The sequence below is a fragment of the Ruditapes philippinarum genome, unplaced genomic scaffold (genome assembly GCF_026571515.1).
Source record: "Ruditapes philippinarum isolate M1 unplaced genomic scaffold, ASM2657151v2 ctg2535_1_1_1_1, whole genome shotgun sequence".
NCBI lineage: Eukaryota > Metazoa > Mollusca > Bivalvia > Venerida > Veneridae > Ruditapes > Ruditapes philippinarum.
In genome coordinates, this window is record NW_026858958.1 from 21,383 (window position 1) to 93,471 (window position 72,089).

Below are 72,089 nucleotides of genomic sequence, written 5' to 3' on the forward strand. Positions count from 1 at the left end.
TTATTTTTTTTTCCCTTCCCCCTTTGATTTTTTTTTTGGCCCATGGTGGGGGTGCCCCCCTCTTAGAAGATAAAAAAACTAAAAGTGTTTTACATAATGTGGCAATAAAAATTAAAGAAAAACATGCAGAAAAGACAAATCCTTCAAAGTATATGCTTAAAACAAACAATTGTTTGCTTGTGTACCGGGTTTGGATTTGAAAATGGGGAACATGAATTGTTTAACGACGTGTTTTCCCCAAAAAGCTGTAGGCTGCAAATCCTCTTTAACGGCGAAGTAAACGAAAGCTAAATGCATAGGGGGGGTGATACTAGACATAAAACGCCAAAGCTGGCTTGTGAGAAGTTCAAAGAAAACAGGTACAACAAACACACAAACACAACAACAATACAAATCTGGAAACAATGTGATCCCTCGGAAACATTAATCACAAAAAAATTAAAGGAAAAGCAGACTGTTTTTTTGAGTCTGTAATGAGGGATAAGTAAAGTGCAACATTCCCCCACGCCCCTAGCCCCCTGAGCGGATTTTAAATTTTCAAAAAACGTAGTAGTGCTGGAAACAATGACCACGAAAAGGCAAGAAAAATTTTAAAAACCCGAAATTGAAATACGGGGGCAAACTTTTTACAGGGGTGCACACAACCTTGACACCCGCTGTTGTGAAGTATAAAAAACCCGGAAAAAAAGTGATCCCTTTGGAAAAATTAATCACAAAAATATTACAAGAGAAATTTCAGACTCGATTGATTGAGTCTGTACTTTAGGGATATGTAAAGTGCAAAAATCCCTTTACGCCCGTAGCAAACCCGGGAAGCGGTACTCAAAATTCTCTAACACGTTTCTAAAGGCTGGCTCCCAACCAATGATTTCCCGAAGAAACCAGAAAAATATAACAACACTGAAGTGAAGTACGGGGCAACCTTTTACAGCTGCCACCTGCTGTTGTGAAGTATAAAAATCTGGAAACAAACGGATTCCTCGGAACTTCGGAAGTCGCACTTCACAATCATTCACCATTAATCGACATTAACCAATAAATAATAAATATCATTAACATTAAGGCATCAGTACTAAATAGAGGGGACTTTTGATTATTTTGTGTGAGGAAGCTACCCAGCTGGCTTTTGGAAAGTCACTGGTTCCACTCAGGTACCCGCTCATGCCTGAGGGGCACCTCAAATCTTTTTTCCACAAGTAAAAAACCTAGAAAGTCGCCATATGACCTTTACAGTGTTGGTGCTGCGACGTAACACCCCCCTTCAAATAAATATACAAACAAATATTGAATAGGTCATTATAATATAAGATGTTTTGAGCCTTTTTAGCTTTGATTATGTAACAATGTTTTCATATATATCTAAACTTTTCTTTAAAACCGGGAAAGCAGATAATAATTAGGACAAGAAACACATACAAGCCCAAAATGATGATTTTTTATTACATCTTTTAAATAATCTATTTCCCAATAAGCAATAATATCAATCCATTTTAAATTACAAGTAAAATTGTTTTCATATAGATTTTACATAGAACGGATATCTTACGTCTTTTACATTGATTCAACCATTCAAATAGTGTTTATACTTACAACTTGATCTTAGTTGTTACTTTGGAGGTCTTTTTTCTGTTTATTGTATAATATCTGTAATTTTCGTAATGGAATAAATTAAAAGGAATAGATCAAAGGAAAACTACATTCAATTCATAGCGATAAGATTAAAATTATAGAATGTCTGTTTTAATTGAATTTCATAGATAAGCTAGCACATGAGTTCTTGTATCTTAATAAACAGCTTATCGTGCCTCCATTTATGTTGTACAGTTTTCTTATAGCATTAACATTAAAGAATTTGAAGCTGGTACAATATCAAGCTTAATAGTTTGTGCTTTGAAATACGAAATCGTACATAATGTTGAGAATGTGCATGTACATTTCATACTTGTTAGTATTACACTTACGTTATCATTAAATAAGTTACACAGAGTCAATATTTAATAAACAATGTTTTAAAAACGCGATAAACAGATAAACACTTACTTTAAAGAATGTGAAAACTGATTAAATGACATCATTTAAACCTTAATAGCTTTGTAGAAAGAAGAAAGAATGACAAGTACTCAGAGGGCATAACTTTACAGTGGTGAGATATTCTATGTCATAGACTCAAATTACCTTAAGAAATATTAGCACCATGCCATTAAAATTAGGAAACTGATTTGGTTAAAAGAACAAACATTTAAAGGGTATCAAGCTATATCTTATGAAGTATTTTTTTCATGAAATTTAAAAATGGTAAAATTACGTTGTTGCCATAGTCATAGAAAGAGTTGCACCATAGAATGTCTCTGTTCTTTAACATTCATCATACGTTAAAAGAACAAATTGTTCGAGAACAAAAATTATGCTATTATTCAAAGTATGATTTTCACTGTTAAGCAATTATTTTGTGCATGTGTTATTCTTTTTTATGTACACTTGAAACGTAATTGTTTCATACTGGTATTTTATTTTTATTCTTTGTCAAAAATTAAACAAAAATTGTACACTGCAGACAGCAGGTGTATAGCTATATACACTTTAAATAGTCATTTAACACATGTTCACTGATGAAAAGATACTTAACACATGTTACTTGTGATTAAATTTGTCAGAATAAAACACTCTTAGTGATTTCCTATGTATGTCTCTAAAAGGTTTAAGCAAAACCCGCCATAGTTAATAAGTATAACAATTACAATACTTTATATGACGCAACAAAACACAATTTGTGAAAAATATCTTATTTTATACATTTATGTGATTTCTTAAGGATAGTCTTTTGAAGGGCAAACTATGTCACTTTTGTTAATTAGGTACTAGAAATGCGGATTAGTTTTCAGATATCCAATCTCATTTTGTCGATAACTTTATGTAGTTACACGATGACCAATTCATTACAAAGTGTCTTTTAATGCCGACAAGATTGTTCAGACTATTTCTTTCTATTTTAGTACAGTAGTACAGACGACACCATTTAAATCTCGCGAATGTTTACGGACGAAATAGTATGCCTGAGATTAATGTGTCATTAGTTGCAAGTTTCTTTCAAATTATCAAATTACAATTTATTTCTGGCGTTGTTTGATCAATTTAAAAATACAAAAAGTACAAATAAATAAATAAATAAATAAATAAGTAAAGGATATTTGTTTTTTTTTTATGGAATATCGAAATATATTTCACTGAGTGGACACCAGATGCTAAATTATCACGAGTGGCGTAGCCACAAGTGAAAATAAAATAGTTGGTGTTCACGAGTGAAATATATTTCACTCTTACATGCAAAACAAACACATTTTCTATTTATTTCATGCATGTTTAGTGATTTTCATTTTTACTTGTTTTGCCGCGTAACGTCATGCGTTCTTCTTCACGATGTCATCACATCATGACGTAACCGTACTATTGTTTAAATTTAATTCTGTAAAAAATTTGCGAATTTTTTTACACAATACATGCAGGTATTTACTTCCTTCTCCTAAAGAAGCAAAGTTAATATACGACGAAATTTATTCCTGTTGATAATTCTATTTTGTATGAAATATTATTTTCATCCGCATTCAAATATAGTCCGGCTACAGTAAAAATGATCAAATGTACTCTCACTGTAAAAAAGTATCAAATGTTATTTCACTTTCCACTGCAAAGCATGTAATATATAACAGTTTGTAATATAAGTAGAGTTTGTATCATAGTTTGGGGACCTTTCTGTAGAAAAAGTGTCAAGAGTTAAATCGTATACATATACATGCACAGTGCGGTAACTGGAGTGCGGGTATCAGTTACCCGCACTCCAGATAATGCCCGTGATTGGTTCATTTTTGCTGGGATTTACATATTGTAACGGCAGAGAAAGGGAAAGGGGCAGAAATATCATATTCAAATGCTCGTTCATTTGTTAATTTTTCCTGGGGTTTCATTTTATGACAACAGGGAACGTGCTGTCATGTTTGACTATGATACAAAAGAGAAAGAACACCAAAACACTCGGCAATCTGATTTATACTCGGGGGCTACGCCCCCTCGTACAAATCAGATAGCCTCGTGTTTCGGTGCTCTTTCTATTACTTAATGAGTATTCAACATCTTGATAAATGATAATAACAAACTGATGAAATATATGAACCAACAAAAGTTTGTTATCGTTTCACGAGTTTTAGATGTTGTTTGCACTATGCTTTTCATGCTAAATTTTATTACTACGTGGAGCCGTTTGAACTAAATTTTCTAGAAATTGAATCCAATGTATTCATTTTCAATTAGTGTTTTATGATCTTGTTTCATATATTTCTGTTGCTCGTTAAATAATATTCACATATGTTGTTATAACTTCATCTTTATATAACATTTAGTATTTGTTCTTCGGTACAAACTTATAATACATTTGTTACCTAACAATGATATCAAGCAAAAAGTTTCAAATGGCATTTGCAGAAATGAAGATCGCAATGTGGTAAATTGAAGTATGCATGCCTTAGGAAATTGCATATTGATGTCATATTAATGATACTGATGTACTGATTGTTACGTTTTATATGCCAAAATTATTATTTTATTGTCAAAAATTATTTCTTCGCTTCCACTTATATTAATTTGATCCATTATGTTTGTGAATTTATTTTAATAATATGATATGAAATTGGCATAATAATCAAGCCCCCCCCCCCCCACAACTACAAAAAAAAGGAATGCGTTAAATGTGAAAATTATGTTGTGAATTGATAATGAAAATAGTATCAGTCTTCTTCATAATAAACAAAACACATGGTACTGAAAATTTCTGGATATTGCACTTGAGGTAAGGTGAGGTGTGCGTTCAGCTTAACATTGTTAATCAGCTAATCTGTATGAGTTGCGGCGTGGCCGAGTGGTTACTGCGCCGGACTAGTAACCTAAGGTGCTGGTCGTGTGAGTTCAAACCCCGTCAAGGGCCAGTCGTTGATTCCGTGAGCAAGAAACTACACTTATTGCTTTGTTATGGTTTGTTCGGGGGTGTTTTAATAAGCTTATAGCTACAACACAATCGAACTTAAAATAAATTGGTATAAACTTATCACCTTAACTTGTTCACCATTAAAACGATGTCTTAAATGGTTCTTTTAATAGAATATGATTATAATCTTTCTAAGTTTCTCACTTAGGAATTTGATCGATTGAATTTTCCTAAGTTTTGTAAGTTTTGCGAATCCAGCTAATCCATCTTGACATGGTATGCTCATGTGAAGTGATGTTAAGACTGTACAAATCAACACACCGAGTAATCTACAGTCTTTTTAAATATTGTCAAATAACTGTTCTGTTTTTGAAGTGAATTTATTTTAATAATATGAAATGAAATTGGCATAATAATCAAGCCCCCCCACACACCCACAACTACAAAAAAGGAATGCGTTCAATGTGAATATTATGTTGTGAATTGATAATGAAAATATTATCAGTCTTCTTCATAATAAACAAAACACATACTTACACGCTATCAAATCTGATCATGACAGGATTAGGGTTAGGGTGCAGTTCAAAGCACTGCTGAGAAGAGCTTATTTGAAATTACAAAGGAACATGGTCACAGCACGCTATCAAATCTAATCATGACAGGATTATTGACCTCTTACCAAAAGTATTACATCCTGCGTTAATTGGGTACAATAAAGCATTGGAAGTGTCATTTTATATGTACCAACGTCATAAAATGTCTGGATTAAAATGACGTTAAGCTTCAATTTTCAGATAAAATATCAATCACAATTGTAGATTCACCGTTGAGAACAAGTACGAATTGATCGATGTTCCTCTTAAAAAGGGTTTAACCATTTGCTAGATATAAACAAATGTCCTCAAAAGTATACCATATCTTAAGCCTTACTAGTAACTAGAACCGTTTCAGATTATTTTTTATCATATAATCACGTATTCCTTTTGAAAAGACCAACATGGTTGCTCTTCCAGCAGTGCATAATGGCGTGAAGATATTTTTACTTCTTCAGTGTGTAAAAATGCTGAATGGCAGCTTAAAAATCGTCACTTTATCTTAATGGCCTCAATATTTCTCTTGTCTTAAGGAGTAATTTGATTACATACTTTTATAGACTGAATACAGATTAGAACGTCTGGAATATGTTGAACTTCATAAACTCCAATGAACAGAAACTAAAATAAACCAAGTGTGCGAAATTCCACTTTCAATTAATTTTCTATGATCTCCGTTTTATATAACTCTATGAATCTTCCTTGTTTGAAGAAATTGATGCTTTAATAGTTTTAATTTAAAAATATGAATAATTTCAATAAGTTTCTAAACAGATATTAAGCAAAACCCGTCAAAGTTCAGAAATAGAATTACAACAACAATATGATTTAAGATTATTTTAATATTGTCATAAAACAAAATTTATCTTAAATCTACTTTAATAATGCAATTTTCTCGTGAAATTAGTCAATTATTCAGAACAATATCAAATGTTTCTAAAGAATGAAATGTTCTGTAAAAATTGTGTAGTTACTGTGTCAGTGAAATTTGATTAGTTTTCAGACAATTGTTCTCATCTTGCTGATTGCTTTCTGTTATTACAAGACGACCAGTTCCATACAAACTGTCATTCAATGACACCAAAAGAAAAAAGTATCAAATGTTTGTACAGATCCGCTTGTTTTTCAGCTGTTATAAGGCGGCTTGTATATTGAAATGCCCTTAGTAAAGTTCCCTTAGGGTGACGTTATTTCTTTTAGACTGTTAGCTAATTTCATAGTGCGTTTTTGTAACAAACAGTATTTTTACAGTCAATTGCAAGTATAGTTTAATATTGATGTTATTTTTGGTAAGGACGCAACAGTGTATCTAAACAGTCAAACATGTGGTTTCAATGTTTTGAATGAATTAAAAAAAATATATATATATTTTTGAGAAAAGACATATATGAAATTCGAGACCTGATAAACACCACTTTTTTATAATGTCAGAAAGTTACAACCCGATATATGAAAAAACAACAACAAAAAAAACACGTCCGTGTTTTGAAGAAAATGTAATTGACAAGTATTCTAAAAGCGATTTGGTCCATAATGGAAGGTCTGTGTGTAATATCATGAGTAATTAATAACAACGAAATAACAGTCTCTTGATTCTGTTCATAACTTTGAGATACATGACCTGATACGCTTATCTTTATATATCAGGCAATAAAGTGTTCCAGAACAAAAAAGTAGTATCATTCATATAAATATTCAAACTTTAAGTCTTTAAACCGTTTTTTATCAATATTTAAATATGTGTCCCTTGTAGACAAATCCACTTTAATGCACAGTATTTTGAAGTGGTCAAACATTTGACTTGTCGTCAATTAGTCAATTAAAACGTTATCATATCGACGTTCAGTTTATGAACAAAATCATGTTCATAATGAAAATACGTTTGCTTTTATTTGCTTATACTCTATGTAAGTGCACATAAAAAAGGAAACATTTTTCTCAGTCGATGGGTCCATCGTTGCCGTGAAGTAAAAGTCATTGACTTCAAACTGCTTTGCTTTTCACCACTGTGGGTTTTAAAGTTCCAACAGTTTCTGTCCTGTAAAAAAGTTTACAGAGCTTCGGTGGTTATAAACAGGAGCTAGCTCGTACCTAAAACAATGCACTGAGAGTCTCCAATGGTCTCCTTCTCCAACATTTAAACTTGAAAAATCGTCATATGGCCTTTACAGCGCCGGTGAAAACCTGTATCAGTGAATCTTCTATAACGACATTCTTTCTCATGAATATAAAAAAAATGTTAATACTAAATGTGATTGGAAAGAGGAAAAAGAATACGTTTAAACAAAACAATGATGTTATAATAAAATTAAAAAAGGAAAGTGTAAAAAAGTAAAAAAATAAAACCATAATCGATTTCTTAATTTTGTTTAGTGTGTGATGGATTTTGTGAACATTAAATTGCTCTGCCAGAAAGTAGCAGTTATTATTTTTATTATTTGCAATTATTTATACGTAAATGATTAGTTGCGTTTTACGTAGTGTGCATAGAACGTTGAACAGGAACGTGCAATAGACAAATACTTCTAAATACAGATTAACAAAAAAAATTTTCTGTGACATTTTGTATTGAAAATCAAGACTTAAGGAATGTACACATTTTATAGTTTCTTTCACTTTGACTGAAAGGTTTACGTGTTTGAAGTATTGAAATGAATTTTATTTTCTTATTTATTTAATCAATTAGCAGAAACACTCATATGAAATCTATGCAATAACAACATTGCAATTGCTTCAACTGGATTTGAGTGGGGAACAGACGTGTTAACGCCTGTGCATTTAAGACAGCTGTTGACAAGGTAGGCTGCAAATCCTCTATCGGCGATTATTCTAAAACTACTGCATATATACTAGAATAATCTAAAAAGACTTGTCAAGTTCAAAGAACAGAAGGTTCAACAAACACAATAACAAAAATGTCGCACTATTCAACTTGTAACCATTAATCGGCATTAACCAGAAATTATTATTAACATTAAGGCATCAATCTAGTATAGAGGGGACTTTTGACTTTTCTTTTGTATGAGGAAACTTCCAAGCTAACTTACTGAACGTCGTTGGCTCTACTCAGGTGCCGGCAGGAGCACGAAATAATGCACGGAGGAGCACATCAGGTCTTTCTCCACCAGTAAAAACGTTTGAAAGCCACCATATGACCTTTACAGTGTTGCTGCGACATAAAACACAACCCACGCCACACCCCTCCGCCCCCCCAAAAAAAAACAACAAAAAAGCAAATATTTAAAACATTAATAGCAAAATATCTTACGCGTTGACCCTATATTTTTATTGCATAAATATTTTCCTTCATTATCTCACTACACGCTCGACAAAGTATAGCAAAATTCACCGTGTTGAATTTTTTTTTATTACACAATCTTTATTGCGATATCGCTCGATATTTGCATTAGATATGGACGCCAGAACGTTTTGAAAAATAACGTAGAATCTCAGACTATTAAGGAAATGTTAAAGAAAGACATACATTTACTGAACATTATAAAATTAAAAGGGAGGAAATCGGATGAAAATTGATAAGAACAGACCGGTTTACTGATAAAAAGACGCAATTTCGCCGCCACCGATAGAAGGCACTTTGACGTCATAGTAACGCTGTTTATTTATAAAATAATGCTGCAGAAGTAAAGCTCACATATACCAAAAATCATCCAGATCTGATATCTTGTCAAATTTTGGTCGGAAAGTAGCGAGCTACCTTAAATACGATAGCTTGTTTTTTTGTTTGTTTCATTTTTACGCCTTTTTTCCAACAGTATTTCAGTCATATAGGCGGGTAGTTTCCTAACCATCGTTCCTGGAGAGTTACACCAGTACTAGACTACCATCCTCCGCGCTAAACTAGCAAAGCATCTCCCGGGGATCGAACCCACGCCAGAGAGGTAACTGGATTAGAAGTCATCGACTCTAACCCCTCGACCACGGAGGCGGTTAGCAATCAGAATTGATACACTATTGTGTAAGTAACATACAAGCCCAGAATGATAAATTATTCTTTATATCCTCCTTTAGATAATCTATCATCCAGTAAACAATATTGTTATGATATCAATCCATTTTATATGACTAGTAAAATTAATTTCATACAGATTTTACAAAGAACGGGAATCTTATGTCTTTCACAATGATTCTACCATTTAAATATTGTTTAAACTTGTAGCTTGATTTTAGTTGTTACTTAGGAGGTCTATTTTATGTTTATTGCATGATATCTGTAATTTTCTTAATGTAATAAGTTTAAAGAAATAGATCAAAGAAGCAAAACTACATTTATAGAGATAAGGTTAAAGATATAGAATATTTGTTTAAATGTATTTTCGTAGATAAACTACCACATGTGTTTTTGCATCTTAATAAACAGCTTATCGTGCCTCCATATATGCTGTATAGTTTTCTAAATTCTTTTCCTAAACTTGAAGCTATTTATAGCGTTAACATTAAAGAATTTGGAGCTATTACAATATCAAGCTAAATATTTTGTGCTTTGAAATACGCAACTGGACATAATTTCGAAAATGTGCATGTACATTTAGTTATCTTTAAGTTAGTTTCACATTGTTAAACGCGATAAACAGATAAACAATTTATTTAAAGAATGAGAAAACTTATCAAATGACATCATTAACACCTTGATATCTTTGTAGTACTCATAGAGCATAGCTTTACCTTGGTGTAATTCTATGTCATAGACTAAAATTACTTAAAGGAATATTAAACCCATGCCATTAGAATTAGATCACTGATTTGAATAAAAGAACATTTAAAAGGTATGAAGCTATATTCTATAAACCAGAGTTTATAAAATTCATAAAGGGTTAACGTATTTTGTTACCATTATTCTAGAAAGAGATACACAGTAGAATGTCTCTGATCCTATACACACATGTTAACATTTAGCGAAAACATTGTTCGGGAACAGAAATTCATGATATTATTCTAAATAGAATTTTGACCGTTTAGCAAGCATAATTCTTTTTCTTTGGAGCTTTTCAAACGTAATTCTTTCATACAGGTATTTTATTCTTATTCAATGTCAAAAATTAAAAACAATGTAAACTACAGACAGCAGATGTATATGGTTATACATTTTAAATAGTCATTTAACACATGTAAACTGATGAAAAGATACTTGCCATTAAATTTGACAACACGCTCTTAGTGATTGCCTAATGTTAACAACACGTTATATGACGCAACAAAACACAATTTGTAGAACTTCTTAAGGTAGACCAGCCCTAACCTAATGACCTAATGCATTTCCTCGACTTTAAAGAGTTTTCAAATAGGCTATAATCACTGTCAACTGCATTGAAACTGAGAGGTGTGGGTTCAAACTCCAGAAGGGGCAACTTTTTTTCTTTCTTTCCTTTTCTTTTTAGCATTATTTTTGTATCTCTCAGATTCCTTATTGAAAGAAAAAGTGTTAATTTTAATTATTTAATTATTGTATATATTCATTTGCTAAATAATGCTACATTTAATAGCATATATGATGCAAGATATTTTCATAGTTTAATAAAATAAACAATACACGGTAAAAGTATTTAATATTTTGCAAGATCAACTAAATTAAATATATACTTTACACAAATTTAGACAAAGTTTGAAAACATCCCTCATTTTGGTAAACTTTACGATATTTTGAATAAGACTTTTAACATAGGGAAATGGTCAAATAAATGATTTAAGTGGATGGGGTAGGGTAACATTTTTATACATATAGAAAACATTTTGTTTAGAAACAATCATTTTGCTCGTGTAATTTTTGACCTGAATGTTAGTATTTGTTTCTTAACAATGAGCAATAGGAAAACATTTTTCATAATGATAATATTATTATGATATAGATTATTCAGACTTTCCTCATTTCTGAAAATGAGCCCTTCTAATAGTAAAGTTTTAGTTCAGGAAAATGTCCATTTTGCATACAGGTGGCCTTTAAGACATATACTGTCCTATGTTGTCAATTTTACAGTTTGGGTTAGTGCCCATTAGGGGTAGTCTACCTTAAATTATATTTTCATGTAATTTTTTAAAAGGCCTTTCTCAAAAAATAGTCTTTTTGAGGGCAAAATATTTAAACTTTATTAATAAGGTACTAAAATTGCAGATAAGATTTTAGATATCCAATCTCATTTTGTCGATAACTTGTTGTAGTTGCACGATAAACAATTCAATACAAACTCTCTTTTAATGCCCACTAGATTGCTCAGAGTATTTTTTTCTATTTTTGTAAAGACGACACCAGCAATTTTAACGCATAAGATGCGCCTCATAAATTGCAAATTTCTTTCAAATTATCAAATTTAGTTATTTCTGGCTTTATCTGATCAATGACAAAATACAATCGGAAAACAAACAAATAAAAAAATGAACCAACAAAAGTTTGTTATTTCTTTCACAAGTTTTAGTTCTTGCTTTTATACACGTATGCACTACGCTTTTCAGGATAAATTTGATTACTTCGTGAAGCCGTTTGAACTTACTGTTCGAGAAATTAAATCCAAGGTATTCATTTTCAATTAGTGTTTTATGATCTTGTTTTTATATACTTCTGTTGCTCGTTAAATAATATTCACATATGTTGTTATAATTTTTATATAATATTTAGTATTTGTTCTTCGGTACAAACTTATAATACAGTTGGTACCTAGCAATAATATAAAGCTAAAAGTTTCAAATGGCATTTGCAGCAATGAAGATCGCAATGTGGCAAATTGAAATATGCATGTCTTAGGAAATTGCCTTTTGTTGTCATAATAATAATACTGATATGCGGATTGTTACGTTTTCATGGCAAAATTGTGATTTCATTATTACAAATATTTCCACATATCACTTATGCTAATTTATTCCAGTATGTTTGTGAATTAATATTAATAATATATAACGGCTGATTTGTGCCATTCGTGTTTTCGCCCCGCGACCTCGCCAAGCGAAAAGTCGAAAATTAACAAGTTAAAATGGCGGGGGCGCGCAGCAAAAACACGCTTATAAGCGATGGCGCGGGGCGAATTTTAATAAATAAAACTTCGCACCGCGGGGCCGCGGAGCGAGATTTAAGAGATAAAACGGCGGGGGCGCGCAGCGAAAACACGCTAATAAGCGGGGTCGCGAGGCGAAGGTTAATAAATAAAACTTCGCCGCGCGCCTCGCTAATTAGCGTGTTTTCGTACTGCGACCCCGCCAAGCGAAAAGTCGATAATGAACATGTTAAATGGCGGGGACGCGCAGCAAAAATACGCTAATTAGCAAGGGCGCGGGGCGAAAACACGCTTATTAGCGGGGGCGTTAATTAGCTTGTTTTCGCTGCACGCCCCCGCCGTTTTATTTCTTAAATCTCGCCCCGCGAAGTTTTATTTATTTAATTCTCTGCGCGCCCCCGCCATTTTAACTTGTTAATTTTCGACTTTTCGCTTGGCGGGGTCGCGTGGCGAAAACACGAATGGCACAAATCAGCCACCATAATAATATGATTTGACATTGGCATAACCCTTCTCTGAATTGATAATGAAAACAATATCAGTCTTCTTCATGATTAACAAAACTCATGACATTGAAAATTGTGAAAGACCTTTTAAAATGCGAGGGAACTGTCTGGATATTGTACCCGAGGTCTGTGTTAAGCTAAACATTGTTCATCAGATTAATTTTATGAGTGGCGGCGTGACCGAGTGGTTAATGCAATGCGCTGGACTAGTAACCTTAGGTGCTGGACGTGGGGGTTCAAACCCCGTCAAGGGTAATTCGTTGTTTCCGTGAGAAAGAAACTTAAGACTTATTGCTTAGTTATGGTTGATTGTTTCAATAAGCTTAAATCTACAACACAATCGAACTAAAAATAAGTTGGTTTAAACTAATCAGCTTAATTCGTTCACCATTAAAACTATGTTTTAAATGATTCTTTGAATAGTATATTATTATAATCTACCTAAGTTCCTCACTTAAGAACATGATCTATTGAATTTTAACACTTTTAAGTGTTGAAAATTGAGTACCGCTCAAGCCGGTGCTAGGGGGCGTGAGGGATGTTGCACTTATTCATTATCTCTCATGTACAGACTCAAACTGCATGCCCAATGTTGATTTTCTGTCCCACCAGATTCTGTCTTGTGAGAAAGTTTACGGAGATTCGCGGTTATAAATAGGAGCTAGTTTGTGCTTAAAACAATGCACTGAGAGGCTCGAATGGTCTTCTTCTTCACCAGTAAAGCTGAATAATTGTCATATGGCCTTTACAGCGCCGGTGAGACTTAAAACCTGTACCAATGAATCTTTTGTAACGACATTCTTTCGCATGAATATAAATGAAGTTTAGTACAGAATGTGATTGTAAAGAGGCAAAAAATACGTTTAAACAAAGCAATGATGATATAATGCAATTGAAAAAGAAAATGAAAAATAAAAATAAATGACACCATATTCAAATTCTTAATTTCATTAAAGATCCTGTAACACACATTTTTAATGGTTTCATATCATAAATATATGGTGGTTAATTTGTGCCATTCGGGTTTTCGCCCCGCGACCCCGCCAAGCGAACAGTCGAAAAATTAACAAGTTAAAATGGCGGGGCCGCGGAGCGAAAACACGCTAATTAGCGAGGGCGCGGGGCGAAGATTAAGAAAATAAAACTTCGTCCCGCGGGGGCGCGGAGCGAGATTTAAGAAATAAAACAGCGGGGTCGCGGGACGAAAACACGCTAATTAGCGCGGGCGCGGGGCGAAGTTTATTAAATAAAACTTCGCCGCGCGCCCCGCTAGTTAACGTGTTTTCATCCCACGACCCCGCCAAGCGAAAAGTCGATAATTAACAAGTTAAATTGGTGGGGCGCGGAACGAAAACACGCTTATTAGCGATGGCGCGGGGCGAAGATTAATAAATAAAAGGGAGGAAATAAAAATGTTATTTTCTTTAAAATCTAAGTCAAATTTTTCAATAAGAAATGAATGCATATATTCTAATGATCACATATAATACGTACAGATATTTGCAGTACATATTTAACATACTCTTCGGTGTTTGAAAATTGTTTTATAAGGCTTAGCATAATTACATACATATATATAATTTCACTTAAGTGTGGTATGCAACCTCAATTAAAACATATAGGATCTTGTTGCTTTTAAGATGAAAGTACCAATTGCTTTTAAGATGAAAGTACCAATCAATCCAAGCTATCTTTCCTTCACGACCAGAATAATAATAATAATAATAATAATAATAATGATAATAATTTGCCAGGATAGAAAAATATTTTATAACTTATTGAATCATTGGATATCAAAGTTGATACCTTTATCACATAAAACTGGAATATGTTGTAATTTTCATAAACACTAATGAACAGAGACTAAAATAAACCGAGTGTGCGAAATTCAACTTTCTATTTTTTATGTTCTCTGTTTTTATTACTCTCTATGGGTCTTCCTAATTTGAATAAATTGATGCTTTTTAAGTTTAAAATAACAAATTAACTTGTTTTATAATTTCTCAACAATTATTAAGGAAAACCCATCATAGTTCATAAATCGAATTACACAAGATTTAAGATTATTTTAATATTGTCATAAAACAAATCTTCTTTAATAATGCAATTGTCTCCGTTGAATAATTAGTCATTTATTCAGAACAATATCTTTTACTAGAGAGTGAAATGTTCATAAAAATTGTGTAGTTACTTTTTGCAGTGAAATTTTAGGTTAGTTTTCAGACAGTTGTTCTCATCTTGTTGATTGCTTTTTGTTATTACACGATGACCAGTTCGATACAAATTGTCATTCAATGTCACCAAAAGATGTTCGGAATAATTTATCTGATTTTTGTACAGATCAGCTTGTTTTTGAGCTGTTATAAGGCGGATTGTATATTGGAATGCTGGTATTAAAAAGTTACTTCTTTTAGACTGTTAGCTAATTTCATAGTGCTCTTTGTAAAAAGCGGTATTTTGACAGTCTAAAATTTACAGTGATTGCAATTTTAGAGATAAGTAATGATGTTATTTTGACAAGGACGCAACAGTTGTCTTTTAAGAAAGTTTGCTGAACGTCGGTGGTTATAAATAGGAGCTAGCTTGTGCTTTAACAATGCATCAAGAGGGTCCAATGGTCTTCTCTCCACATGTAAAGTTAAAAAATCGTAATATGGCCTTTACTTAAAACCTGTACCAATGAATCGTCTATAACCACATTATTTCGCATGAATATAAATGAAGTTTATATTACACAGAATGTGATTGGAAAGAGGAAAAATAATACGTTTAATCAAAGCAATAATGTTATAATAAAATTGAAAACGAAAGTGAAAAAAGAACAAAAAACAATTGATTTCATTTCGTGTGTCGTGGATTGTGTGAACTAATTAACATTGTACTGCCAGAAAATGGCATTTATTACTGTTATTATTTGCAATTAATTATACGTAAATAATTAGTTCTTTTTAAAATGAAAGAACCAATAAATCAAAGCTATCTTTCTTTCATAATAATAATAATAATAATAATAATAATAATAATAATAATAATAATAATAATAATAAAAATAATAATAATAATTAATGACAAGAGAGCATTGGATTTTATATTAGCTTTATTAACTTCCGAAGTCAATAACATTTGATGACACATAAAAAAGGGATATATTTGTTTTGCGTATGTCAGAAATTCTTACTTTAAAGTGATTTGTTCAGTTTTACTGAAAACTTATCGTTATTGGTAATACTGTATACCCTTTTCCAGGATAATAAACTATTTTAGAAGTGTTTGAATCATTGGATATCAAAGTTGATACCTTTATCACATATACTGTATTATTATCTGTAGGTTAGATATTAGGAAAAAATAATATATCGTGCAAATATCACATTATTTGTGGGATATGTATAAGACATTTCAAGGCTTTTAAAGCTAGTATTCATTGTTTGATTGCATGATTTCTGTTTGATATTAAGCTGTTATGTCGGAATATTAATCATCAATATCACAAACAATTTTTAACATTTCCCTCTTGATTTTTGCCTGCTACGCTTAAAAGGAAACCAAAATGTTTTACATAATGTGCATAAAAAGTTTAAGAAAAACATGCAATAGACAAATACTTCAAAATATGGCTTAACAAATGATTTTTATGTTGTGACCTTTGGATTTGAGTGGATAACAGAATTGTTCACGGAAGTGTATGGAACGCCATAGCTGCCTCATGTTATTACATTTCTTTTTATCTTGCCCAGAAAGCGTCTTATTATGTCAAATATAAGCGTTGTAATGTCATTGTAATTTGTCGAGTGGTCTAAACATTGCCTTATTATACCTAACAGTTGTCTTATCTCTTTAAAATGTGATGTTGACTTGTGTTAAAATTGTTTTATTATTTCAAACAGTAGTGTTATAATGTCAAACATGTCGTTTTGGCTTGTCTGAAATGTGTTATATTATGTACTAGTCGCGCTATGTGGTCAAATTGTGGAGCTGTTTTTTCAAAAGACTGTCTGATCATTTGAAACAGTAATGTTCTGTTGTCGAAATTTGGTGTTGACTTGTAAAAGCACAGCTTTACTTTATCAAACTGCCATGTTATTTTGTCAAAATACGGTGTTTAAATGCCTAAATATTGTCTTATTGTGTCAAACAACTGTGTTAATTTGCCAACGTACACTACTGAATTGTCTTTTTATATCAAATATTCGTATTATCTTGGCGAAATGGGGTGTTGACTGTGCTAAATCATGCCTTATTATGATAAACTGTATGCTATTTTGTCAAAAAGCAGTTTTGACTGGTTAAAACTCAGTCTTATAAAGTCAAAAAATTGCGGTATATTGTCGAAATGTGGTAATGACTTGTCTAAACTATTTCTTATAATGTAAAACAGAAGTGTTTTATTGTCGAAATTTGATGTATTCTTGTAAAACACAGAAACAGTCTTATTATGTCTAATAATTGTGTACATTTCTTCAAATTTAGTTCTGTCTTGAGAAAGCGCTGTCTAATTTTGCTAAACTTCCCCGTTATCTTTTTTGCTTTATATTTTATCGCTCCGCGCGGGCTCTGGTCACGTGATACTAAATTTTGACAACATCACATCTGGACAGGATAACACGATTATCTGACATAATGAGACAGCATTTAGACATGTTAACGTCATAAACTTGCATGTCAACGCCACTGTATTACATAATGATACTGTGTTTCAATAAAAAAACACCACATTTGAAAAGGAAAAAAGATACTTCGCCATAAAAGGACGATGTTTAGTAAAAATAACACCGAAGCTTGACAAAATAAAATGACACTTTGACAAAAAGATAGTAATTTTAGACAAGTCATCACCACGTTTCGACAAGACGATATAACTATTTGACATAGTAAGACGAAGATAGACAAGTTGATTTTGCATTTGGACATAAAAGCATGACAGTTTGACAAAATTAAAAATAGCGTTTTAACAGTTCATAACCATAATTTTTAAAAGATACCACCATTTATTTCACATAATAAGACGGTGTTTAGGCCGGTTAACATAAAGTTTTGATAAAATAGCATGGCGACCTTGAGAAAATAAGACAGCGTTTAGACATGTCAATACCATCTTTCGACAAGTCAATAATACTGTTTGACATAATAAAATAACGTTTACACAAACAAACAAAATTTATTGTCAAGTCAACATTAGTATTTCACATAATAAGTATATTTTTAGACAGGATAATAACAGTTTTAGACAAGACAGCATGATGTTTTGGCACAATAAGACAGAATAACACCACCTCATATAAAGCAACATAACAGTTTGACAAAACAGGACAGCACTCAGCCAGGTCAATATAACGGTTGAACAAGATATCACTACTAGCCGACATAATAAACATGAGTTTGACAAGTTGTCACCCAGTTCCGACAAGATAACACTACTGTTTCACATAATAAGACAATTTCTAGACAAATAACCACCACAGATGGACAAGACAGCATGCTATTTTGACATAAAAGACATTCATTAATCAAGATAATACCGAATTTGAACACAATGACATGCCAGTCTGACAAAATGTGACCGTGTTTAGACAAGTCAATATCACATTTGGACAAGACAAAACGACAGTATAACATAATACAGCAGTGTCATAACATACCAGGATCACATTTGGACAAGATGACACCAACTTCCGACAAGATAACACTACAGTTTCACATGATAAGACAATTTCAAGACAATTCAACACCACATTTGAACAAGTTTTTGTTCAGACTAATGAAATCTTAATTCGGAAAAAGATGGCGTGCATGTTAAACATATTAAGACTTCCATTCGGCATGTTAACACCGGGATTTGCACATGATAACATGACGTTTTGAAATAATAAGACAGTGTTTAGACAAGTCAGCAACTACGTTTTGACAAGATAAAATGAAATATTTGACCTAAAAAGACTTCGTTAAGACAGATTCCCATAAAATGTTGGCAAGCCACATAATAAGACGCTTTTAGGGAAAAATAAAACGAAATGAAACAACATGAGGCAGCTATGGCGTTCCATAGAAGTGTATCCCAGACAGCTATCGACAAGGTAGGCTGCAAATCTTTTAACGGCGACTAAACTAAAACTAATGCATGAATACAAGAATAACCCAAACAGGCTTGTCAAATCCAAAGAAAAAAAGAAGGAATCGGCCGGGAATATCAGATTTAGTTAGCTATTAACGATAATTCGTATTAAGCGAGTTTGTTATAAGTGGAGTCGACTGTACATCAAGCACAACAACAAAAATGTCGCACTTATCAATTTTTAACCATCAATCGGTATTAACCAATATATATTATTACCATTAAGGCATCAGTATTGAATAGAGGGGACTTTGGATTTTTTCGTGCGAGGAAGCTATCCAGCTGGCTTTTGGAAAGTTAGTGGTTCCACTCAATTGCACGCTCATGCCCGAAATAATGTACTGAGGGGCACCTCAAATCTTTCTCCACAAGTAAAAATGCTAGACAATAAACATGAAATGGTACAGTTTTGAATTTAGAAACATCCACAGACGTGTTCATACGGCGGTTATCATGGAACCTTCAATGTAAAACTTCCGTGCAATTTTCCATGACAGCCCGGCCCTATGTTTTCCCCCCCGAAATAAAAAGCATTTTGCCCTAAACTGAAAAAATGGGGGGAACTAAAAAAAATGAAAATTTTAAAAGGGGGTCGAATTTGGGAATTTTGATATCACAAATAAGACCGTCAAAAACCCAAAGGGTTTTTAAAACAGGCAAAATTCCTAGGGGTGATTCAACATTATTCAAGTAGGGTTAAATTGGGAAACCCAACAGAAAATGCGCAAAAAAAATTAAAGGTTTTGCCCTATGACCTTAACAGTGTTGATGCGACGTAACAACCCCACTCTCAAAATATATATACAAACAAATATTGAATAGGTCATTAAAGTAAAAAGTTTTTAGAGCCTCGATTATGTAAGAATGTTTTATTGTATATCAAAACTTTCCTTTAAAGCCTTACTCATGTTTCTGGGGGGAAAAGGACACAAATTAGGAATGATGCATCATTATGTAAGTAGCATTCAAGCCCAAAATGATGAATTATTCTTCATTCCATCTTTAAAATAATCTTATATTCAATAAACAATATCGCTATAATATCAATCCATTTTATATTACAGTACAATTTTAATATAGATTTTACATAGAACGGGAATCTAACGTCTTTTACATTAATTCTATCATTCCAATATTGTTTATACTTATAACTTGCTCTTAGTTGCTACTTTTGAGGTCAATTTTCTATTTATTGAATGCTTTCTGTAAATTTCTTAATGGAATAAATCAAAATGAATTGATCAAAGCAAATCTACATTTATAGCGATAAGATTAATTTATATAATGTCTGTTTAGATAAACTAACACATGAGTTCTTGTATCTTAATAAACAGCTTATCGTGCCTCCATTTATGTTTACTGTTTTTCTAATTATAGCTATTTATAGCATTAACATTAAAGAATTTGAAGCTGTTACAATATCAAGAAAATCTTTTGTTCTTTGAAATATGCAATTGGATATAATTTCAAGAATGTGCATGTACGTTTAATACTTGTAAGTATTACACTACCGTTATCTTTAAGTAAGTTTCACAGAAGCAATATTTGATAAACAATGGCAAACGCGATAAACTGATAAACAATTACTTTAAAGAATAAGAAAATTGATTGAATGACATCATTTAAAACTTAATAGCATTCTAGAAAGAATGACAGGTACTCAGAGAGTATAATTTACAGTGGTGAGATATTCTATGTCATAGACTAAAATTTCCTAAAGAAATATTAACACCATGCTTTTAGAATTAGAAAACTGATTTGGTTAAAAGAACAAAGATTTAAAGGGTATCAAGCTATAACTTATGAAGTATTTTTTTCATTAAATTTAAAAATGGTAAAATTACGTTGTTGCCATAGTTCTAGAAAGAGTTGCACCATAGAAAGTCTCTGTTCTTTACCATTCATCATACGTTAAAAGAACAAATTGTTCGGGAACAAAAATTATGCTATTATTCTAAGTACGATTTTCACTGTTAAGCAATTATTTTGTGCATGTGTAATTCTTTTTTTATGAACACTTCAAACGTAATTCTTTCATACTGGTATTTTATTTTTATTCTTTGTCAAAAATTAAACAAAAATTGTACACTGCAGACAGCAGGTGTATAGCTTTATACACTTTAAATAGTCATTTAACACATGTTCACTGATGAAAAGATACTTGCGATTAAATTTGTCAGAATAAAACACTCTTAGTGATTTCCTAATGTATGTCTCTAAAAGGTTTAAGCAAAATACGCCATAGTTAATAAGTATAACAATAACAATACCTTATATGACGCAACAAAACACAATTTGTGAAAAATTCTTTATTTTATACATTGATGTGATTTCTTAAGGATAGTCTTTTGAAGGGCAAACTATGTCACTTTTGTTAATTAGGTACTAGAATTGCAGATTAGTTTTTAGATATCAAATCTCATTTTGTCGACAACTTTTTGTAGTTACACGATGACCAATTGATTACAAATTGTCTTTTAATGCCGACAAGATTGTTAAGATTATTTTTGTCTATTTTAGTACAGTAGGACAAACGGCACCATTTAAATCTAGCGATTTTTTACGGACGAAATAGTTTGCCCATTAGTTGCAAGTTTCTTTCAATTTACCAAATTAGAATTTATTGCTGGCGTTATTTGATTAATTTAAAAATACAAAACGTACAAATAAATAAATAAATAAAGGATATTTGTTTGTTTTTTATGGAAGATCGAAATATATTTCACTGAGTGGACACCAATTGCTATATTATCACGAGTGGGTTGGTGTTCACCAGTAAAATAGATTTCACTATTACATTCAAAACAAAAACAGTTTCTATTTATTTCATGCATTTGTAGTGATTTTCATTTTTACTTGTTTTGCCGCGTAACGTCATGCGTTCTTCTTCACGATGTCATCACATCATGACGTAACCGTGTAAACATTTTGCAAAATCTTTTACACAATACATGCAGGTATTTACTTGCTTCTCCTAAAGAAGCAAAATTAATATACGACGAAATTTACTCCTGTTGATAATTCTATTTTGTATGCAATATTATTTTCATCCGCATTCAAATATAGTCCGGCTACAGTAAAAATTATTAAATGTACTCTCACTGTAAAAAGTATCAAATATTATTTCACTTTCAACTGCAAATCATGTAATATATAACACTTAATTATATAAGTAGAGTTTAATGAGTTTTCAACATCTTAATAAATGACAATAACAAACTGATAAAATATATGAACCAACAAAAGTGTGTTATCGTTTCACGAGTTTTAGTTTTAGATTTTGTTTTTATACAAGTATGCACTATGCTTATCATGCTAAATTTGATTACTCCGTGAAGCCGTTTGAACTTTATTTTCTAGAAATTAAATCCAAGGTATTCATTTTCAATTAGTGTTTTATTATATTGTTTCATATACTTCTGTTGCTCGTTAAATAATATTCATATTCGTATCTTGTTATAACTTCATCTTTATATTATATTTACTATTTGTTCTTCGGTACAAACTTATAATACAGTTGTTATCAAGCAAAAAGTTTCAAATGGCATTTGCAGCAATGAAGATCGCAATGTGGCAAATTGAAATATGCATGCCTTAGGAAGTTGCCTTTTGTTGTCATATTAATAATAATAATGTGTGGATTGTTACGTTTTATATGCCAAAATTATGATTTTATTGTCAAAATATTTCTTCGCTTCCACTTATATTTATTTATTCCATTATGTTTATGAATTTACATTAATAATATGATATGAAGTTGGCATAATAATCAAGTACCCCCCCCCCCCAACTGCAAAACAGGAATGCGTTCAATGTGAATATTTTGATGTGAATTGATAACGAAAACAATATCAGTCTTCTTCATAATTAACAAAACACATGGCACTGAAAATTGTATAGGACCTTTTTAATTGCAAGAAAACTTTCTGGATATTGTACTTGAGATGAAGATTGTGTTCATTGTTAATCAGCTTAACTGTATGAGTTGCGGTGTGGCCGAGTGGATACTGTGCCGGACAAGTAACCTTAGGTGCTGGTTGCGTGGGTTCAAACCCCGTCAAAGACCAGTCGTTGATTCCGTTAGCAAGAAACTTTACACTTATTGCTTAGTAATGGTTGGTTCGGGAGTGTTTCAATAAGCTTAGAGCTACAACACAATCGAACTAAAATAAATTGGTATAAACTAATCTGCTTAACTCGTTTACCATTAAAACTATGTTTTAAAGGATTATTTTAATAGTATATGATTATAATCTAAGTGCCTTCCTTAAGAACATGATCGATTAAATTTATCTTAGTTTTGCATTAATCCAGCTTATCCAGCTTGACAAGGTATGCACATGTAAGGTGATGCCAAAACTGCACGAATCAACGCAATCAATGTACTGTCCTTTTAAATACTATCAAATAACTTCACGGATTTTGAAGTGATACTTAACACGTTGAAAATTAAATGATCTGCAGTGGTCCAATAGTTTAGTGAAACAAAAACATCACACTATTCATTGGAATGCAAGATTTGGCAGATCAAAGAACTGCTGAGAAGAGTTTATTGGAAATTTCAAAGGCTATAAACTCTTGCTCTGTGAAAAGCCAATCAGTGAGGAGAAATATCAGCAACGGGTCTTGAAACATGCTGAATGTATAAATGGCTTCAGACCAGTAATTACAACGTGGACGTAACTGGTTTTATTTAATGTATAAATACATATCTCCGGTAGATATCTTTTTTTAAAAATCATTAATGAATCCAGTTAAGTTGTCATAGTTTATTGGAGGAATATTAAAAAAAGTTAGTAAAATTAGTTAAAATAAACAAAATAAAAAGGAAGATTAAATGAAGCATATTAAGTCTAATACAGAATGATATTGAAATAAACAATTCATATTGCCAGCCTTTGCGCACTTTATAATCGGTGTATAAATACGTCGTAAATACAATAGCTGTTATAAATTCAAAAATGGATTTTGTGACTTTAAATGAATCGTTAGAGAAAAACACTCCAAATGTGCCTTTTCACCAGATCAGCAAAAGCATGACTTATTGCGAAACTAATTGTTCGAATTCGACCTCGGGTCATTTCCCGGTCTCCGAGGAGTTGCCAAAGGAAATGCAGTTTGGTGTGCAACATGTGATATCTATTACAGCATATTCCTGTTTTTTCGTTATAGCGGCGATAGGGAACCTAACTGTATTTATAACATTATTTCGGAACCGAAATGATAAATCTAGAGTAAACATGTTTATCATGCATCTTGCGATGGCTGATATGATTGTAACGTTTATCATGATGCCGCTGGAAGTGGTCTGGAAAGCAACAGTTGAGTGGCTTGCTGGGGATGCTGCCTGTAGAATTTTGATGTTCTTTAGAGCGTTTGGATTATACTTATCGTCTTTTGTGTTGGTTGTTATAAGCCTAGACCGCTACTTTGCAATTCTATATCCGCTCAGCCTCAATGATTCCGATAAGAGAGGAAAGATAATGCTAGGCTTCGCATGGTTATTCAGCATCGTTGCTAGTATACCTCAGGTAAACCTTTGTGAATGTATTGTAGCATAAATATCTATTATAAATACATGCAATTAAAAAAGGATTTCTGCCGAAACATTGATTCCGAATGGCTTTTGTCCCGATCAAAAGCTTAAATAGCAAACATCAAATAATTGTTGGCTGTAGGCAATTAAACAAATGAGAACAGTATCTAAACATTCTTATTTTTATTGCTTTATATTCATTTCCGATTGCATTACTGATGTTTTATCCCTTAAGTCTGAGTCGCTTACTTTATCTTAAACTTTAGATTTACATCTGATCAAATCAGCAACTTCATTTGTAAAAAGAATTATAAAAAGAGCAATAATTAAAGTAAACAATTTTTAGGATTCGTATTAAAAGCATTTCCTTTATCTAAACAGAATAATAATTTATTACATTTTTAAAATAAAAAAAGAATCGTTTGGAAAAACGATTCGATTAGTTTCAACACAAAATTAAAATAACAAAACGGAAATAATAGATTTGTACGATATTGTTGAACAGTTATCACTATATACTTAAATTCTAAACTCTGTTTTATGATTACAATGATTTTGAATAAATGTTAGGTCATGTGGTTAAGTTAATAATGAATAAACCCATCTAATCAAGTAAAGTAATAAAGTTCAAATTATCTTTCAAATTATTCAAAAGGGATACTTTGCTTTTAGTCTTTAGAAAGTCATTAAGATCCCTTTATTTTTAGAAGATTTAGTACTTATAAAAATGAAAAAATAAAAATAAGTAAAGAACATTTGATTTAAATGACAATATAAAGATTATTTATTTTATTTTGATATTATGCTAGCGTTTGTGTTTTGCTACTTTTTTATTTATGATACCACGTATTGTCCATTAGGTATACATGTTTATTACACTTTCCTGAACATAAATAAATGAAGAGAAGAAATATTCCAACATGCGGTGGCTGAACTGTGCTCTGGTAAATTCAATGTGGCTAACTGCCGTGATCCGGAGTGAAAACTACCATCACCATAACCACATTCCAACATTTTGTTTGGTGCGATAATACGAAGCACTACTTTTATGTAAAAAAAACTCCTTTGGTTCAGATATTGGCTGTATGACGTTTAGTAAGAGTTAAATTTCAAAAATGGTTACTTTTTTAAAATGAAAATGTTATATATATACATACATAGGTAGCCATCAGAAAATGTTGATTTTGGGTAACTTCTTGCAACAAGCTATTTTAAAGTGACTCATTCTCTGATTAACTTGAACACCATTGTATTTGGTATCATCAATATTCCTTATATTAGAAACAACTTTTGATCTATATATTGTCCGTTATTATTGACTGGTACCCTATTTTTTAATCAATACATTCTATTCAGCTTAAATAATCTTATATTCTTTGCAGAAAAATCAATTGTCTAATGAACCTTAGTAAACTTAATATTGAATTATATAAAGTATATATCAAGTGTGACAGTCGCTAAAATCCGTCCATGAGATTAAACGCATGGTTCAGATCAATGCACTATTCTATATTATTATTTTCATGGGTCAAGCTTTTAACAAATGTCTTATGTGTAAAGTATGACGATGGGATTGGTAGGTGAGAATTAATGTCAGAGAAAGCCCTGATATTAAATAACGCTGATAACATACATTTTCAACCTCTGAGAGCACAGTTAATGACTTTACCGTGGTCACATTCTCTACACTTTTGACATGTAATGTTTTATTCATAAGTATCGTTTTACAAATATATGTAATATAGCGACACTTAAAATGTAACAACATTATATTATATCAAATATGTCGACGCCAGACAATTCCCTGAAATATCATTATGTTAGGTGATTCAACACTGTATGATTGTTTATAAGACTAGATTATGACGCTATTTCATTGTCACTGTTGTTTTGTCTATTATTTACAGGGATATGTTTTCACAAAAGCATTTTAATAGTCAAATAAATTACATCGAAGTATTTCAAACATGTTTTGATAGTAACATAAAGGGTAAAATAAAATGGACTATGGTTAAAATTGTACAATTGTGGTATACAAGGTAAAATACTTAGAATTGTAAGGGATATGTATAAAAAAGTAAAATCATGTGTTAAGTCATTTTCTAATTATTCTGATTATTTTAATTACGCTGTAGGCTTACGTCAAGGGGAGGTAATGTCTCCTCTGCTATTTTCTCTTTTTATGGAAGATTTAGAATTGTTTTTAACAAAACAGTGTCGACTCTGGTCTATTACTGGAGGATATAGTTTTTAATTCTTTTTGTTGTTTGCTCACGACATGGCCATCATAGGTCAGACACCTGAGGAAACTCAAGAACTTTTAGACACTTTAAAAACTTATTTGTGATAACTGGGGTCTTAAAGTAAATACAACAAAAACAAAAATAATGGTCTTCTGTAAAAGGGGTGGGCTCTTACCAAAAGAGAATTGGTATTATGATGGTAAAAAATTGAAGTGGTAAATGACTTTAATTACTTGGGAACAGTTTTTAACTACACTGGTAGCTTTTTATTGAATCAGGAACATTTGATAGGTAAGGCGTTAAAGGCTATGAATGTGTTATTATGTAAATGTAATGAATATGATCTAAGTCCAAAGTTATTTTGTCAGTTATTTGATGCTTTTGTTGTTTCTATTTTGAACTATTCATGTGAAGTCTGGGGATATTCTAAGTCGAAACCAATGGAAAGAATTCATTTAAAATTTTGCAAAAGATTATTAAAAGTGAGACAGAATACATGTAATGCATATGTTTATGGCGAATTGGGAAGGTACTCATTGTATGTAAATAGATATATAAGAATAATAAAATACTGGATGAAAATTGTTGAGACTGATAATATCTTATTAAAAACACTGTATAATATAGCATTAAATGACAGCAATAGTGGATGTGTAAACTGGGTCACAAATGTGAAAAAATTTTTAAATGCTTATGGATTTTCATATGTTTTTGATCAAATAAATTACATAGATAAGAATATATTTTTGACAGAGTTTAAAAATCGCATTTTGGATGTTGTTAAACAAGAATGGTTTGCTAACTTAGAAAATAGTTCCCTTTTATATTTTTTTATAAAAATGTCAAGAGTACATTTGAATATGAGAAATATTTAGATATTTTACCAAAAGGATTTAGATTTTATTTTTGTAAATTACGAATGAGTGGTCTTCCTCTTAGAATTCAAACAGGAAGATTTAATAGAAACCCTATTCCCCGTAATGAACGATATTGTTTATGTTGTAACAATTTAGATATAGAAGATGAATATCATTTTATATGTATATGCAGCTTTTATTCAGAATTAAGAAAAAAATACATAAAGGATATTTACGTCAAAAGACCATCTGTTCATAAATTTATCAATCTTTTGAATTCTTGTGATAAAACCGAGCTCATACAATTATCACTGTTCATCAAAAACGTTCTTGCTTTAAGAAATTCAGTATTAACTGTAGAAAGATAACTCTAATACATGTTCTTTCTCCTTATACATGATTAATTGTTTTGATTTATATGTATTCAATTACTACCATTCCTGTCAAAAATAATTATGTTCTTATTGTATCTCACGTTGACATATATATTTATTGATATGTATATACAAGATGATGTACTATGTACAAATCTGAATAAACTATTTGTTGTTGTTCCGGTAAAAAGATAGATCTAATGATTGTATGTAAATGTTCCACAAGAAAATATTATGCTGTCATTTTAAGAAAGGTTAAACCTAGCCGGCAACATTTTCAATTTTGACGTTTTGGACTTTTTTAGGGATTCTTATTTGCTCTGTTTTAACTATTTAATATTGATTTTGGCATGAGCCATTTGCTCTGAAGGAAATATACGGACATATTTCTATTTTAAATTCAAATAACACTTTTTGCAGCATATAGAAATAGCTTTATACACTTTAAAGAATGGGCTATGACAAAGTTAACTAGAAAAAACCAAAATGATTTAATCATGAAACATGGGCTTTATGATCAAGGATCACTTTTAGGGAAAAGTACACTATCAACATTTTTTTTCCGTGTCAGTAAGGCATTATTAGGTTAATTAAAAAAAACGAAACTAAGAGTTGTAAGGTTATAGATTTTATGTAATATGCCATGTATATGATTTCTTCATTTAGAATATAGAACGCCATGTTTCAATTAACAAGATTATCATTTTTGATAGTTATCAGATTACACGACGTAAAGAAGCTTAAAATGGATGAAAGATTCAAAGGTATTGTGAGTGATAAAACTATAAAGCTTTATTAAAAGTTTTAAATCTACCTCAGTCATACAAATTTAATTAAATGAGTATAAGCAGATTGAAAGTTCATTTCCTCTGCCAGATTATAATACCTGATACATATAAACGTATCAGGTGAGATTTCAGTGTCAGTTATAAAATTTGAATCAGTTATTGCAATAATTAACACGATAATATAATAGCATTAGAAATATATGATTTGATAGATGTACTCTAGATAGTTATTATTATACTAGACACGCATACACACGATCACATTAAAGCAATGTTATGCCCTTTAAGGTGATTAGTAACAGGTTATTAATAACATATCTTATTAAGATGGGATTGACTTACGATAATTATATAGGACAAAAGAGTAACCTTTGAGAGTGTCTAATTTACTGTTTAAAAATAGAATTTGTAGAAATCTATTACACCTATGCCTTTGATTGTAAATTGCTAGCAAATTACAAATGTGTATTTAGGCAGAAAGTCAATCTCACCGAAATACCATGCAAAATTAACAGATATCATTTAAGTTGAAATTTTAAAAATAACAGGAAAATTTAATTAGCCACTTAAAATGTGATCAAACAGGTCTGACATTTTTAATCTTTCCGTATGAATATATGCTATAGTACATATATTTAATTTGAATCTTTATTTTTTTTATTAATTTATTATAAACAAAACGACAGAAATATATATAGTCGTACCAGTGAACCCGTTGAATTTTGTACATTTGTCTACTAAGTGTGATTAAAGTTGTTTGTTTTCAAATTGTCTGAAGGGAGAATACTCAATAACACTGACGTATCACAGTCCTGGAGTGTTGATATATCCTATGCGTGTTTGTTTATATTTTCTAGAGTATTATGCAGCCATAAAAATGTTTGTCGGAATCAATTTTGAAAATAATCATCATGCATCTGACCAAAAAGCAATAAAAATAACCACTGGTATTTTTCAAACTGCAGCTGCATACTTGCTTAAGTGACGGTTTTCTGTCCCTTGTCCTTGTATCAATTTATATTTTGAAAAATATTCATATTTCTTATTTATTTACTTATTTCAAACATAATATATATTCTTCTGGAAATGAAATGGAGATTTTTAACTTACAGTTCCGATAATTAATTAAACGAGACGACTTGCATTTCTATTTTAGTACCTTCTACCATTGCAAATTAAACATTCGTCGTTCTTGTTTACCATTATAAATGGTAGTGTATTCTGTTTGCAGCAATATATAATGAATCAGAAATTTATATCACTGTAATGAAAGTTTCTTAACATTTCTCATTATCAAATCCCATTTTTTTATTTTAAATCCGTTGAATATACAGACAGACATTTTTCAAGTGAAAAATATTGAGCAGATAACCAAAACATGACAAATAATAACCTTTTGAATTGGGGATAAATATATGATCATCTATAACATGTTAGCCATTTATCAATCTACTGATATATTTAGAAAAGATTTTCTCATTTATTTAAATTATGTCAATTTTCTGCAGCCTACATGGAGCGATATAGATAAATTTCTTGGCGTTTCGACAATTTAATATTGTTAAAAAACTATTAAGGATTTCCATTTATCAAAATATAGTTAAAGAATCAAATTGAAGTGATATATCACTGTTTTTTTTACATCAATGGCGTAAAATATTGCTGTTCTAGATACAAAAAACGTCCAACTTTTGTGACTGACGTAAATGATTTGTCAATATTAAAATTTGGCACAGAACGTAACGAAAACATGGTTTTGAATTTATTTTTCACGCTTTTATATAAGCATTTATTTTAGACATTTTCATTATAATCTTTCGGACATTTTTTAACTTTCAACAAGTCGTTGTGTATCAAAATGTTTGGCAGCAAGAAATTTTTAATCACGTCCAGATGAGCTGTATTTAATTGACACCTTACACAATTGTTTATCTTTAAGAAGGTCTTTTTTACATTTCAACTTATATTCAACAACAACTGATACAACTTATAAATTAATTTTATTGACAATTTGGCATTTCCCTTATTATATATATATATAATGAACGGGTATTAGTTAAATAAGTATCTATTATATTATATCTAACGTACTTTAAATTTTAAAATTAAACAAAATGTGTTTCAAACGTGTTTTCGATTCAACGCGACTACATTCCTAACACATAGGATCTTAAAAAATTAACCAGAATTATGTTTGATAATTGTAATCAAATGGTTACATGCAAATTTGAGTTGACTCCCTGACGACTTTTGAACAGATTCCTATCCTGTTGCACCGATATCAGAGATGTCATTTCAAAATTAGATTATGATAGTACAAGATATAGGAATTTTATTGTATACTTATAAATGAAATATTGAGAAATATTGATGGAATAAAATGCGTATTTTCATTTTCCGTATTTTCACTGTAAAATTTATTTTTCACTGCAGTGAATTATATTTTTCCGTATTTTCACTGATATCTTGCCGAACTACTTTCTTCTAAATTCAGCCAATATACAAAATTTAAGTAAAAATCTTTCAAAATGTAATGTCAAAACAGACAAAAATGTATATGATAAACAGAAAATTTAAGTTTTTTCCATAAATACAGGATTTATTTTCATCTTGTGGTATGAAAATCATAATATTTCACTTGTGGCTAGCATCACTCATGAAATATTCATTTTCATACCACTTAACGAAAATAAGTCATGTGTTAATAGAAAAAACTTAAATATCCTCTATATATTATCAAATTATGGCACATCAGTTTATCTTAATTTTTATATAACTACTTAAGAAAAAAAATGAAAAGGGTTGCTGTCAATTTGTCTTGTTATCCTAAATTCACAATATTGCAAATAGTAAAAAAATACTCCAACCTATGCTAGAAGGCATTGGTGAAGATGTTGCATATTGTTAATAACAACTTCAAAATGTAACGAATGTCGGTTTGGTAAGATTATCATTAGAAGTTTTATAAAATGTACATTGTTGAAGATGCTTTTTTATTTTATTATTTCTAACATTAATATGTCAATCAAAATTGCAGTCATAATGACGCGTGTTATGCTTCATTAACAAATAGGAATCGTTTTTAGCATCTAATCAAGTGATTATATGAAAATTAAGAGTAAAACGAGTTAGTTTTTAAAGCAGCACGCCTCCAGATTCATATAAATTTTCATAAAAATTTTGGAAATGTATTTATAAGTAAAATAATGTAATGTGACCAATAAAGTAATTTACATATTGCCAACGGTACTTACAATCCAAGAAAATTACCAAAATGTGGTCAACATATGCAAAAACAGGCCTTACTGCAATAGTAACGCAGTAGAAATATGGTTATAAAATACTGCCAAACCAGTCGTAAACCACACAAAGCATGTAAAACGTTACTTGCTTCTCGAATGATTTTACATTTCTTAAAATATTTGTACATTTTTCTCAATATTGATTTTCTTGAAATATTTTTGCTCATCTGGAGGCGTGCAGCTTTAAATGTCAGTTCATGAAAAAATAATTTTATATCTGGATTATTGCAAACATTCAGTAGTGCGTATAATTTAGAGTTTTTACTCTTATTTGTGACGTTAATGTGAAATAAATGTTGTTTATCTTTCATAAAGGAAAACAGGTGGGCCTTTTAAATTTACAAGTAGCATTCATGTATAATTATGCTTAGAATTATTTTTGCATAATGTTGAAATATATCAACAAACAATATTTAAGACGGACTATAAAAGCATATCAAAAGTCTTGTATGAAAAACAAATATATATTCTTTACATTGTTACTCCTTTTTGCAGTTATTACTGACTTTAACATGTCGCCGTATTTACGAATACAGATAAACAAACGAAGACAAAGAAAAATACGTTCACTACATAAACTAACAATGCTTTAATTTCAAAATTTATTGGCAAACATTAACCATGATACATGTTTATGTAGTTTTCAAAAAAATACATTTCAATACATTGTTGAATAAAATCTAGTTCACAAAGATGAAAAAAAAAACTTTTAGATTTTATTTTTGATTTTTATAATCAAGCGTCCATCTGCAGGCAAAATGTATATAGAATAAGTGTAATATTTAAGCATTCAAGTTTTTTATCATTAAGTGTTAAAATCATCTAATTACTTTTTGCGTAAATTCGTAAGTTATGTCGGCAATTTATATGTACAACTAAACACGTGTCTTCTTCAGTTGCCCCGTACTTCACTTAAGTGTTGTTATATGTTTCTGGTCCTTCGGGATCATTGATGCCAGCACTATTAAGTGTTGAGAATTGAGGACCGCTTAATCCGGTGCTAGGAGCGTGAGGGAAGTTGCACTTTTTTTATTATCCCTCTGCCACTCATTTACAGACTCAATCAAACCGAGTCTGTTATTTTCATGTAGATTTGTTGTTTTTAATTCTTCCGAGGGATCACTTTTTCAATATCGAATATTAACTTTTATACATGTAATATTATCACTTAACGTTATGAAAGTAATTCAATCATATTTATAATTGAATTAACAATTTAAACGTTTGCCGTGAAATTGATCTCCGACGTTGAGTCTAATAGTCATTTGTTACAGTAATAAAACAAAAATATGAAATATCGGCGTTTAAAAACCCAAAACAAACAAACATACAAGCGTTTTTAGTGTAGAACGCAAGGGTTTTTAATTTGATTCAAATCATTACAATATTCCCATTATCATTCAAAATTTAAGTGAAAAACGATTTTATCTGACTTATTTACATGTTTATACCAACACGGTAAATGCGATCATCTAGACATATGAGAGCTCGTTTAGAAACCCTGTCTTGACATGTATTATCTTACATTAATTAAAATCACCTGACAGTGTATAATTTAAAGGAAATAAATAAAATGTTAAGGAAGAATATTTTATGCAGTTAATTTGATATATAGTTTAGAGCAAATGGAAAGGAAAATGGATTTTTTGTACCAAAGGTATAAGATTGTATGTGCCTGAATGTATACTATTCTAAGGTTGCATTTTTCCATAATTCTATCTTGATTGGATTTAAAAGTGTTCAGAGTTGGAAGGTGTCATTTTCTACATACAAATTTTTCCAATTTGAGACTGTTTGGGGAGCAAAAGAGAAAGCAAAAGGGAAATAAAAAGATTTATATTTCATTGAAGGTTTTGTTTCTTAGATTATTCGCATTTCCAAGATTGTATGCTGAGTATGTACTCAGTTTAAAAGAACGAAATCGATAAGTTAGTCATTTGTCTATTTCTAAATTTGGAAATATTTGAATTTAAAGTATTTATTGGTGGTCATCAACAACAGTAGACACACGTGTCATTAGCAAGAGACCGAGGTATGAATCAATGTCTTCTGCAATATAATTGATATTAACAAAACTCATTCAATAAATTAAGGATCAAAGATAAAATATTTTTGAAACACCAGATCATACTGATATAATATAACTACAAAGATTAATAGTAAAGATCACCTTACCAAGTGTACACAAACAGTAACCTTCATTGAGTAAGATCACTCTTTTTTCAATATGAGGAGTGTTCAAATATGAAAATTAAAAAGCGGCGATAAATGTTCTCCCTTCGGAAGGGGGAGCATAAAAACTAAATAACCATCGTAAGCTGTACAAAAGAGAGACAAAATGTGATCATCATGTCTGGTTTAAAGATGAGAATGGTTAAATCCAATGTATAGTATGCGACATCTAATATGATATGAAGATTGTTTCATTGTAATTTGCGCTTACCAGTCGTCTATGAATAGGATGAATCAAAGCGAGCCCGCAATATTTCATTTTCAATTTTGGTTGGTAAGATATCGAAATCAGCTAAGTGATATTATTGCCGCTTGAAGTTGGGTTTTTTTCTTATGATTTTATTCATTATTGATGTACATTGTTGCCTTTTTATTACTTTTTTTCTTTAATTTATTCTAATATTTTCTCTTTAATTTATTTCAATTCATTGTATCAACGTTGACATAGTACATCAATTATATTACATCAAAAATCATTTCCAAAATGTTATAACAGTTTGGTTTCACTTCTCGTGCCATTGTGCCTTTCCTAGATTTACAATCATTTAAAAGCGAAAAAAAGTAGAAAGGCATTGCAGTATATACAAAAAAAAAAAAAAAAAAAAAAAAACAACCCACACTAGGTGGACTACATACTGTGTGTTATTATTTTAATGAGGTTATGATTAAAACGGCCTACATATTGACCAAAATATATAAATACTATCAGTGATACGTTTGTAGACTTGAAACACACTTTATCTAGATTTATAAATATTGTTAAAAAATACATGTATATCTGTTTATCATGAAAAATACTTTTTCAATTAATGAATGTCCTAATTCCTTAAGCAGAAATAATCCATAGCAGAAAAATATAAATGTACCATTAAATTATCAAATAAATGAAAAACGTATATACTTTATACTTATTTGTAATACAAACAATTATTTTCGATAGCAAGACGCCAAGATAATCTGTAGCATAAAATGCTTCCAAAAATCATTTTGAACTAAAATCTGACAAGTGAGTTAATTTAATCAATCGGATTACCTTTTTGTACTAGGTTACTCTTTATAAACCATTCCATCTGCATCATAGAATTACCGGGAAGATTACAAATGACTTAAGGATAGGAGAGATCAGTATATTAGGGTTCAAAGAAGCCATAAACTCTGAGTATATGTAATGCCAATAACGATGAAATTATTTGTTACACATTAAAAGATTTGTAAATTTTTCTAAATCTAAAGATTTGTGATTACTGTGTACATATATATTTCTTACAACTTACTGCATCAATTTATTTAATTCAACCCTTTTACAAAACAGAAAAGAAAAAAATAGCATGTATTTGCTACAAGAAGTACCCTATTTGTTTCGTTTATGTACGAGTATAATTAATTTTTAGTTATACTTTCAGCAACATCATATATTTAGTATATTTAGTAAGCGTATTAATGTCTAGATATCGCTATTTAACAGAAATTTAAAAAAAGATTGCCACATTATATCCTAATTCCATATGATTGGCTAGACATAAAAGCAAAAGCAAGAGCAAAAGTGCCCATAGATCTGACAGAAGTAAGCGTAAGTGACAAATGAAGTACTATAAAAACGTTTATATACACGAGTGTTAATAACATGTGTAAGTTAATTTGAAGCTAAGAGCACTTTGTATGGCTGCACCAGCGATAAAGTGTCAACGTTCGCATGATACATGTGGACTTGCTACTGCTGTTTTAGTTAAGGCAAATTCACAATTACACAGTCAAATTGGATTTGTCATGCCTGAATACAAAATGTATACATCTTTGTGCACTGTTTTCAATTTAAAGATCCTGGACTTTTTTTTTTATAAAAACTCGATAAAATCAGCCTATGAGAATATATGCAAAATTAATTTCAATTCTGTAAAATGCTAACATAGAACATATTGTTTTTGAAGGAATCGACAAAAATACTGACGCATTATCCTGATAATTGTAACTGTCATTATAGAATTAAGTATAAGAGTGCTAGTGTTGTCCCTTTACCGCCGTTGTTGTGTTCTGTATGTAGGACAAAAGTAATAAGGCATTGTGGAAAGCAGTTAATTTAGATGAAAATATTAATTGAATTGTCTTGCAAGTTAGCGGTATAATCATAATTCATCTAATTAATTTAACATGGTTGTACCCTGTAAGAAGCAGCAAGTTGTCGCTTTGTTTTAAATAGTTTCCTCCACAAAAGAAAACAAACACATTACGTTAAGAAGACATATTAATTGTAACACTGAATGAACTGGTAGCCAGCTCAACATTAGAATTTCAATAACACAAGTGAGTACTCGTACACAGTCAAATGCAGGGCAGTATTTAGTCCGTGTTTAAAAGCTGAGATGTTTCAAAAGCAGCCGAATAAAACAAGTCTCGTTTTGATATGTTCAAACAAAATGTTTCCATTAAAAGTAGCATACGCTTTAAAGAGATATATTACAACGATTTTTTTTATACTATTTCGATGTATCACATGTTATTTGTATCCAATTATATGAACAGTAAATATCCTAAAATAAACTGTAAGATTCTGAATTATCTCTAATTATTTCGAATTATTTCTGGAAAAGTTTCTCGTATTTAAATGATTACCGATTTGAAATGTCGCCACTTAATCAGTTAGTCGTCTGGTATATATGCATGCAAATTGCTGTAAATAATTAGTAATAATTAGGCATTTATTGTGTTGCAAGACATATCTTATTAATTTGTAAATATGCAAAATATCAGATGGAAAAAACCCAATGTTTTTCATTACCATAATCCAAATTTAATTATAGACAATATTATTAGATATCAGTATCAAATATTAAACTCGCATCAGCAAGTGCATTAATTAATTATATGACATAATAGCATTAGAGTTGTAATATATGGTTAATTGAATTTTGTAGATGGAATCAGATAATTATTATTCTGTAAGGCACGCGATGATTAAATAGCATTAAGCGATGTATTGCCCTGAAGGTGGTTTGTAGCAGGAACTTTATACCAATTTAATTAAAGACGATTCTGATTTATTATGAACATATATGACAGTAATCTAACCATTAAGAGAATTTATCTGTTGCATATGCAGAAATCTGCATAAGAAGAATGGAATTATTGTCATTAATTAAATACACTTAATGTATGATAGTAAATACTGTTTTTATCCTTTCTGTTGGGTTTTTAGTCACACCGCCTCGGTATTGGTCATATGGCGACTTTTGACCTTTACTGATTGAGGAAGACCTCAAAAAGTAAAAATATTTTGACGTTATTAAAATTGCAAAGGAAAGAGCAAATACGTTTAAAATTCAGCTTGACCATGTACAAGACGAAAACTACATGTATATTGCCAGTAATATTAAAACAGGGGTTTTAAATGGTGACTGATTTGTGCCATTCGTGTTTCGCCCCGCGACGCCAAGCGAAAGTCGAGAATCAACAAGTTAAAATGGCGGGGCGCGAAGCTAAAACACGTTACTTAGTAAGGGCGCGGGGTGAAGTTTAATAAATAAAACTTCGCCCCGCGGCGGTTTTATTTTTTAAACTTCGTCTTGCGCCCCCGCTATTAGCGTGTTTTCGCCCCGCGAAATATAACTGGTTTATATTCGACTTTTCGCTTAGCGGGACGAAAACACGAATGGCATAAATCAGCCACCATAGTTTTATACTTACATCGTGTCGACGACTTACTAGTAGATCAGCGATTTCCTTGTTTGATATATTTAAGCCTTGCAATATTATACTTTGAAGCAAACTATCTTAATCATAATAAAATTTCAAAAGACGACCTTAAATGGTGCCATAAACGTTCCAAGTAAAGTTATAAATTGTGTATAATATATACTCCTTGACAATCGTGCGGCACTATCATTCTATTTCTAAAAGTTATTAAGTTATGTCCTTTGCGACACAACCACAAGTTACTTGTGATAAAACTCTTCGTTTTCACACGAGTACCCTTACTGTAAATGTCATTCAAGTTTTTTCTTAATAATTATATACTTTTTATCAAATTCATTTAAATATAAAATTGCCAGTTATTTCGACACTTTACCCTTTTACAATGACAATACTTGTACCCTATTCTCTACGAGAGACGATAGAATGGACATTCATAACCTACTGTCATTTCTCTAATAAAGATGTTGCTGCAGTACATATAACACGGTGCATATCCATATCGGTACCCTCTTTGCGAAATCTGCTGAAACGGTACCCTCTTTGTACATGCACAGGCCACTCTCTGCTCAAAACAAACCAGCGATGGATAACAAGCCAGTAAAAATTCATTGTAATAAGGAAAGGAGGTATGACACGTGGAAAAGATGTATACCACGGAACACTAGAATGTTTTATCTATCTGCTGATTTGTCATGTCCCCGTTTTTCATGTACTGCAACTTCAGAATAAGCTACAAAAAATCAACATCAAGATATGCACCGTGTATAATAACGTTATAGATATTTTACCTTAAGGAATTGATTTACTTGTGAACTGATAGTCTGCAAATGTGTGTGTCGTAATGAGTTAACATGCCCTGGAATATGAAGATGTCCTATCTAGGGAATTATTAATGTTCGTAAACTTACAGCATGATGAAACGGAAATCCGACATGGAATCTATATCACAATACCCGTGACCTTTAACAGGTATAATGACAGAAAATAGATATAATATGTATTTAAATGATTTCTTAGTGCAGTAAAATATGGAAAGTATGAAATATTTGTTGCACATATCCAAATAAGTATTTTTAAAATTTAATTTTACTAATTTTCTCTGCTCTTAACACAGAGAACGGCAAACATGCTTCTTCAATTATTCGTTGCAGTTTTCATCGATTTGTTTATGTTAGGCACAACCAGTCCTAAATAGGAAACAAACACTTAATGATTTATTTCGTTTGCACTTCAAAGCACTGCTTCATAAAATTGATGTATATTTTTTTGTTAAAATGTCACATTTTTGTCAAAAAGGTTTTGCGTACTTTAAAAAACTTAACAAACGGCTACTAAACAAAATTAGAAAGGAAACAGATCGTCAATCTCGTTTCTGGTGGCTTAATTGAAGGGTACTAATAAATGAGCGTTTTAATATTTGAATTGACGGAACTGGAAATACTGTGATGTAGATGTGGACTAATTCTTTTATACTAACGCTAGTACACAAACAGAAAACTAAGAAAAAGTTCTTTGTAAGTAGTTTTATGTTGAAAATATTATTATTCAAAAAGACTTTAAACTTGACCGGTAGAAATATATACAGGATCGTGATTTAATCAACCAATGAAACGCTTTTTTATCAAGGATGTTTATTTAAGTAACAAAGTGTCCTTAACATGTAATAAAGCAAATATTTCGCAATGCATGATTATTTTCGTAGAATCACAATATATAAAGTTTTCTCGTTCCATTTCCTATAGAGTCAACATCGTTACACCGAAATTGATAATCAATGGCGATAAAAAAATAAGAATCCGAAATTTCCTCTCCAATTTTGATTTTTTTCTCTAAAATACATGTACATCCTCTATGTATTTTCCTGCCTTGCGTTCTTTAAAATGATAATTTGGAGGAGACTCCTAACGGTGAAGCTTAAAGGTGAAACGCTATACACACAAAAAAACAACAGTAGCTAGTCGGGTTCGTGGGTAAAGGTTGATTGGTGTTACGAGGCTATGAGCATGCGGGATGTCATATTATCCCGCCCGCTAAGCTGTTATGGGAATGCCGAGGTATTTCCTAAAGATTTTATAAATTTATTAGTAAACTACAGTGCATTTTAGCTCGACTTTTCGATAAGATTAAGTAGAGCTATTGTAGTCACCCAAGCGTCGGCGTCGTCGTCGGCGTAACCACTTCTGTTAAAGTTTTTGCAATACCTCAAATATTTTTCAAAGTCCATTGACATATGGCTTTGAAACTTTGCACGCTTATTCATTATCATAACCCCAACCGGTAAACAGGAGGAGGTAACTGTATCAAGTATTTTTACAGAACAATGCACCCTTTTGACTTAGAATTTACATAAATTTTTGTAATACCTCAAATATTTTCACAGTTCATTGACATATGGCTTTTAAACTTTGCACACTTGTTCACCATTATGACTCCGACCTGTAGACAGGAGGAGGTAACTGTATCAAGCATTTTGACAGAATAATGCCCCTTTTTCGACTTAGTATTAATGTTAAAGTTTTTGTAATACCTCAAATATTTTCAAAGTCCATTGATATATGGCTTTGAAACTTTGCACACTTGTTCACCATCATGAACCCAACCTGTAGACAGGAGGAGGTAACTGTATCAAGCACTTTGACAGAATTATGCCCCCTTTTCGACTTAAATTTACATTAAGGTTTTTGTAATATCTCAAATATTTTCATAGTCTATTCACATATGGCTTTGAAACTTTGCACACTTTTTCACCATTATAACCCAAACCTGTAGACAGGAGGAGGTAAATGTATCAAGCATTTTGACAGAATTATGCCCATTTTTAAGGTGACAACGGAGTCAATTATCACTGAAAATACCTAAAATGAGATTTTTTGCTTAGTAGATTCATCAACCTTTTCTGAACACATTCGTGATTTATTTTGGAAGCAGTTAGTCCAAAAATGTGTTTTTTAAACGTTTTAAAACGGTACCTGTACCATTTTTATCTGCTATTCGCGTAACCTGTCAATTATCGATAACGCTCCGCCCCCTGTTGAGGCATCAATGAGGGAAATCGGTAGTTCCAAATATCCGTGAATTACTCCATACTGGTCCATACTACATGTAATTCATGTATCGTACAAATACCGTACATCTTTTATGAATATCGTCTACCTTTTATTTTGGCATTTTTTATAAAATAAGAAATTGTCGGCAAATGTACGTAACATAATGTATGAAACATGAATAATTAAGCATAGCGGCAAATCGCACGACCACGGGGTTGATTAAAAATAAAGTTGCTAAAATATCCATATTGTGTGAAAATAATTTGTCTGTCCCGTTAATCTGATAGATATTACATTGAGTTTATGGACTTGTGTACGGATTCAACGGCTTGCTTTACATTCAACCTCGTTTTCTAACAATGTCAAGTAAAACAACAACAAAAACAGACAACATTTTTATGTGAACGCCTATATGACTTGTGGTAAGGTGTCCCTGACAAATTTCTAAACGATTTTAGATTGTTTAAGGATGATTATTTCTCCATGAATCAATAAAAAAAGATATTAATATATATTATCAGTGAATGCTTTGAATAAATTGTTCGCCAGTAAATCGAACACAGTTCTAATAAACTTGGGACAAAGTATGGAATTTATTGTATATCCCAGTAGAAACTGAATATCTATACCGTGCATAGATGATTTTCATGATAATAGAAGTCAAGAAGGTCAGATCATAATGATCGAGTGATACCTTTTATTTCTATTAAAATATGTGAAGCATTTATATCAATTTGGAGGAAAAAATATATATAATATCCCGTTCTTATTTGTACATCTACCATGGCCTTTAAAATACCGTCAGAAGCTCAGTTTTTTGTTATTTTAATTTATATTTTAACGGAATTTCATACACGAATACACAGACAGAGTGACACTGGTATAATATAATAATAATGCTGATGATAATAATAATAAACTTCAAAAGTGAAACAATTAAATACCCCGCTAGCGGTGCACAAATACGTTCCATTTCCCCCCACCGAGTGTCTCAAATTTTACCGAAAGTCACGTGACATGTGCGACCGATACCAGACGGACAGTAAATCACATTAAGATTTGAAGAAATTTCTGTTATAAACTGATATTAATCAGCAAATTTTTAATTGGTCAGATGTCACTGGGTCATAAAATGTTGTTAGAGTATCTTACCGCAACCTGTGACCCTCTCTGGTGCGATATTTGTGTATTACGCAATTATTTAGCGTGAAACATAGGGGTCCGAGAGAGAACAGCCGATTTATGACTCTTCGTTTGATGCGGGACGGACTAACTTTGAATCGGCATAACTTTTTTAATAATCAAGCAATTAACATGCGGTTTAAAGCACATGAAAGGGAATTCATTTACGGAGGGAACCGTGTCAGGGATTTTTGTTTGCTCAATCAGCGACTTAATTATCTTTAATTACGTATTATGTATGGTGAAAAAGTCGCATAAATTGTTTGACGTTACGTTATATTTTTTTGAGAAAAGATAGAAAAAATTTGAGACACGGTTCCCCAGATATTATAAGTATGTTTATTTTCCAAAAGTTTGATAACAAAAAAATAAAAAATGACTTTGATATGACGATTTAAAAATTTTGGATTTTTATTAAAAAATCAATCATTTACAAAGGCATATTTTTCAAATATGTTATTTTTTATGATGATCAGCGACATTTAATGCACAAATATTAAATAAATAACAATTATTACTAAAATAAGTTGGTTTAAATGACATTTATGTTAGTACCACGGAAAGTGTCTGTTGTCACCTTAACTTAGAATTAACATTTTGGTTTGCATACCACCTCAGATATTTTCATATTCTATTGAAACAAGTTGAAATTTTATACACTTCTTTGAGAACATAATAGGACTCTCTCCAAGGCCTATAACTGTAACATGAATTTAAAGAAAAAAAATTGTCCTTAGTTATTAACTCAGAACATTTTACATTATCAAGGCTCTTTTACTATCAAGCACTTAGAATTGTCGAGCATTGTTGTCCTACCGACAGCTCTTGATGATGGTTATTGTTTGCCAATAAATTCGATTGCGATTTATATAGAAACAAAATTGATATCAAGAAAAACATATTTTTTTTATTAGTTTTGTTATTTTTTATTTACATTAAAAGCTTTAACCATTTATCAACAATCAACCTTTTCAAGTTAAACAAAAATTTATATTTGTATATGTATGAAACATAAGTGAAAGTGAGTTAGTAGGTTAAATTATAGATAAATTTTGGGTATATAGTAACTATTCAAAATTTTAATAACCAGTTACAGTGGAATGTTTTGTGCACATCCCTTGTTTTGTCTGTGAAGGTTTGGCAATTTTAAACCACTTAAATCACTGAGTTTTACATAATAATTGGAAACGTAAATAAATTATCTAATGGTATACTGCATTGTCTAGAATATGCACGAGTATCTAGTATTGCAGATATTTATCGTATACTTTATAGACATATTTGTTGTGAAGCTATTTAATCGAAAATATATACATCTATTTTATTTATTTGATAACTGAATTGTTTGTAGAAATATGCCACCATATAGTTGACAACAGAAATGAATAATCAAATAAGAGTGCATAATCATTTCAGTAAATGACTTACCGAAATATCAATTTTCAGATAGACCAAAAGCAGTGCTTTTATGTCAAGGCATTAAATATGAATATATCTTGGCTTTAAAATACTCGTTTATCTTCATTTGCGATTCAGGTTCTGCGGAAATAACAGAAAAGTACAAACATGAGTATTTAATGTAAGCAGGATTCTCAAAATCTGGGGGCAAATGCAATAATGATTTTGGCAACATCTACAGAGAAACATAATTATATTTCATAGCAACATCTTCACGATCTGTTATTCTTTGTATTCACATTGCGATGTTTTCATGGTAGCTCTTAATTTGTATAATTGCTTAATTCATAAAAATATGGAATGTTGTTAGTAATGCATAAGACAACCACTTTTCCATTAAAACAATTTCACAACAATTTTTTCCGATTGATATTTTGTTCACACTTTTTATAAATAATTTTAATTTTTTCTTTTTCAATAATAAAAATAAAAAGGGTCTTAAAACAATTTATTTTGGAAAATACTAATTTAATTATAAGTTATTGAGCTTTGTTTTTTTAAATCTGGATTCTCATAGAAATTCTTTTACAACGTTATGTGCTGACGCAGATAAAGATTTGATGTTGGTCTTTTTTATTTTTCAGAGCGTCATTTTCCACGAGGATTCTCATCCAAACCACCCATGGTTCAAGCAATGTGTCACGTTTGGCTTCTTTCCGACTATATTCCATGAGAACGTTTACAACATGTTCACAATGATTGCAATGTATGGTTTACCTCTGATCATTATCACCATGTCATACTTGCTCATTTTACGAGAGATCTCAAAGAAAACACGGCAAAGTAAAGGTATGTGATTTACTTGTAAGCTGAACCGTTTTGTCCAAAATTACAAAATTTATATAATGCACTTCAATATGCAAATATTGTCCATATCGTATTATCGTTTTTGTTTATAGAACTCTTTAATATAAGTTATACGGTATGAAAAATAATTGGATTGGAATAGCTTGAGTCAATGCATTTCTTTGCACCAGCAGGTGAGTTAGTTTTGACCCCGAGTGTAGCTTTGATTTTCGTTACACCCAAAGTTAGCCAGTATCATGTTTCCTGTTTCGGTGCCATAATGACCTTAACTGTGTTGGTGCGACGTAAAACCAACCAAAACAAACAAACAAACATAGAAATCAAGCCATTTTTTATTCTGTTGTTAATGATGTGTAAGTAATTTGCTTTTGCATATAGGTTTCCTAAGAAATTAAAGACCTTTTGACCTTTTCCGTAATTTAATTTTAATTTTTAAAGATAAGTGTTACCGTATTGTTAAAGGAATTTTTTGTTCCCCATTACTGCATTACAGAAAAAGAATATTCACATTTCCACATTTTTCATTTACTACAGTAACACACAAGTAATATGTAAAACGCCGTGCTTTAATTGAAGTCTGCACATTTTAAATATACTGTTTCAGAGGAAATGCAAGAAATGAATTCTTCAGGCGGACGACTACGGAGGTCAGCGGTAGGAAACATTGAGCGAGCCAGATCAAAAACGCTGAAAATGACTCTAGTGATTGGTAATACAATTTTGCGTATTTATGTGAAACAACTACTAATACTGGTTATATCTAAAATGAATGTCAGTTATTAGCTTGTCATGTTAACGCCGTTGAATTTGTGAATATACGAGTACATATTAATATTCAAAGTAAATTAGTTAATTATGCTTTAAATGTCAGGTATACGAAGTCTGTATGAATGCCTACACAAACAAAAATAAGGCATATAAAGATTATCAGTATTATAAATTGTATTATTTGAGTAAACACTATATCATTACACTACGGTTTAAGAACATGTCACAACCTTATCAACCGAATAAAGCAGCACTGAATGTTAAATATAGATAGAAATTGACCAATGAGTAACTTTTCGTTATAATAGAATACCAAAAACAAAAAGGTTTTCAGAAGTAAAAATAAGCATTTCTGGGGAAAAGTGGACCTTAAATTGGACTAGCATACCATGCGTTACATTAATTGGCACAAACTCTTGGTTTATTTACTTATTTAAAATAATTATATATAATCAACCTTTAATTAATGATTAAATTTTACTTATTGCTTTTTATATTAATTCCTGTCACTCGTCCGATGTACGTTCATATATATTCACTTACTTTTTAAAGAAATAAGATGCGAATATTTCATATGAAGTTAAAGGATTGTGCAAGTAAATGATATAACAATATATGAGATAGTTAAATTTTTCTTAAAATGGTTTAAGATGCTGTCGCATTTATTAATAATATTTAGTAATTCTTTAACTGAATGTTTTTCATTAGATTATCAAAACTCGTTTGAAGCTTTATTTTGTTGTTGATTAGAATGGCATTACAAACACGAAGCCTGTAAGATTTATAATACCATTGCCATTCATCGGTAACATTTGTTTAATGCATTTATGCTATGTCAAAAAAATTATGCTGAAAATACATTATTTTTACAAATGTAAACATATAATAATTTCAATACATAAATATTGTTTGTAATCGTTTAAGTGTAGGAATGTATAACATCAAGAGTGTTATTTATGTTACAGTTGGCGTGTTTGTTTTCTGTTGGACTCCATACTATGTTCTTGCAGTCTGGTACTGGTTTGATAGGTATGTGTATTGTGTCTTAGAATATCTTACTTAGTTTTATAGTTTTTGATAATGTAAGCTCAATTTACCTTTAAATACACAAAGACATATACAGAACCAACGAGTAACACATATATATCATTTTGATAGTCAAAAAAGAAAATGTTGTTTTCAAATACAAAGTACAAATATGAAACTTGAATGATTTTCTTTATGAAATATTCACGATCATGTTTTTAAGTGGTTTTGAGGTTTATTTAATTTGTTTTGTGTAGCCAACAAAAAGTAATATAGCTTGACATGAAACGAGGAAAACTCAAATATTTAAAATAAAAGGAAACACATTCTGAAAAGATTCCAATGTTGATGATGCACATAGAATAGAATGTTTCTAACGTCATTAGATAAATGTTTTTATAATAATTATAGTCTTTTCCAAGCCTATATTGTGGTTAATTTTAGAATTCCGGAATTTGTATTTATTTCAGTATAATTCCAAAAAAAAATGAATATAGAGACATTTAGTTTTAAAGGTAACATGCCTTACATTTTATTTCAGAGAGTCAGCAAGGCAGCTTGACCCCAAAATACAGAATTGTCTTTTCATATTCGCTGTGTCTAATTCCTGTGTTAATCCAATTGTGTATGGTATGTTTGTTTTAACGTTTTTAGTCTTCTCCAAGAAAATGTTTTACGTTCTATTTTTAAAATGCATTGATCGACTTTTGGCTTTTGTTATTAAAGAAATGAAAAACAATAACACCATTTTGTTTTAATTTTTTTATCACTTCTGACTTTTGTCAATATGTATATATTTTATTTAAATGTCATTAAAAGTAACCGACTCACTAAACATATTGGATTAACATGACAAAAAATACATAAATAAATAAGAATATAACTTAGGTCTCTCCGTTTAGTATCAACGACTTCTTATAAATTATAAAAAAATGTTATAATAATATAGAGTTATTAGACATTGACATCTTAATGTACTTGCAAATTTTGTTAGGATAGATATTAACTTAAACGGTCATATAAATCCGTTCCAAATCATTTATGTTTGAAACAAATGTTTATCGAAATTTATTTTATTGTAAATGCATTTTCATTTCAGGTCTTTTTACAATTAATTTCAAAAGAGAATTTATGAGATGCTGTTGCTGTCTTAAATCAAGATGGCGGAACGCTCGGAGAAACCAGGGAACGGATTCTAGATTGCGTGCTGGAAGATCTATGTACTCTAAAACAACACTAAGCTCCATGCGCTCACCATCGACGGCAAATTCTTCAGGCTTAAAAATTAAAATGCAGACAATACCTTCAGATGATAGTGTTTGCAAATTCATAGTCAAGACAGATCATGCAAATCATCCAAATAATGGACTGTGTACTCCAATGAGAAATCCCCAGATAAGAGATTGTAGACAAAATTCAAATAACTTTCTCGTAGTGCATATGAAACAGGAAGCTGTTTAGTGACAGTTTTAATGAATAGATGATGAAAAATGTATTGACATACTTGAAAAAAGCAACACAAAAATAAAAGTCAAACTTTTCTTTTTGACTTTTAAAAATTCACCTATGATATTTATGAAATTAAATACACGAGTATATATTAAAAGAAATTCCTACAAAATTGTTTTGTTAAAGATTCCGGTGATTCAATATTCCTGTTGCCAGTTTTGTGCAAGCATTGCCAGTTTTGTGCAAGCGTTGCCGGTTATGTGCAAGCATTGCCAGTTATGTGCAAGCATATGTGCAAGCAGTGTGTTCAGGCCGTCCTGCTGATCCGCATTTTTAAAGGTTGTATTGGCCTATTGTTTGGATACGAATAGGGGCTATGCGAGTTCTGATTTATTTTGAAAAAAAATTAAACTTCGTTCACTGGTAAGATTAGCCAATATTCTGAAACGTAATATTCAGAGTATTTTTTGTTGCTATCAAAGTATATCACTTTCAATACATACAGGTTTTGTGTCATTTCGCCCACTGTCTAAAGGACGTAAAGATTTCTGCTTGTCATTTAAAGCAATCTTGTAAAGCAACTTTTTAATTCCATAAAACTATACTTGTTAATGTTAGTATTGTGGTGTCAGTATTGGAATAAAATATTGTGAAATAAATACCTTTTGTTTTTACCGACACTTTGACGGGTTAAACCCATTTGAAATTTCACGCACATGTCGTTGTTAAATTATAAAGCGATTGAAGAGATAACGTGGTAATTTATAGTATTTAACATCATCACATCATAAGGTAATGACATTTCATGCAAAAATTATTAATCTAATATTATCCTAATATTTCTTATCACTTGAGTTTACTTCTTTATCAAGACCTGTCCGCAGACAGGGCGATCCACATTTCTGTGTGCTGGCGTGTTAGATAAAGGGGGTATTATTCTGCAAACATGCTTACAGACTTGCCTGTCCTTGATAGTCAACAAATATTTTAAAAGTTAAAAGAAGACCAATTTAGCAAAAATGGCATTCAGGATGATCTACTCCCCCCCCCCCCCTCCGCAAAAAACATTATAATTTTGATAGTGAACAAGTACTCAAAGTTTAAATTGAATATATTTGATACTTTTTTGATGTGTGAAATGTACCTTAACAGAAAAATTAATCAAACTATTTAAGTCAAAAGGGGGTCATAACTGAGAAAAAAAGTCCTCAAAGTATCAAAGTACATGTTCTTTCGAAATGCTTTCCAATTTAAAAATTGTGTAAGTGTTCAATATTTTATTGTCAGAAACTGAAATATAAAGGAAGGATTAAGTCAAACACGGGACATTTTCCAGATATTTATACATCACAACAGCAGGTGTCAAGTGCTGTGTGGCAGCTGTAAATTGTTGCCATGTACACTTTAATTTTGTTATATTATTCTGAACCTTCGGGATCATTGTTGCCAGCCCTATTAAGTGTTGAGAATTGATTTCCGCTCAAGCCAGTACAAGGGGGGCGTGAGAGATGTTGCACTTTTTCATTATCCCTCATGTACAGACGCAATCAAACCGAGTCTGCAATTTGCATGTAATTGTACTGTTTTTAATGCTTTCGAGTGAACCTTTTTATCCAGATATTTGGCAAAAATGAATTCATGGACTACCTACCCTTCGGAAATGGTATGAACATAATTTGATTGTTAACAATATCAAGTTTGAAATGAATTACTTTCATAGTCTTTGAGGAAATGGCTTTAACCAAAATGATAACGAGGGCAAAAACTGGGTACATGTATAACTTTGCTAAACATTATTTTATGATAGTTTTTCCTTTCGAAATGGCGCCCTTTTCTGACAAAAACATGGCTTGCAAGTTGAAGTGAAAAGCTTTTTTTTTAATTTTTGAGAAAATGAACCATAACAAAATGGTTAACCAAAGGCGACCACCGTTTTCTCGGAAATTTGAGCTAAAATGTAATATAACTACGAGGGATGATCAAAAATAAACCGGACTGTGACTGTCAATTGAAAATTTTTCAACCTATCAATTATTGTTATATATCACACTTAATCGGAAAACAATACCTGTAAGCTGATACTTTATCTTATCTGGTAATGCAAATAGCTTGTCCGTAACAGCAAATTCAAAAACCATGGTAACGCACACCCGGCGCAGTGCGTAAATTCGCCTTGACAGCAGGCGCTTTAAGCTGCGTATATTTAACAATATAGCACATTTAGATTTCAAAATACGCCAAAACGTCATGAACCATATCTTTGACGTTGTCAGCAAAAATGACTTCATTTAAACCATATTTATATTTGCAATCACAATTCAAACGTCACATGCTAATGAAATACTCCCGTTAAAACAATGTCGTCGGAATGTCTCGAAAATCGATCAATAAGAAAAAAATGTCAAAAGAAAGACAAGAAACTGTTTAAAACGTAGAAAAAGATTATGGCTATCAAGGGAAAAGTTCCAGAAAGCCACAGCATATTTTTTATTAGCATAAAGAATTAAGAAAGGGTAATAGAGAAATAGAAAACAAGTAAGGGAGGGACAGAAAAAAGAAATTTCCAAGGACGTTGGTGACGTCAATCGCCAAGACGTTGAGAAATGACAGCCGATTGACTGCGGACATTGTCAACGATGTTCGACAGTAGCTACGGTACGGTGCAGTCAACTCTAAGGATTTTAAAATGATAATAGTTAATGCATTAATTACATATATTGTATTCTTGGTTTACAATTGTATCAATTATTTTCTTATTTTACGCAGTAGTTTTATGGAGAAATTGTGTCAACAATTAGACAGTCACTGTTCAAAATCGGCTAGGCGTTTTATTTATTTTGAAATAATGACAATTTTGTTCATAGTTGTTTTATTCTTTTATTTTTTCTTATGTATGATACATTATCATTCAGCAACATTATTAAACATTATTTGTAATACATAATATGGTTTATTGCATGTGCGTTTTTTCCAACAATCAAGTTACAGAAGGAAAGAACGGAAGTTTGCGTCATTACAGGAGCTCTTTATCATCATCCATTATTTTACAATACAATATGATACCCACTTGTACAGAAATATATATAGGCAGTGGATCCGCCGCATCAACAACATGATTGTACCACGTATTTGCCTACTCCGTGAATGAGTAAAATGCTGCTCCGTTAAGATAAATACGCTTGTGACGTCGTTAACGTCAATTTCAAAGTTATACCGTGCGCCGCATTGCTTTACATATACATGCCAATAACAGCATAACTTTTTTCTTTGTTTATATTTCTTGTTGGTATTTTTTGTATCATTCAGGGGATAGATTCCGATTTATTTTCCGTGTATTTTTATGTAAATTCATTTAACAGGTAAAGAATCATTTACAAAGTCCGGTTAATTTTTGATCATCCCTCGTATAACATGTTAAAATATACTAAGCATTTGATAAATATATTGTGCTAGAATCTTACTTAAGTACTATAAAACAGATGGTTTTACGGTCAGTTTTTGTTATTCTAATGAAAATCGCTTAAATTGTTATGTTTAATCTAATGACAAAATGTTGATCGATGTTTTCTAAATGATAGTGTTTGTTCCTTGAAATCGATGATAAAACTAATGAACATTGCCAATAAATATCTAGATGAATGAAAATAAATTCATATAACATACGTCATACGTACAACAGTTACAGGAATCAATGTCCTAATTTGAAGTTTGAAAAATATCAACATTCATAAATAACACGACAACAATGAACATGGTTAAAACTTTAAGTAAGGAATACTGGAACCACCAAGCTACAAAAAGCAAACAGAAATAACTTCATGTACAACAAACACTACAATAACGTCAAGTCGTTTTAAACGATCTTCAAGGATCGGGAATGCAACTTATCATATAATCTTTTACGGCCCACACACGGCACAAACAACGCTGATGTTGCGATAAAATAGAGGAGACTGGTACGTATAGGTAATTTGCTATGAATCACTCTGTATTTATTTTATAGTAATAATGATCATTTGCTGTGAAAATTGCTATCAGTACTGTGCGTTTTGGATAACCATATAGTGGTCAAGTCCATCATAAAGGTGTTAAACAGTTATCATATTGTGTTTAATATCTTAAGTCAAGCAGGCTTGCCATATAAATTAGAATATCGACAAATGTACCAACTGTCGGCGTAACGCAGTAGGTAAAGTTGTCTGGTAAATTTTTAGTTACATATCAATGCAAGTAAGCCGGGTTAGGTCCCAAAAATTCTGTATAATTATTAAAGAATGTCTTTTTTCTTGTAAAGATTATTAGTGGTATTTTCTATTAATTTCTCATTTCACTTTTGTTTTTAAATGTTGCTTTATTAAGCAAGTTGGTGCAACCTGATACGGAATGCATACTGTACATAAATTGTTTCAATTATAGTTAAGTTGGCACGAAAAACTTGTGCACTGCAAAAGTACTATGACTACTATGATATTACACACTACACAGGATAAAAATCATTATTTTCGGTATATCTAAATTATTCGATATCATTACAAAACTGTCCGTATATTCCAATTCATCTGTATCTAATGTAAAAGTAAATAAATAGGGAAAGAAAAAAGAAAAAAGGTTTAGACAATTTGTGAGGCTCGAACTCAGGATAAAATTTAATTTGTATGGCATCCTATGACCTAACCAACTTTGCCATGGAGTATTTTCAGCTTCTATTTCTTATCTTGAATCATATTCACTTCTAAATACCATGTTTTACCTATACAGACAAAGGTTGTAAACTTTTGTGTACATCAAAAATGCAGCATCACTCTCACATTATCATAGTATACTGCGGTGCTGATTGTGTATATAGGCGATAACGGTAAATATATAGTATTCAATTTTTAAGATAAAATCAATCACATCATGCCCCCGTAGTCTCAGTATGTGCTGATATGACCTCTCTGACACCTGTGGTAAGCTAGGTATGGGCATATAAATAGTATTTTTTAATTTCCTTGACGCAAGTGAGATCAAAGGGACCCGGCACAGTGTTGGGATAGTGTAAAAAAGAAATTCTAGAAAAAAAATTATACTTTATATATAATATATAGACAAGGGGTTGAACTTGCCAAATCGGCCGAATGCCCCTAGTCCAGTACAAGTAAAAATTGCAAAGTCATCCTTGCGTAAATCATATAAAGCTATATATCAAATTGCAGCTAAATGACATCACTAGACGTTGACAATAACATTACTGTCCCCACTTAAACCGTTTTTGAACAACAAACCGATATTTCGGATGAAACATCGTATTTTTGCTAGGTCGGACACAACCGTGCAACCTGTCCCAACTCGATTTTCTCCGTGTAAAAACGCAATTCCAAACCATGTCATTATACCAACCCGCAATAAATCGATAAAACAAATTATAAGAAACAACTTACCGCTGGAAATTGATTTTTTAAAAGTTTTATAGCGTCTGTAAACAACTAATTCCTGAATGTGAAAATGAAAGTTGTAATCAGCATCCATGGGTTATCACGTGACCGATTTGAAACGGGTTATTTCATTGGTTTATTAAAATACAAAGCATTGCTGGGTCACAGTATCGTCCAATCAAACGACGTCTTACAACCGTTGCCGAGTATGTATCATGGCTTCAAAAAATATTTTAACGGAAGAGAAATAAAAATAAATGAATGTTGCTATAATTGATTGGTTTTGGAACAATTTTTGGCGGTAAGTTGCCTGTTTTGTTTTGTTTTACCGATTAATTGCGGGTTGGTATAATGACATGGTTTGGTTTTGCGTTGTTACACGTAGAAAATCGAGTGGGGACAGGTTGCACGGTTGTGTCCGACCTAGCAAAAGTACGATGTTTCATCCGAAATATCGGTTTGTTGTTCAAAAACGGTTTTAGTGGGGCAGTAATGTTATTGTCAACGTCTAGTGATGTCATTTAGCTGCAATTTGATATATAGCTTAATATGATTTACGCAAGGATGACTTTGCAATTTTGACTTATACTGGACTAGGGGCATTCGGCCGATTTGGCGAGTTCAACCCCTTGTCTATATATTATATATTAAGTATTTTTTTTCTAGAATTTCTTTTTTACACTATCCCAACACTGTGCCGGGTCGCTTTGAGTGAGATGAGTCAATTGTACGAATAAAAAGTATTTTCTTGCAATACTTTTTATGTCAGTAAGTTTTATCTTTTCATTTCATTTCATTTATATATTTATTTTATTCACATACTCTTACTAACGATTTTAAATCTTATTTTCATTCAAGCTGAAGTATGAACGTCTGTAATACTTGAAATAAGGCACTTGAACATAGAAGTTAACTACACATATTTTTACATGAATTACGATCTTAATGTAGAGATCAAAAGTGTTATTTATTAGAACCAGGTCGTTGAACTATTTACATTAAGGTATTATGCTAGTGCCAACATTCTACTTTGACCGAAATTCGTAATTAGCGAAATTTGTATAATAACAGCATGAGAGAAAAGTTTCTTTTAACATTAATATATTAGTTTAAGTCTCACCATGCAGGCTCTATAAGTTTTTATATAATTCTTGTTACTTCAGACAGGAGTATAAAAATGTATTATTTTACATACCTCCTGATTCTACTGCCATAAAACAAAATAAATATTGCCAATATTGTTGCAAATAAATGTTTATCAAGAAGATTGTAATTATTTATATATTATAACATTTCATTTCTTTATCATATTGAATGATTGTATACTTGAAATGACTATTGCATAATGCATGTTAAGAAAACATGATTCCTATTACTACTGGTGTGAATTTAGCCATACCATGTCTAAGAAAGAATAACAATAAATGAACTTAATGTTAAAATGACACATAAGTTCCTTTTTTACCCCTTTCAGGGGTAGCAAGAATAAGTAAACGTCATGAAAATCACAAAGAAATTGATTATGTAATAGTATGTGTTTATCAAAAAAGAAAACGCAACCTTCTTAAAAATAGCAGGTTGACATCAAGTATAGTGATTTCTAGTGAAATATGATAATAAACATTGATAAGCACACCTGACTACTATCATATTCACGCAGAGTATTATAGATATTTTGGCACTAATGCTCTCAATGCCCTAGGTGTATGTCAATCAATATGATAAGTTTTCATATTCATCTCACTTCAAAATTTTATTTTAACTCATAAATACACAAAATGTTAGGAAATATATATCTCATTACACAAGAAATCTATTTACAAACAATCATTTATATGGTGTACAATACTTAAGTGGACGGACACAGTTTTCACAGTCAGAGTCATTGTCACCCTGGCATACCAATAAGCCCATAAAAGAGGCTTTTCTAATCTTTGGAGATGATCATCCTATGAACGTGAGTTGGTCCTCTAGTTATTGAGTAAAACAGTTTTTACAATAACCGTGACATTGACCTTCAAGCATATAAGGGCATTTTCTAACAACGGTGATGATCGTATGAAGTAATAAAGGTTTTCTACTTAATACAAGTATCGTATGACGAAAATGTAACTACACATTGTGTATTACATATAACACATACTATATATAAAGTAGTACTGTTTCGTATTCACTTGAATTAAGTTTTGTTAAAATTAACTGACAGACGAATAATAAGTTGGGTATGTATAAAGAGTATATTATATCTTGTGATTGATTGTAGCCCAATAACACCAACAATCTTATAATTTACATTAGAATAGTTGAATACTTGTAATATTAAATAAATCGTTAAATCTGAGATGACCATCGTTTAATTTTATGAGAATTGTGCGGAATATAGATCTATGTATAAAAATATAAAATAAATGAATTACAAAAAAATGGAACAATTTATGCACCTATCCTGCATGGTAAAAACCAAGATTGGTACACTATAATTTTATTGCAGTTATTTTCCTACATCTTAAAAAAAGAAAGCCAGACATACTAATTTAATAAACCCATCGCTAATTTGGTTCAAACGACCCACACACCTTCTCAAATAGGAGACAAAATCTCAAATAAAGCCAGAAATTATCTTAAAGCGTTTTACTGCTCAGCGTTTTATAACTTTAGCCACCATGCGATCTATCAAACTAAATGCGATAATAACATTTTTGTATTGAGTACTCGGCTTCAAAACATTTCAAACAGGAAAGTAATTATTTTCATGAAAAAGTTTGGCAATAAGTGGTCTTTATTTTTGGCATGGATAAGATAACATAGATAGATGAGATAATATTTGATGAGAAAATATATGATGAAATTGGATATGGTACGATAATATGTAATGAGCTAAGATAAGATATGGCGAGCTAAGATACGATATAATTGGCTGAGATATGACAGTATAAGATAATATCTAAAAAAACAAGAATAAAGATCAACAAGGTAAAGGCAACGTTCACAGGACGTAACCTCCCCCCCCCCCCCCCGACACACCCAAGTAGGGCACCCAGAAGGCACCAAGTAAAAACCTTGAGTGGACATAAGAACGGCGATAAAACATCAATTGTCACATAAAGGAACCATCTTTGTTGTATTTTCTCTGTTGGCAATAGTATAATTATAGTGAATTAGTATTTCTTATGGAAGACAAGATACTATTTTGTTTACATTAAGCTATCTTTAGGACAAATCACTTCACGTTCAGCGCTACCATTTCAGTTATTAAACATGTTACATGTTCTAAATTCATTATTAAAACATTTTATTAAACGCACGTTTAATATTTCTAAACATGGAAATAAATCATATGGATTACTGAGGCATAACGTGCCTTTAATAATTTAACATGGTGTTTGTGACGTTCATAACTTATCAGAAATTATGAGCATCATTTTAAAAATGCAAAAAGCATGTTCAGAACAAAATTTAATCGGCATATTTATAATGTATGGTATCAATTGATTCACAACTAGTAGACTATGTTGTCTTAATATGAAATTGGCATGTTTACATATAACTATTAAATAATGCATTACCATTTATCGTTTATAAATTCGAAACACAATAATTAATTATATTTCATTCATGAAATGGCAAGAAAACCTGCCATTTGTTTACTTAACAGTCAAATTATTATAGGTAATAGAAAAGGCAGTTAGATACAAAATGCATGCAATTAAAATGTTCAGTTGTATACACGGAGCGTGTACGCCTTCTTTTTTTACAAGGAAACGAAAGCTAATTATAAACTTGTCTATAGGAGACTAATATGATTTATTTATATAAATAACCAAATAAGATATCTAATACATTATATGCATATTAGAATCATCAGGAGTCATGTCATCGCGAATGAGTGCATTATAAACATAGTGTTTAATGTATTAAAAATCTGTAAACGGCAAACTTTTAAATGTTGCAAGCTATTTTTGATTGAGCCTGGTCATGAACGGAAGTGGTAATTGCATGCTTCACGTACCGGTCACGCACTAGCAACGGCACCAATACTTTTCGAACTAATATAAATAAAGTAGAGAAATTCTTTCCCTTGGCAAAAAAGCAATATTTACCTACATGCAATACATGTTAAACAAGCATAATAGATGAAAATGCACTATTAAAATCAAAGCGGATGTCATTGTAACAATGAACAAGTATATGAAGAGAGGTGCTGTTATCATTTACTTTTAAAATAGACTTCTGATTTATCTGTAACATTTATATTTGATTATTTCAAAGATTTGTATCATACTAATTAATTAAAGCAAACAATCATTGATTATTTTGGTTTAAAATAAATGACATCATCGCTATCTAAAGTGAAATGCTTTTGTCGTCTGGTGCTTGGAGAAAGTCGTCTGAAATTGAAGCTACCAGTGGGGAAAACAGATTTTAATATTCAAGGTTATATTGTTAAAATGTGATTTAATCACTTTTTTAAGATGTATTTTAATTTCATTACTCGAGCTTTAAAAACAGTATACTGTTTTAAAGCCCACTTGACGAGATGAAATTTCATCTTACACGAAAACAAATAACTATCCTCTATATATATACTCAGAACATGTATCGTAACTAGTAGTTTGAAGTTTGATACCGAAGGAAAAAAAACGTAATTGTAATATTCAATCCATTTGAAATTTTAGAAAACGAACGATTTTTTTCATGATAATTAATATTTAAACCAAAACTGGATGTAAAAAGATGCTTTAAAATTATTGTATATATGAGTACTCTATCATTCCGTGCCAAGAATGAATTATATACTGAAATGCAATACTAATAATTTGAATTAAGAACATGCATTTACATATAATTGAAAGCTGGTTTGATATACACGTATAACACGTGTTAGATAACAATATCAATCTTCACAGCATGGATATGGTTTTGATACTAGTATATGAAAGCAATATTGTCAATTGACAAATATTGCAACATACATGTCTTTGAAGACATAATCCAGTAAGTAGTGATATCTTTGAGATGTATGTCTTACAATATGATGGATTGTGATAATTCAACAATAACACGTGTTACGTATTTCATAGAAAGATACGCGGATATTCCATGAACTAGCTTAAATGATCGTCATATTTTTATTTAATCAAATATAATATATACATATAGAGGATATTTGTTTGTTTGTGTGTAAGATGAAATTTTATTTCATCGAGTGGGCTTTAAAAACAGTATTCTCACGAGTGGCGTAGCCACGAGTGAGAATACTGTTTATAAAGTTCACGAGATGAAATAAAATTAAATCTTACACAACAAACAAACAAATTTTCTTTTTATTTTATGCTAAAAAATAAGTTTAAACGAAATTTTCATGACATTAACGTAAATATTAAAATCTGTTTTCCCCATTGAGAGCCCCATTTAGTCGGAATTTTTCATTAAAAACAAGAAGTCTTGAGCTGTAAAATAAGTCCGACAATCAACGTTAAATGACAGTGATATTATTTATTTTGTTAAAAAAATATGAATGATCGCTTGTTTTAATAATAAAAACAAACAATTCTTGTAGGAGAAAAATTCCAACCATCCATCCATATTTCTGTTACTTACTGCGTATTTATATTAGACCTGGCTTTGTTAAATGTAAGCGGCAGCCATTTTTTAAAGTTGTGTATTTCACGGGAGAAAAATAATTGTGTTTGATTCAGAGGGATATCATTTGGATTTGTTAGTCATACACCTTTTTAAAAGAAAGAAAACATATTTGAGGATTGAAACAGACAAAAAATAAGTGTTGACAGATGTGAAAACATTCAGAAAAGGAGCTTGGAAAATGGAAAACTTGGAAGCGTGCTCGGAACGCTGGGTGGTTTAATTGTTCTACGAGGTGATAGCTGTCATTGCTTTTCAATTTTTCATAAAGCGTACGGCAGTTATTGCTCGTAGGATACTTTAATGTGCCCAAATGTCATCAAGAGCAGTTTGCATGTGGAAGGAATGTATTTGTCAGACTGTAAAAATGAAACAAAAAATTTAGAGATGAAATTTGGTGATTGGAATTTAAATGAATAGAAGTAAGTTTTCTTCTTTTTATTACTTTTGACATTTAAGTTGATTATCAATTTCACCTTTGCGTTTTCTTTAAACAGCCTGATATTGTCAGAATTGTCAGTAAAAATAAAATTGAGGTACCACATGGGGAAAATCTTAAAAAAGTAGTTTCGTCATTGAAAAAAGTGAAATTATATTTTGATAATTTTCACTGTGAAATTATCAAATATAATTTTCACGGATAAATCAGTAATCCACTGAAAAGCATAAAATAAAATAACATAATTCACAAGTAACCATTATTCAATAAACTTCTCTATCTCCCAAACAAACAAACAAACGCATATCCTCTATACGCTCAAACAACCACTCCCATTTATCTTAACACCTCAAATTTTACCGTCGAAATGCTTTTGAGTTTCTCTTATTTTTATAGAAGAAGAAGAAGAAGAAGAAGAAGAAGAAGAAGAAGAAGAATGATTTTATTTTCAACTTGTACACAACATATGGTACATCGTTGTACAATATACATTTACAAAATACATGGCATATGGTCACTATGATTGACAATGTTAACATTCTGTATCAGCAATCAATAATGTTTAAGTAAAGTTTATATCTATTAAAGATTCAATAAGTATGTGTATGTTCTTAAGACATTACCTTAGAAAATATGTACTTAAGTATTCATCTTAGAAAAAGAAAAGTCAAATTTGAAAATTAACTTAAGTAAAGTGAACAAATACTTTCTATCAATTGAACAATCATACATGTTAGAATAAAATTAACACCTGTTCTAGAAGTATTTTTTTTTAAACTGATTACATCAAATATTATTTTTGGCAGTAAAGAAAAACAATTTATAAAAAGTACTATTGGAGAACGAACGGAATATCATATAGTCCTTGATAATATGGACATGTCCTCAGCATCTGTTTCAATCAAAAGTTATACATGATTAAGTAAAGTAGACATTATGCATGTGTATGCCATAAAAATATTACTTTTGGTGTTTATTGAGAAAAAGACAACAATCTATAGGAAATTACTATTGTAGCATCGACCACAGATATATGTTTAATACGTTGATGTCGGTTCAGGCCGTGACAAAAAAAAAACACAACGATTTATAGTTGATATTGCTTATCACTTTAGAAACGTATATATTCAAACTTTAAAATAAAACTGCATTATTACTGTATTGTATAAAGCAGCTCTGTGCGAATACGACTCGCTTGGTAAATATATTTCGCCAGGTTTCTGGTGATAACTTTATTTTTAGCAGATACTAATTGTATGAATTTGTGCATATTTGGGCGCCTGTAAAAATATTGTTTAATGTATTTATGACGCAAGGTTTCATAGGCTTTGCAAATTATAGTGAAGTGGTATTCATCCTCAATTTCTTGAGAATCACAGAGCTGACAAACTCGCTCGGACCGTTCTATGCGATTTCGACCGTGCCTACCAATTTCAATGCGCAGCCTATGTGCCGATACGCGTATTCTTGTCAAAGACTGACGTAAATACTTAGAGTTTATTACATTAAGATAGTCACTCTTATTTTTATACCAGATGACTTTTAAATATACCTCACGTCTTATTTGCCATTACTATGAAATTATGATAATTATAACTGGTCCGAGAGAAAAACGCATCTTCATCGGTTAGCACGTACATTGTATAAATGCCAAGTAGCACTATATTAAGGTTATTCCATTAACTAGTTCAAAGTTTCATGTTAACATTATTATCACCAGAGTTCATAGTGCTAAGATTACCATTGCATTGTTGTCAAATAACGTCACATATATACATATCTTATAAATGAACTCACACAAAAAATTAAACGGAAAGCAATATGAAATTGAAAAATATGACATACTAGTAGGTTAACTATTAGAAACAAACCCTGCGATTTTTAAATGCTTAAGGTTTGCTTGAGATTCACATATAGCTATAAAAGCATTTAACATGTTTCTAATTATTTGTCTGTTTAAAATATTTTAAGCAATATAATTGATCCAAATCAGCAAAAGTCATGTATTGGATTAATATGAGGATAATTAGCGATGACTTGCATTGCAATTTACATTTCAACGTTTTGATATTGTTTGCTATCACAAGGAACATATTATTGATAAATCATTTATTTAAACAGTATACAAGAAGTACAAACGTGATCAAATAAGACTACAATACTTACAGTTAATGTCTTTAGACATTATAATCAATTTTCTCGTGCAATGCAGACCAAAAACAGCTTTCGTACGTTAACACACTAAATAAGGAAATCTGTCTTGGGCTTAATATTACTCATTTGTCTTCATTTGCAGTTCATCTCCTGCAGGAAGCACAATAAAAACGCTGATTACGTTTCCTATATAAACCACGTGAGCCTCAAAATCTGGTGGTAAATGCAATAATGACTTCGTCTACACTTTAAGAGAATCAATGTAGATGTTTGAATTGCAACATATCCTTTCAATTATATCAAATTCTGCAGGACACATTTTTATTACATAACATTTTCTTGTAATTATATGAATGAACGATATAGTGTAGCGCTTACAAGTACAGGTATAATTAACCTTAGATATGAGATGTTATGAATAAATTGTACAAATGATAATAATGTATATCTCAAATGTATTTGTATGTTTATAATACACTTCAATATTGATGAATTGTTAAAACTTATACTTCATTTCCATTTCAAGTCCTGAACGGAATAAGATAACAAATATTTAGATGGTATCAACAGTGAATTAAAGTTACATTATCAAACATTTAACAGTATCTGGAGATTATTGCCTATGACATATAAGATATACGTTCCTAGGATGAAATATCTACATTTTGTTTTGACATCAGGCCATTCTTTGCAAATTGTGTATGAATCTTTGTGGTGTCATTAAGGTTTGCTAAAACAACCAGGTTTAATTGCTATTGGAATGACAGTCTTTTATCAAATTATTTGCATTTTTGTAGTTTATATATGTTTTCATTTGGTCATTTATAAAGCGTTGGGCTTATCAAACAAATATATCTATATACATACATCTATAATCATGGAACTAACAAGTACTTAGCAATGAGTGTTAAGTTCCTTGCTCAAGGACGAGCTTTGATCTCACATGGCAAGGAAGCCTTACACCAATAGCCATGCATTGCAATTCTACCAGTTTATCTATATATAGGATTTCAGTTGCATTTATCTATTTGATAACGAAACTGCTTTGTATTGATGCAATTGGAGCGGTTGCGTTTTGCTACGCTGTAAAAATATAGATCTTATTAAAATTTGTAATTTCGTTAAGTTAATTTGAATACAAACTGTAGTGAGATGATCCGCAACAATGATAAATCTACTATTTCCCAATCAGTATTTGGTTACATCTGTTTGTTTTATCCTTAAGCCTCTGTTACAGAGTTGTTAAGGACATAATTAAGTATGTTTATGCCGCTTATTCACCTTAAAGTTGTGTTTGTACAATTACAAGTCTGTGATCACATGTCTCGGCTGATGACAATCATTAACAGGCTTAAACAAATGTTTAATAAAGGGCCGTTAAGTATGCGCAAGTACTTGAGGTACGATCAATTCTGTAAAGTTTCACTCAAATTGCGTAAGTAGTATAAAAGAAATAGTTGATTACATGATTATTATTTAAGGGCCATAAGGATCATTCCTGTGACGTTTAAGTAAACTTGCAGGAGTAGTCCGGACAAGTTTTATAACAGATAAACAGATAGACGAGGAATGTGATCTATAATGCAGCAGGCAAGACACAAAAAATAAAAACCGGCCTAAACGCCCTTTTTTGAATGGTCATAAGTCAGCCAAAAATACTCAAAAAGAAAACCCGTGTAAATTGCGTCAGTACTTGAGGTACCGATCAATCCTGTAAAGTTTCTTCCGAATTGCAGCAGTGGTATCAGTTTTTAATAATTAATCTGGACACATAATAAAAATAAAACTCATTACAGGGCATAGTTATATTAACGATATACACAACTTGACTTGGTACTGACCTTTAAAGTATAGATGAAATTACGACAGTAGTTTTGATGAGTAGTCCGGCAAGTTTTGTGAATGACGGACAGATGAACAGACAGTAGACGGAGAGGTGATCTCTATAATATATAAACATCAGACGACTGGCATAAAGTTTCTAGGGGATTACCCCATTTCATGATAAAAATGTATACCTCCGTCGCAAAAGTAGAACCACTAGATTAACAGCTCAGGTTAAAGAATATGTGCCGGGATTCGAGTCGAAATGACGGGCAAGTAATACCAGGCCAGTTTTTCTCCGACGGCATTGTCATGAATATTGGTTCAGATGGTCAGCATCGATACACATCAAGCATAGGATGCATTTATATGATCGCAAAATAGAACCTATTCTTAAGTATTCTATGTTGTCACCAAAATTGACTTCTATTCTCACTGTTCTATACTATGAGCAATGGTAATAACTATGTACATTCAGCTTAAATTACCAGCCTCAGATGAAATTACTTGTGTCGTCTTTTTTAGTGTCATCTTGTTTTTAGTGTCCATCAACTCGAAGATGTTATTTGACATTTACGAGAAAACGAGAAATAACACATTGGATAGACTGGACAAAGTGGCTACGACGTTATTAAACGAACTCGATCGGCATTTTCACACTAAAATAAATACAAACTAATAAGGGATTTGACTATTTATTTAGGAACACAGTTCTATACAGAAATATAATCAAACAAATGTAACAAATATTTTGTCTAAACTTAACTCAATATTGACCTTCATCTCAGTGTTAAAAATCCTTTTGATATTTACACGGTTTAGAACCGTACACATGATATACATGTAATCTTGTTTTCATTATGATTTGGCAAAATATTGGGAACAAGGATCATATTAAACACATATTAATTATACTCTGCTTTGGCTTTGACATTTATCGCAAATTGTGTATAAATAATTCACAACAAACATTTTACATGTAATGACCAGTTTATTGATTTATGCTTAAACTTGATATATGATGATCTTTACCAGCCTACATATGAATTAACTTCAAATAAGATACCGGTTCACTTATATAACCATGGTGATTTTTTTTCCATATTTGTACCGATTACTGCGTAAGTAACGCAGTAGAATATACAGAGAAAGACATGTTTTACTGACAATTATGTAAACTTTCATTAATGAATTAGGACAGGTTTTGATGTCTCACGAGTTGCCAATGTCGACTTGCCTTGTTGATGTCTGCTTTCTTAAATTGTATTTTCAGTGGCATGTTGTTTTTATACTTACGAACCAAAAAATACATGTTTTGGCTAAACGATCCTTTAACTACACAACCATTAGTGTTCTTGTTATTAACCTTTCATGAGAAAACGTAAACATATAAAACATATAAATTAATTCACTTGGGAACCTTTGACTCAGTCCCTTCCAAAATTTGATCGATTACATGAAAGAAATAAACTTTTAAATTTTTAAGATAAAAATTAGAGCACTCGGTGTTGTAAGGCCAGTAATGTGTCAACTTGACGTTAAAACTCAAACAAATTTAACTAACGGACATTTATGTCATCATATTGCATCGTTTTCGCCGTGACTTCAGAAAAAAGTCGCGTCATAAGTTCTGAAAATGGTCGTAAGTCGTAAAACTGTTTATATGTTTTGACTAGGTTTAACGTCGCCCAAACACAGTATAGGTCTTTTGGCGACTTTCCAGCTTTACTGGTGGTGGAAAACCTCAGGTGCCCCTGTTCATTATTTCACAAGAGTGGAACAACCGATGTACCATTAGCTTGCTCGATAACTTTCACACATGAAAAAGACGCTGACGAGGTCCGAACCGGTGAGATGCAAGTTGTTTGAACTCGACGATCTAAACCACTGGACCATGGACACTGCGTACATAATTATTATATGTGAAAAGAATAAATGCCGTTTTGTTGTTTTTGTTTATAAAAGTTTTAAATCACTTTATAATGCATTATACACTTATAACATCTTGTTCTAAATATTTAGAGAAACTTCAATGCGCATGTTTTAATCATTAAATTTTCTCAAAATATTAGTTTAATAGACCAACCACTAACTTAACAATATATCCCTTTAAAATGAGTTCATACTCGTGCTTATACCTCTAATCTTACAGTAATGTATCTTAAATTAAGTTCATGAATATAACACCTTGTTCTAAATATTTAGAGAAACTTCAATGCGCATGTTTTAATCATTAAATTTTCTCAAAATATTAGTTTAATAGACCAACCACTAACTAAACAATATATCCCTTTAAAATGAGTTCATACTCGTACTTACACCTCTAATCTTACAGTAATGTATCTTAAATTAAGTTCATGAATACTTAACATAAACATAGTATGTATATGTAGGAAAGCAAGAACAAGTCGATATGATATGTATATATTAGTTTAGATATTTTTATTTTGATACCATTTATTTGAAATTTGTTTAATACTTATTACGGAGAGAGTTTTCAAAAAAGCTTTACAAGCTTCCTACTCAATCCGTGAATTTATTGTATGTACGAGGGTTGTCCAAAATATTCGTGCACTGCAGTTATTGTCGTGAGAGTTATTAATAAAAACAAATGAATTATATATCACTTGAAAGAGAAATCTGTCTCAAATAAGAAAACAAAAGAAAAAGCCGAGTAACCGGCGTGTCGTGTAAAAAAATGGTCATTGAGTTACCTTAGTAACGTAATACCGGCGCAAGACAAAAAATTGGGTTAGTTCATTACTGTAAATGTATTGTTTTTTGCTTGTAAATATAAAGTGGTATTTGCTTTTAATGTTATAATTTGTTTTACTGTCAATAGAGGAATGATTGATGAAAAGTATTGTGTAGTTTTTATTGTTTTTTTATGCAACGTACATGTAGCATATTCCACCAGTGCTCGAATATATTGGACAACCCTCGTCACATGCGCCGGCATTACGGACGGACGTCTGCCTGACTGGTTGTCATCGTCTACCGACTCTCTTTCTCTTCCACAGAGCGGTTGTGCCATTTAAAAACCAGCCTTCGTGACACTGAACTTGTCCCGCTTGCCCTTTTAAGTTCTTTGTAGGTATCTGTTGGTGATTTACCAATATTTGCACCAAATTTAATGATCGTCCGTATTTCCAGACGTTTAGCGACTGACATTTTCACGTAATTACAGTATTGACGACCGCACACAAATGTTTGTTTACGACTGTTACATTAGGGCAAATGACGCCATATTTTCTAGTGACATTAGGAATACGTTCACACACTTTTCCCTGAATTTTAACGTTAATATGTAGTGTTTAAAGAATACAGTGATACATCAAAGTAATGAACTAACCCGATTTTTTGTCGTGCGCCGGTATTACGTTACCAAGGTAACTGTATGACGATTCGTTTTCAGGACATGCCGGTTACATGTTTTTTTCTTTTGTTTTCTTATTTAAGATATATCTCCATTCAAGTGATATATAATTAATGTTTTTCTATCAATAACTTACACGACAATAACTGTAGTGCACGAATTTTTTGGACAACCCTCGTACTTTATTATGTAAATGTTTGGATTATAAAAGAGAATATGTGATATAAATATTGTTTAAACTAAAGAAACTCTTAGATTTTATTATAATTATTAAATCCTCCTTTAGATGAATTTTCCCTCCTCTCTCAAGGTTCGAATCCTGACAGGGACTTTGATTTCTTTCAAGTGAAGAAGCTATCCAGCTTGCTGGTTCTAGCAAGGTTCACGTCGAGCCTTAAATAACGCACGAAAGGGCTCCCGAGGTCTTCCTGTACTAGTAAAGCCGCAATATGACATATTGTGTTGATGCCACGTAAAACCCAACACTAAATTTCATGATAAAGTACGTATTGATCTCTTCTTTTCAGAGCTTAATTTAATTAAATAGCAAGAGTAAATGTGTTTGGTTTAAATATGAAATATTAGAAATACCAATTAACAAATCCTCAGAACAGATGGGAATACAATAAATTGCATGCAAAGAAAATGTTTTTAAATGGCACCAGGTGAATATATTATATTCATATTAATGGTTTTCGATTCAATGATCACAGTTCTGGAACTTTTGCTAGAAATTTCAGTCAAAAGTATTAACAGTAAAAAAGCTGGTTAAAAACAAATAAAAACGAAATAGTCTAGTTATTTAGGAAAAAATTTACAAAAGAATAGGGAAAAACAGAATCCCTAAAGAACGCGCAAAACGGCAAAATTGAAAAATGCTCGGTTGATTAAGCCTGTTCGTGCATGGTACTGAAAAATGCATGGTACCGTCCACAATCCCTATCACCGGCTTAAGACTAAATTTAATTTGTAAAGATTACAATTATTAAATCATCCTAAGTATTGATGTGTTTATCTTCACTCATGAGCAATATAATGTAAAATTCAATTACTGAAATAAATTCAACCGGCAAAAATGTTTGAATAATCGATTACAAATTTTCAAAGAATATACGATAGCCTGCTCGTGCCGAAATGCATACGAATTTATGTATGTTAGAAAATGATACATTCAAGTAACTTGCGTTCTAATAAACGAGAACAAAGATCAACAAGGCAAAGGCAACGTTCAAAGGACGCAGCCCCTCCCCCCCCTCCCCGGCACATCCAAGCAAGGCACCTAGAGGCACCACACCAAAACAGGGAGTGGACACGTAATGTTTGAAATATAAAAACACAGGCCCACATGGAAACCAAAGGGACGTTTGTAACTGTTGTGACATTAATGTTGCATCTGTAAAAGTGCATATGCAAATCGTTTCAGGATTTAATAACTTTCTGCGCCGGCTTAATTCTTTTCATCCATGTCATTCTTGTATTTGTACTATTGTTGTACTGTACTTTTCAGAAAGAGCATTGGTCTCTATAACAGTGAGACTACAGTACTTACAGTGAGTAATAAATATACGTATTTACCTATTTACACGTAACACATATATTTAGAAAATTCATTTGTCAAGTTAGCATTCGCACCATGACCTTAGTCAATGAATGTCTTATTAAACATTTCTTGACGTAAACTTTTCATATTTGATCTTATAACCGTCAAGACTGATGTACTGGTGATTCATATTGATTGTGATATACATTTATATAAAAAAGGTAACAAGAAAGCTGTGTCATCATTAGATTAGAGGCATATACTACCGTATACTAGTAAAAGACGTTTAGATCCACTTCTGTATGGACTGTAAGATATCAAATTGTAAAAAAATACATCGATTAGCAGCAAAAAAGAAAATGATATACAATATATAATATTTCCTGACCATAGAAGAAAAAAATCTGGAGACAAAGTGGTCCCTCGGAAGCATTAATCACAACAAAATTACAAGAGCATTGCAGACTTGGTTTGGTTTGATTGAGTCTGTACATGTTGTCACACTGTTTTTAATTCTAGGGTAAACGTTTTGTGAAATGATATATTAATTTATTAAAACTTTAATAAAGTTTGGTAAAAAGGCAAAACCAAAGGCATCAATAGCTTCCAGAAATATTCAAGTAAATTAAAATAATTGAAAGAATTTAAAAGCGAAAATTGAAAAGACCTTTGGTTTATACAGAATCTATTTTAAATATTTTGTATTTGGTTAAATTGTGTAAGAAACTATAAGGTTGGGGGACCTTTGTGAATCCTATGTGAGAATTATACGACATGACATCTGGACTGGTCCTTTGAGTCTCAAAACATCTCCTAACATCTGCTAAAAATCTACAAAAAATACTTATTATAGCAATTATACATTAAACACGTTTTATAAATGTTTTGTAATTAGACCACTATACAGTGTGGTGTCTACAAAACTTTCTCATTCATTATCATACTTAGGCAATCCTAGTACAGTATCACTAGAAAAAAGTAATTAATGGTATAAAGCTAAATTCATTATTAGTACAGAAGTGTTTGGCTTAGGATATTGCTGTAGAATGTAAGAAATTTAAACATAATGGAAAGCCAAAGAAATGAGGAGACAAATTAAATTACACAGTCTGTAAATACATTGTCTGATTCATTCCCTGTCCGTGCTTAAAAGTATCGAATTTTATGATTATTTTTTTACCTATCTAAATTTGTAGTAACATAGATAGGCATTATACTACGTGCGGATTTAAATGCCGGAATAATGTTAATAGATATATACATTATCCACAACCATTTATCAGATACACGATGGAAAGTTACTATTCATTTTGCAAATTGCAGCAATGGGGCCGACGGTGAGGTGGTTTTGACCCTGATGTTACTTTAAGTCTGTAACAACCAAAGTTAGCCAAAATTATCTTTTCTTTTTCGGCGTCATATAACCTTAATTATGTTAGAGCGCCGTAACACCAAAGTAAATAAGATTAAAGTTCCCTGCGATAGAATTTTGTTTTGTTTCTTCACTTCGGATTCACCATTTCTCTGTAAAGAAAGAACATGTCAATCGAGTTCTACTGGCTGAGATGTGTGCTGTCTACATATTGATTTGGTCATTAACAGTAGTTGTTGAACCTTGAATTAGTACATATACCAGTGATTGTGTGCATATTATTCTATAGATTTGAAGTTACATGATAATTACTTTTCACAAATGTAACGAAGCACCACTTTATTAATGCTGACTACCTACAATCATCACTGGAATCTCATGATACCTTTTACAAAGCACAAATCATTAATAATGAATTCAGAAATAAGTTTGCTTTATTTTAGGTTTATGCCATGTAAAGTGTAATTGTAAATTATTTTTGAAAAGTAACTTTATTATTACAATAGTACTATACCAGTCATTATAGTGGTAAAATGTCCTTAGGGAAATGATTATAAGCCGCTTCCATTAGCACGTCACGTATTATTATATATATGGTCGAACGAAAATTATATGTTATTGGCAAAATGGACTTGAATATCATATAAAGCAACAATGACTGTCTAAAATTGCATAAAATACATTTTCATTTTTGCCTTTGTTAGCTCTTGTATAAATCCATAAATCATGAATGTTACAATTTTGTCACTTTTTATTAACAATAAGGTTTTGTTGATGATCAAAAGTTTCTCTTAAAATGTAATTTCAAATCATGCCACAATTATTACTTTAATAATTTTTGTTCTTTACCAGTTACTACATGTATACAAGCACCAAGATGTCAAGATATAATTCAATGATTATACGTTTATTTAACCAAGCAACAGTTTGCAAAGTTAGTGGATGACATTAAACTACTCTGATGATTTAAATAAACAATGAAAAATAAGTATGTATAATTCATAGCAAGAAAATAATCAATATTTTGTTATGAATTTTAATGTCAATCGTTTGTGATTTATATCTTTAAAATATATCTATTTACTACTGAATAGTGAAAGCTAAATGACTTATATTTACCTCTTTTTGTGGATATGGTATTCAATTTTGTAAAAAAAAATAATACTTTATTGTATTGAATGAGGTCTGTTTTTGTATAGAGCTTTGGCAGCATCGAAGTATATTTTCGTGGATAACTGAGTAAATATTTTCCATCACTTGCCTACATATTTTACAAGTGACACCGGACAATAATTCCATTGGGCACATACTGAATCCCTTGGACTGAAGGCTTGTTTGGGGTCCTCCTGGGCTCCTTGTCACTGGCTCTTGTTACTTGGTCGGGTGGCGGCTGTGTTCATTGAATGCCGCCTTTCCTTGCTGATCTTGTTTATCATATTTGAAAATAAAATCTGGAAACAAAGTGATCCTTCGGAAGCATTAATCACAACAAAATAACGTAAAAATTGCAGACTCGGTTTGATTGAGTCTGTACATGAGGGATAATGAACAAGTGCAACATCCCTCACGCCCCTAGCACCTGCTGAGCGGTACTCAATTCTCAACACTTAATAGTGCTCGAAGGACCAGAAAAATATAACAACACTGAAGTGAAGTACGGGACAACTTTTTACAGCTGCCACACAGCACTTGACATCTGCTGTGTGAAGTATAAAAATCTGGAAACACTCGTAACACTCGTAACCTGTCACTTGCCCCTTTTTTCGGATAATGGAATGCTTTACAAATTTTCGTCATTTGGCGTTACCTAAGGTCGATGCGGTCGAGAATCATTACTTTAATTTATAAAAGAGGTGGACATAAACGATATTGAAGAAATTTCAGAAATTGAAACAAATTTAGTGTAAAATATTTAAAGCATTTAAAGAAAAATTGACAATTTAAAAAAGATTCCTAATGCGTTTAACGATGAGAAAAACAGAGCCGTTTATCACTGAATCATGTTGGCGGATAAGTATCCCAGATTTTAGTACCAACATTTAAATGTGTTTACAAGAAGAGCCTGAAAAAATTAGTGAAACCCAAGTGCACAATTTCTTTTTTGCGTCAGTTTATAATTTATATAGTTAAAAGATTATCGTTATTGTAGTTGCATTTAGTTACAAAAAGCGTGCCGACTGTTTAATTAATTTAGGAAATAAAGTTTTGATTTCTTCTGATGATATACACTTTTTGCAGCAAAATAAGTATGAACATATAGATTCCCGCTTTGTCATGAGAACATTTTGTTTGTTTTCTATAGTCAAAAAGGGAAATGATTTCGAATATTGTCAATAAAACAGGAAAATATATCAACACAATATTTGTTTATCTTAATTCAC

At 31.2% G+C, this 72,089-nt stretch overlaps 1 protein-coding gene across 1 annotated transcript; it reads left to right on the plus strand.

The window, feature by feature from the left end:
• The first annotated feature begins 23,646 nt into the window (after positions 1 to 23,646).
• On the plus strand, positions 23,647 to 48,445 carry LOC132754785 (adipokinetic hormone/corazonin-related peptide receptor variant I-like). The gene is made up of 6 exons (XM_060745500.1): positions 23,647 to 24,718; positions 44,481 to 44,685; positions 45,308 to 45,412; positions 46,437 to 46,500; positions 47,039 to 47,127; positions 47,597 to 48,445. Exons 1-6 carry the CDS (start codon positions 24,149 to 24,151, stop codon positions 47,956 to 47,958), a joined length of 1,395 nt encoding a protein of 464 aa, XP_060601483.1. The 5' UTR covers positions 23,647 to 24,148; the 3' UTR covers positions 47,959 to 48,445.
• The last annotated feature ends 23,644 nt before the right edge of the window (positions 48,446 to 72,089 follow it).

Coding starts and splice junctions, on each gene's coding strand:
- LOC132754785 (XM_060745500.1), top strand. CDS start 24,149: ATGGATTTTGTGACTTTAAATGAATCGTTAGAGAAAAACACTCCAAAT. Junction 24,719..44,480: donor TCGTTGCTAGTATACCTCAG/GTAAACCTTTGT, acceptor TTTATTTTTCAG/AGCGTCATTTTCCACGAGGA. Junction 46,501..47,038: donor GTCTGGTACTGGTTTGATAG/GTATGTGTATTG, acceptor ATTTTATTTCAG/AGAGTCAGCAAGGCAGCTTG.